The sequence below is a fragment of the Bufo gargarizans genome, chromosome 4 (genome assembly GCF_014858855.1).
Source record: "Bufo gargarizans isolate SCDJY-AF-19 chromosome 4, ASM1485885v1, whole genome shotgun sequence".
Lineage (NCBI taxonomy): Eukaryota > Metazoa > Chordata > Amphibia > Anura > Bufonidae > Bufo > Bufo gargarizans.
This window is the reverse complement of record NC_058083.1, coordinates 490,566,362-490,635,017: the sequence shown is the minus strand read 5'-3', so window position 1 is coordinate 490,635,017 and position 68,656 is coordinate 490,566,362. Positions and strand designations below refer to the sequence as shown.

At 45.7% G+C, this 68,656-nt stretch overlaps 1 protein-coding gene across 2 annotated transcripts; it reads left to right on the top strand.

Moving 5' to 3' along the window:
* Positions 1–25,105: 25,105 nt before the first annotated feature.
* Positions 25,106–67,548, top strand: FOXN2 (forkhead box N2). Of its 2 annotated transcripts, XR_006388834.1 has the most exons (7): positions 25,106–25,199; positions 49,189–49,727; positions 56,095–56,219; positions 57,254–57,312; positions 59,825–59,893; positions 60,233–61,232; positions 64,100–67,548. XR_006388834.1 is itself a non-coding variant. In XM_044291754.1 (6 exons), exons 2-6 carry the CDS (start codon positions 49,203–49,205, stop codon positions 60,751–60,753), a joined length of 1,299 nt encoding a protein of 432 aa, XP_044147689.1. In that variant the 5' UTR covers positions 25,106–25,199; positions 49,189–49,202; the 3' UTR covers positions 60,754–61,857. The 2 variants fall into 2 exon arrangements, 1 of the variants encoding a protein (XP_044147689.1); XM_044291754.1 differs by lacking the exon at positions 64,100–67,548 and having other exon boundaries at positions 60,233–61,857.
* Positions 67,549–68,656: the final 1,108 nt, after the last annotated feature.

The window sequence follows — 68,656 nt, the reverse complement described above, 5'->3', positions numbered from 1 at the left end:
GATGGACGGATTTAATTTCGTATTCTGTCATGGCGCTCACATGATGCAGTTTGGCAATTTTCTTGGCCGAGATACCGCTATCGATGAGCTGGATGATGCTGTTTCTCTTTTCTTGGGAAATCTTCTTCATGGCTGCTCCTGGATTCAAACCAGTGACCTTTTTCTTTGGGAATCAACCAAATAACACACTGAGCTATTAGGGAATGTGAGAACAGGTTGTAATTTGTAGTATACAAGAAGAAAAAGATTGTTCCACCAGTAAAACAGTAACAATGCAGTTACATAGCAAGAATCTGCATAACTAATCATATGCTAAATAGTTGCAAATCCAGTTTATGTATGGGATAGCCAAGATGATTGTCTATAAAATGATGGTAGCCTTATGTCCGAAGCTGTGGTAGATGGTGAGATATGGAGCCTGAAAGTCTAAAGTTTAAAACATTGTTACCCTTTTGCTCGTCAGTGTAAGTCCCCAGTCTGCCTCTGTGTGTACAGGTATGTACAGTGTTTCTATCCTGCCTTATCTAGAGGTGCCTATACACTTTTAATAGCTATTGGCCAAATGCTCGTTCCTGACACCCTCGTACACATACCCACCCTTTTGGCTGAGCAAATATGTGTTTTTAATAGGAAGAAAGGAGAAAGCCTCCTCAGGACTCCTCTGGCAGTGACTTATCTCTCTGGAAAACAAAAGGATCAGGTGTTGAAATTCAAGGCTCACGATTCTTTTCTCTCCCCTGACAACATCAGGGAAATCCCTATACACATTAGATTGTCAGACAGTCTAGCTGAAAACAGTGATTTATCCTGACAATACTCTATAGCAGGGGTCAGCAACCACCGACACTCCAGTCATTGTTAAACTACAACTTCCAGCATGCTCTATTCACTCGAACAGCTGAGCAAGTGTGCATGCTGGGAATTGTAGTTTCACAAAAGCTGGCGTGCCAGCGGTTACTGACCATTGCTCTAATGTGAATGGAGGGCTTTAGTCTTCAGCAGTACAATACTGCTGACATCTGTCATTGTATCCACCACCCTCTGCTGCCCCTTGTTCCAGTCTAGTCTACACCAATGAGCTGCAGAAAATAGGACATCTTTATACTTCTACCTAATGAAAGAAGAGGGGATCCCTGACCCCTTTTTCAGAATAAGTGGCATAAGAAAATTCCTTTAGGGCTTAAATTCAGAAGAGAAAGGCAGTGTCCGAGTGTTTAATACTGATGACCTATTCTCAGGAGAGGTCATCAGTATTTGATCAGTGGGGGTCTCACTCCTGGGATCCCCACCGATCAGCTGTTTGCTTACCAAGCACAGCACCATACATTGTATAGTGGTTGTGCTTTGTATTGCAGCTCAGCTTCATTCACTTGAATAGGACTGAACTGCACATAAGGCCATGTGACCGATGAACATGATGTATGTGACATCACTGACCTAGGAAGAGGTTGCCGCATCTTCAAACAGCGGATCGATGGAGGTGCCAGGAGTCGGAACCCCACCAGTCAGACACTGATGAGCTATCCTGAGGGAAGGTCACCAGTATTAAACACTTGGACATCTTTGGTGTTTGTGTAGGTCAGACACAATGGGGCACATTTATTAAGACTGGCGTTTTAAACACCGGTCTTAATAAGGCCCTGCACTGGCGGTAGATCCACCGCAGTTATGTAGAGGTGCCAGCCTCTCCATAACTTCTGTGGATCCTCCGCCACTTCTAAATGTAAGCCAGCTTCCTAGCTGTCTTACATTTAGACCATTTTCTACGCCTTAGGCTCCATTCACACGTCCGCATTTGTTCCGCAATTTTGCGGAACTGGTGCGGACCCATTCATTTTCTAAGGGGACGGAATTGATGCGGACAACACACAGTGTGCTGTCAGCATCCGCATTTGCGGAGCGCGGCCCCGATCTTCAGGTCCGCAGCTCCGCAAAAGATAGAACATGTCCTATTCTTGTCCACAGCTTGCGGACAAGAATAGGCATTTCTATAGGTGTGCCGGGCGGGTGTGTTGCGGATCCGCAACACACCGCAGACGTGTAAATGGAGCCTAAAACAGGTGAAGAAAATGTTAAATGAGACGGGCCTAGTGGTCCGTCCCCTTTCCCCGCCCACTTTTGTAGACCTGCCGTGAGTGGGGAAAAGTTGCAGATTGCAGTGCAAAGGACCTTTGCGCCGCAATCTGCTCCAAAAATATGCCTAATATAAGCGTATTTGGTTTTAATAAATGACCCCCCAATGTGTAAATCTCAGTGTCAGGACAATGTATAAGTGTTTGATGTGTCCCTCCCATGAGTCCTGAGATATTTCGTCCATCTTTGATCAGTGCCTGGATGACATACCCTGTATACTCTCCACTGCAGGCTGGCTGATGCTGTAAAATAATCTAGGACACGCTACCTTAGCAGATCTTGGATTGCTCCGTGTTCACGAGCTAATCCTCCTCACTGAACATCTGGATGTGCAATCAGAATTAGAGGCTGAAACAAATTTCATTGAGGATTTTCTCCTCATCTTTGATTTTCAGGAACCTTTAAAGGGGTTGTCTGGGATTATGAATAATCTCAGACAAGCCACAGAACACTGTAAAATAAAATATGGTGGTATACCCACTTCTTTCTCCGGCGCCCTTTCTCTGGTCTGGTCCTCCCGCCCCTGATGTTACATACCACGGCAGTGACGTGCAGGTATACAGCACATGACGGGCGCAGCCAATCACTGTCCTCAGCAATATATACAACATAATGCCTTATGCACACCACCGTATTTTGTGGTCCGCAGTGTGGCATCAATTTTTTTTGCAGACCAACTGACTTCAAAGCATCCGTGGACCGCATTTTGCGGCCAAGAATATAACGTTCTGTTGCGGAATGGACATATTGATGCAGAAAGCACATGGATCCAGGGGTGCAGCTATAGGGGGTGCAGAGGTAGTAATCGCTACCAGGCCCAGTTGTCACCGCCAGACATCTGAGAAGCTCTGACAGACGTTCTTTAGAACCTCCTGCTTGAGGTTCTTTTGTTTTGCTTTCGTTTTGTCATCTCGTTTCTCTCTCTCACCTGTCATCTAGTTGCACTGATTGCATCCCTTTAAATCCCCTCCCATACTGCATCACTTTGCGGTTTATACAACTTCCTGGAGTGTGTACATGCTGGATGCTACAACTGAGGCTTCTACAGATAAGTCTGTTCATTGATTTGTGTTTTCCTGTTTGCTTGATCCTTGGTGACCCTGACTCCCTCCATATTAAGTGAAGGGAGCCGGTGGTCGTGTCCCCTCACTATTATAGGGTGTTCAGGTGTCATACAGTCGAGGCACGAGGGCATGCAATTTTCTATCATAGAGATCTTTGCATGGGCTGAGAAGACAGGGAGAGTTTCAGGGCTTAAATAGGGGTCACCCTTTTGTTCCTTAGTTTCGGATCAAGCCAATCGGATCCTTATTTGTAACTTCTTGTTTTCTGTTACACCATCTGTGACATTATAAACCTCCAAAACCGTCTCAAGCATGGATCCAGTTTCACTTTTGACTGAACACATGCAGGGTCTTTCATTGGAGGTAGCAGATCTCCGTAAAACTGTATCTCAGTTTCAGGTGACCGGTTCAGCTTGCGTTCATGGAGTTTGTTCTGAGCCTAAGATCTCGCTTCCGGATACGTTCTCCGGGGGTAGTGAGAATTTTGTTAGTTTTAGAGAGGCTTGCAAACTCCATTTTCGCCTACTTCCCTATTCCTCTGGTGATGAGCGGAGGGTGGGGATCATCATCTCGCTGCTCAGGGATAACGCTCAGTCTTGGGCCTTTTCGCTGCCGGTGGGTGCACGGCCCCTCTGTTCAGTGGATGAATTTTTTTTAGCCCTGGGTCAGATATATGATGATCCGGATCGTATTGCTCTGGCTGAGTCTAGACTACGTCTTTTATGCCAGGGTAAACAGTCCGCAGAGATACACTGTTCAGAATTTCGGAGATGGGCAGCTGATACTGGTTGGAATGATGCTGCACTCCGAAGTCAATTTTGCCATGGTCTTTCAGAGGGATTGAAAGATGCATTTGCCTTTCATGAGAGACCTACCTCCTTGGACTCTGCCATGTCTCGGGCCGTTCGTATTGACAGGCGTCTTAGAGAGAGAGGAGAGATCACTCCTTCCTGTCATACTCAGTCCAAGGACAGTGCACAGGGGTCTCAGTCTTTCTCAATCCCCTCTGAGCAGGAGCCCATGCATCGGGGTTTGCTTGCCTCTGACAATAGAGGATTCAGCTCTCAGAGGAGGGTTTGTTTCTGTTGTGGAAGTATAAATCATTTGGCAAATGTTTGTCCCTCTAGGAGATTCAGGCAGTTTTTTGAGAGTAATAAAGAAACAAAAAGAAAAAAATCCTCTAAAAACGTTCCATCTGTTACCATTAGCAAGGTTGATGCGAAAATTGAAGGTTTTCCGTTTGCTTGCAGTTCCCGTTTTGTCCTACCTGCCAGGGTGGCGCTAGAGAGCAAGAATATTTTTTGTGAGATTTTTGTAGATAGTGGAGCAGCTGTCAATCTCATTAATAATCAATTTGCTATAACACATGGTTTCCAGGTAGGCACTTTGGGAAAGGATATACCTTTTTTTGCTATTGATTCCGCTCCACTTTCTCAGAAATCGTTAAAGGGCATAGTTCACAATATCCATTTGATTGTGAGTGATACTCATGTTGAGGATGTGTCATGTTTTGTCCTAAGCGGGTTGCCTACTCCTCTAGTGTTGGGGCTACCCTGGCTTACTAAACATAACCCCACCATTGATTGGCAAGAGAGGCAAATAAATGGTTGGAGTGACTTTTGCAGAGAGAATTGCCTCACGACATCTGTTTCAGAGCTTTCTACTAAAACTGTATCATCTTTTCTCTCTGAATTTTCGGATGTGTTTTCTGAGAGTGGTGTTCAGAAGTTGCCCCCTCACAGGGAGTACGACTGCCCTATTAATCTCATCTCAGGCGCCAAGCTGCCTAAATCTCGTTTATACAATCTCTCCCAAACTGAAAGGGTCGCTATGCGTGCTTATATCTCTGAGAGCCTGGGAAAGGGACACATACGACCCTCGAAGTCACCTGTTGCCGCTGTTTTTTTCTTTGTTAAGAAAAAAGATGGTTCTTTAAGACCATGTCTGGATTTCAGGGAGCTGAACAGTATCACAATTCGTGACCCTTATCCGCTTCCTCTGATCCCGGACCTGTTTAACCAGGTTGTTGGGGCTAAAGTTTTTTCCAAGTTGGATCTAAGAGGGGCATACAACCTGGTCAGGGTCAGAGAAGGAGACAAATGGAAGACGGCCTTCAATACCACTGAGGGCCATTTTGAGAATTTGGTTATGCCTTTTGGTTTGATGAATGCTCCAGCCATCTTTCAGCATTTTGTGAACAGCATTTTTTATCATTTAATGGGGAAAATTGTACTAGTGTATCTAGGTGACATTTTGATTTTTTTCTCCTGATTTCAAAACTCATAAGGACCACCTACGTCAGGTCTTGCTCATCCTGCGGGAGAATAAATTGTACGCTAAACTGGGAAAATGTGTGTTTGCGGTTCCAGAAATTAAATTTCTGGGGTTTCTTCTCTCCGCTTCTGGTTTTCGCATGGACCCCGAGAAGGTCCGCGCTGTGCTTGAGTGGGAGCTTCCTGAGAATCAGAAGGCGCTGATGCGTTTTTTGGGTTTTGCCAATTATTACAGGAAGTTTATTTTGAATTATTCCTCTGTTGTTAAACCACTCACTGATATGACTAGAAAGGGGGTAGATTTTTCCTCCTGGTTGGTAGAGGCGCGTAAGGCCTTTTCTAGTATCAAGGAGAGTTTTGCTTCCGCTCCCATCTTGGTACAACCTGATATCTCTCTGCCCTTCATAGTTGAGGTGGACGCTTCTGAGGTGGGTGTGGGTGCGGTCTTGTCTCAGGGTCCCTCTCCTGCCAAATGGCGACCGTGTGCCTTTTTCTCGAAGAAACTCTCCTCCGCAGAGAGAAATTACGATGTGGGAGATAGGGAGTTGTTGGCCATCAAGTTAGCTTTAGAGGAATGGCGCCATTGGCTAGAGGGAGCCAGACACCCTATTACCGTGTTTACCGACCATAAGAATCTGGCCTACTTGGAGTCAGCCAAGCGTCTGAACCCGAGACAGGCCAGATGGTCTTTGTTCTTTTCAAGGTTTAATTTTGTTGTCACGTTCCGCCCTGGGGTTAAGAATGTGAAGGCGGATGCTCTGTCACGTTGTTTTCCGGGAGGGGGGAACTTTGAAGACCCGGGTCCCATTTTGGCTGAAGGTGTGGTGGTCTCTGCTCTTTATCCTGAATTGGAGGCAGAGGCTCCTGATCTTTGTCCTCCTGGAAGGTTGTTTGTGCCTCTCGCTTTAAGACACACGGTTTTTAAGGAGCACCACGATATTGTCCTTGCTGGGCACCCGAGGGGGTGGAGCCACAGTGGATCTCATCGCTCGGAGATTCTGGTGGCCGGCGCTTCGTAAGTCGGTTGAGGGTTTTGTGGCAGCCTGCGAGACCTGCGCTCATGCCAAAGTCCCTCATTCACGGCCAGTGGCGTCGCCAGGGGGGGGCCAGAGGGGGCCACGGCCCCCCCAACATCATGCTGGCCCCCCCCATGTGCCCCCCCAACTAAAATGCGCCCCCCCCCCCTGCCAGCAGCATTCACTTGACTGATCCGAGTTCAGCTCAGCTCAGTCACAGTCTCTCTCTCACCTCACGCTGCTGGCAGCAGGGACGCAGGGAGCCGAAGCCTGAGGGAGGGACGGGGAGGAGCGTAATATGATCTCAGAGTGGAAGCTGGCTTCTGCCAGCCCCACCCATCCCCGCCAACCAACCAATCACCGACCAGAGCTGAGGGGGCAAGGCAAGCAAAGCACACCAGCAGCTCTCTGAATGGAGTCGTCTGAGTCACACAAGTGCAGGGAGTCTAAGAATAGAAAGGAATCGAATGAGTCACAAGTTAAAAGAATCTAAAGATCCGACTTAGTTTGTGACTCATTCGATTCATTGAGTTAAAAGAGCAGTGAGTCAGAGGGTAGAACAGGTAAGGCTACTTTCACACTTGCGCTTGATCGGATCCGTTCTGAACGGATCCGATCATATTAATGCAGACGGAGGCTCCGTTCAGTACGGATCCGTCTGCATTAATAACTTAGAAAAATTTCTAAGTGCGCAAGATGCCTGAGCGGATCCGTTCAGACTTTCAATGTAAAGTCAATGGGGGACGGATCCGCTTAAAGATTGAGCCATATGGTGACCTCTTCAAGCGGATCCGTTCCCATTGACTTACATTGTAAGTCTGAACGGATCCGCTCGCCTCCGCACGGCCAGGCGGACAGCTGAATGCTGCAAGCAGCGTTCAGCTGTCCGCCTGTCCGTGCGGAGGTGAGCGGAGCGGAGGCTGAACGCCGCCAGACTGATGCAGCTCCATTCAGACTGCATCAGGGCTGGACGGAAGCGTTCGGGTCCGCTCGTGAGCCCCTTCAAACGGAGCTCACGAACGGACCCATGAACGCTAGTGTGAAAGTAGCCTTACACTGAGGCTGGGGCTGCTTTTGTTGCAGCAGTGATAAGATTAAGGGACAGGAGAAGTGACAGATGACACAAGAGTTTAGATTACAGGTTGAATTAAATTAACCCTTTAGAATCAAATTGGCTTCTCAGGAGATATATATGTTAAAGGCATCTCATTCAGTAGCAATATAACTAAGGGCCCTTTCACACTTGCGTTGTCCGGATCCGGCGTGTACTCCACTTGCCGGAGGTACACGCCGGATCCGGAAAAACGCAAGTGTACTGAAAGCATTTGAAGACGGATCCGTCTTCAAAATGCGTTCAGTGTTACTATGGCAGCCAGGACGCTATTAAAGTCCCGGTTGCCATAGTAGTAGTGGGGAGCGGTATACTTACAGTCCGCACGGCTCCCGGGGCGCTCCAGAGTGACGTCAGAGCGCCCCATGCGCATGGATGATGTGTACATGCGATCACGTCATCCATGCGCCTGGGGCGCCCTGACGTCATTCTGGAGCGCCCCGGGAGCCGCACGGATGGTAAGTATGCCGCTCCCCGCTGCACTTTACCATGGCTGCCAGGACTTTAGCGTCCCGGCATCCATGGTAACCATTGAGAAAAAGCTAAACGTCGTATCCGGCAATGCGCCGAAACGACGTTTAGCTTAAGGCCGGATCCGGATCAATGCCTTTCAATGGGCATTAATTCCGGATCCGGCCTTGCGGCAAGTCTTCAGGATTTTTGGCCGGAGCAAAAAGTACTGCATGCTGCGGTATTTTCTCCAGCCAAAAAACGTTCCGTTCCGGAACGGAAGACATCCTGATGCATCCTGAACTGATTTCTCTCCATTCAGAATGCATGGGTATAATCCTGATCAGGATTCTTCCGGCATAGAGCCCCGACGACGGAACTCTATGCCGGATCCGGACAACGCAAGTGTGAAAGGGGCCTAAGGGTGGGTTCACATCACCTTTATGGATTGTACTGTCAGTGTCAGACTGTTGTCACTGTGGGTAACAATGCACAACAGACAACAATTCACATTGCACACCACAGTGACAGCTTCTGACTAGGGATGAGCGAACTCGAACTGTATAGTTCGGGTTCGTACCGAATTTTGGGGTGTCCGTGACACGGACCCGAACCCGGACATTTTCGTAAAAGTCCGGGTTCGGGTTCGGTGTTCGTCGCTTTCTTCGCGCTTTTGTGACGCTTTCTTGGCGCTTTTTGAAAGGCTGCAAAGCAGCCAATCAACAAGCGTCATACTACTTGCCCCAAGAGGCCATCACAGCCATGCCTACTATTGGCATGGCTGTGATTGGCCAGAGCACCATGTGACCCAGCCTCTATTTAAGCTGGAGTCACATAGCGCCGCCCGTCACTCTGCTCTGATTAGCGTAGGGAGAGGTTGCGGCTGCGACAGTAGGGCGAGATTAGGCAGATTAACTCCTCCAAAGGACTTGATTAACTGATCGATCTGCAGCTGTGGATCATTGAGCTGCTGATCCTCAATTGCTCACTGTTTTTAGGCTGCACAGACCGTTTGTCAGTCTCATTTTTCTGGGGTGATCGGCGGCCATTTTGTGTCTTGTGGTGCGCCAGCACAAGCTGCGACCAAGTGCATTTAACCCTCAATGGTGTGGTTGTTTTTTGGCTAAAGCCTACATCAGGGTGAAGCTGTGACACCAAGTGCATTTAACCAGCAATAGTCTGTTCATTTTTTGGCCATATACAAAATCAGGGGCAAGCTGCGCCTGTCACCAAGTGCATTTAACCCTCAATGGTGTGGTTGTTTTTTGGCTAAAGCCTACATCAGGGTGAAGCTGTCACACCAAGTGCATTTAACCAGCAATAGTCTGTTCATTTTTTGGCCATATACAAAATCAGGGGCAAGCTGCGCCTGTCACCAAGTGCATTTAACCCTCAATGGTGTGGTTGTTTTTTGGCTAAAGCCTACATCAGGGTGAAGCTGTCACACCAAGTGCATTTAACCAGCAATAGTCTGTTCATTTTTTGGCCATATCCCAGTCTAATTCTGTCACTAAATCCATACCGGTCACCCAGCGCCTAAATACTAGGCCTCAAATTTATATCCAGCTAAATCTGTCCCTAGTGCTGTAGCTGGGCGAGTTATTTAGTGTCCGTTCAAGCACATTTCTTGTTCTGGGTTGAAATACAATTCCCAATTTAGCAATTTCATAATTTAGTGGTTCCTGCTATATCAGAGCTCTTTGAAATCTATCCCAAAAAGGGTATATAATATTGAAGGTGCACATAGGGTCATTCAGAGTAACTTCACACACACCCGCTACTGTGTATTTCCAAGTCTAATTCTGTCACTAAATCCATACCGGTGACCCAGCGCCTAAATACTAGGCCTCAAATTTAATTCCCTCTAAATCTCTCGTTACCCACCGCTGTACTGTTGTTGCTGGGCAAGATATTTAGTGTCCGTCAAAGCACATTTTTTGTTCTGGGTTGAAGTACAATTCCCAATTTAGCAATTTCATAATTTAGTGGTTTCTGCTATATCAGAGCTATTTGAAATCTATCCCAAAAAGGGTATATAATATTGAAGGTGCACATAGGGTCATTCAGAATAACTTCACACACACCCGCTACTGTGTATTTCCAAGTCTAATTCTGTCACTAAACCCATACCTGTCACCCAGCGCCTAAATACTAGGCCTCAAATTTAAATCCCTCTAAATCTCTCGTTACCGTTGTCCTGTTGTAGCTGGGAAAGTTATTTAGTGCCCGTCAAAGCACATTTTTTGTTCTGGGTTGAAGTACAATTCCCAATTTAGCAATTTCATAATTTAGTGGTTCCTGCTATATCAGAGCTATTTGAAATCTATCCCAAAAAGGGTATATAATATTGAAGGTGCACATAGGGTCATTCAGAATAACTTCACACACACCCGCTACTGTGTATTTCCAAGTCTAATTCTGTCACTAAATCCATACCGGTGACCCAGCGCCTAAATACTAGGCCTCAAATTTAATTCCCTCTAAATCTCTCGTTACCCACCGGTGTACTGTTGTTGCTGGGCAAGATATTTAGTGTCCGTCAAAGCACATTTTTTGTTCTGGGTTGAAGTACAATTCCCAATTTAGCAATTTCATAATTTAGTGGTTTCTGCTATATCAGAGCTATTTGAAATCTATCCCTAAAAGGGTATATAATATTGAAGGTGCACATAGGGTCATTCAGAATAACTTCACACACACCCGCTACTGTGTATTTCCAAGTCTAATTCTGTCACTAAACCCATACCTGTCACCCAGCGCCTAAATACTAGGCCTCAAATTTAAATCCCTCTAAATCTCTCGTTACCGTTGTCCTGTTGTAGCTGGGAAAGTTATTTAGTGCCCGTCAAAGCACATTTTTTGTTCTGGGTTGAAGTACAATTCCCAATTTAGCAATTTCATAATTTAGTGGTTCCTGCTATATCAGAGCTATTTGAAATCTATCCCAAAAAGGGTATATAATATTGAAGGTGCACATTGGGTCATTCAGAATAACTTCACACACACGCTTCTGTGCATTTCCAAGTCTAATTCTGTCACTAAATCCATACCGGTGACCCAGCGCCTAAATACTAGGCCTCAAATTTAATTCCCTCTAAATCTCTCGTTACCCACCGCTGTACTGTTGTTGCTGGGCAAGATATTTAGTGTCCGTCAAAGCACATTTTTTGTTCTGGGTTGAAGTACAATTCCCAATTTAGCAATTTCATAATTTAGTGGTTTCTGCTATATCAGAGCTATTTGAAATCTATCCCTAAAAGGGTATATAATATTGAAGGTGCACATAGGGTCATTCAGAATAACTTCACACACACCCGCTACTGTGTATTTCCAAGTCTAATTCTGTCACTAAATCCATACCGGTGACCCAGCGCCTAAATACTAGGCCTCAAATTTAATTCCCTCTAAATCTCTCGTTACCCACCGTTGTACTGTTGTTGCTGGGCAAGATATTTAGTGTCCGTCAAAGCACATTTTTTGTTCTGGGTTGAAGTACAATTCCCAATTTAGCAATTTCATAATTTAGTGGTTCCTGCTATATCAGAGCTATTTGAAATCTATCCCAAAAAGGGTATATAATATTGAAGGTGCACATTGGGTCATTCAGAATAACTTCACACACACGCTTCTGTGCATTTCCAAGTCTAATTCTGTCACTAAATCCATACCGGTGACCCAGCGCCTAAATACTAGGCCTCAAATTTAATTCCCTCTAAATCTCTCGTTACCCACCGCTGTACTGTTGTTGCTGGGCAAGATATTTAGTGTCCGTCAAAGCACATTTTTTGTTCTGGGTTGAAGTACAATTCCCAATTTAGCAATTTCATAATTTAGTGGTTTCTGCTATATCAGAGCTATTTGAAATCTATCCCTAAAAGGGTATATAATATTGAAGGTGCACATAGGGTCATTCAGAATAACTTCACACACACCCGCTACTGTGTATTTCCAAGTCTAATTCTGTCACTAAATCCATACCGGTGACCCAGCGCCTAAATACTAGGCCTCAAATTTAATTCCCTCTAAATCTCTCGTTACCCACCGTTGTACTGTTGTTGCTGGGCAAGATATTTAGTGTCCGTCAAAGCACATTTTTTGTTCTGGGTTGAAGTACAATTCCCAATTTAGCAATTTCATAATTTAGTGGTTTCTGCTATATCAGAGCTATTTGAAATCTATCCCTAAAAGGGTATATAATATTCAAGGTGCACATTGGGTCATTCAGAATAACTTCACACACACACGCTTCTGTGCATTTCCAAGTCTAATTCTGTCACTAAATCCATACCGGTCACCCAGCGCCTAAATACTAGGCCTCAAATTTATATCCCGCTGAATTTGAATACAATACATTGGGCCAAATAATATATTTGTTGTTGTGGTGAACCATAACAATGAGAAAAACATCTAGTAAGGGACGCGGACGTGGACATGGTCGTGGTGGTGTTAGTGGACCCTCTGGTGCTGGGAGAGGACGTGGCCGTTCTGCCACATCCACACGTCCTAGTGTACCAACTACTTCAGGTCCCAGTAGCCGCCAGAATTTACAGCGATATATGGTGGGGCCCAATGCCGTTCTAAGGATGGTAAGGCCTGAGCAGGTACAGGCATTAGTCAATTGGGTGGCCGACAGTGGATCCAGCACGTTCACATTATCTCCCACCCAGTCTTCTGCAGAAAGCGCACAGATGGCGCCTGAAAACCAACCCCATCAGTCTGTCACATCACCCCCATGCATACCAGGGAAACTGTCTCAGCCTCAAGTTATGCAGCAGTCTCTTATGCTGTTTGAAGACTCCGCTGGCAGGGTTTCCCAAGGGCATCCACCTAGCCCTTCCCCAGCGGTGAAAGACATAGAATGCACTGACGCACAACCACTTATGTTTCCTGATGATGAGGACATGGGAATACCACCTCAGCATGTCTCTGATGATGACGAAACACAGGTGCCAACTGCTGCGTCTTTCTGCAGTGTGCAGACTGAACAGGAGGTCAGGGATCAAGACTGGGTGGAAGACGATGCAGGGGACGATGAGGTCCTAGACCCCACATGGAATGAAGGTCGTGCCACTGACTTTCACAGTTCGGAGGAAGAGGCAGTGGTGAGACCGAGCCAACAGCGTAGCAAAAGAGGGAGCAGTGGGCAAAAGCAGAACACCCGCCGCCAAGAGACTCCGCCTGCTACTGACCGCCGCCATCTGGGACCGAGCACCCCAAAGGCAGCTTCAAGGAGTTCCCTGGCATGGCACTTCTTCAAACAATGTGCTGACGACAAGACCCGAGTGGTTTGCACGCTGTGCCATCAGAGCCTGAAGCGAGGCATTAACGTTCTGAACCTGAGCACAACCTGCATGACCAGGCACCTGCATGCAAAGCATGAACTGCAGTGGAGTAAACACCTTAAAACCAAGGAAGTCACTCAGGCTCCCCCTGCTACCTCTTCTGCTGCTGCCGCCTCGGCCTATTCTGCTGCTGCCGCCTCGGCCTCTTCCTCCGCCTCTGGAGGAACGTTGGCACCTGCCGCCCAGCAAACAGGGGATGTACCACCAACACCACCACCACCACCTCCGTCACCAAGCGTCTCAACCATGTCACACGCCAGCGTTCAGCTCTCCATCTCACAAACATTTGATAGAAAGCGTAAATTCCCACCTAGCCACCCTCGATCCCTGGCCCTGAATGCCAGCATTTCTAAACTACTGGCCTATGAAATGCTGTCATTTAGGCTGGTGGACACAGACAGCTTCAAACAGCTCATGTCGCTTGCTGTCCCACAGTATGTTGTTCCCAGCCGGCACTACTTCTCCAAGAGAGCCGTGCCTTCCCTGCACAACCAAGTATCCGATAAAATCAAGTGTGCACTGCGCAACGCCATCTGTAGCAAGGTCCACCTAACCACAGATACGTGGACCAGTAAGCACGGCCAGGGACGCTATATCTCCCTAACTGCACACTGGGTAAATGTAGTGGCAGCTGGGCCCCAGGCGGAGAGCTGTTTGGCGCACGTCCTTCCGCCGCCAAGGATCGCAGGGCAACATTCTTTGCCTCCTGTTGCCACCTCCTCCTTCTCGGCTTCCTCCTCCTCTTCTTCCACCTGCTCATCCAGTCAGCCACACACCTTCACCACCAACTTCAGCACAGCCCGGGGTAAACGTCAGCAGGCCATTCTGAAACTCATATGTTTGGGGGACAGGCCCCACACCGCACAGGAGTTGTGGCGGGGTATAGAACAACAGACCGACGAGTGGTTGCTGCCGGTGAGCCTCAAGCCCGGCCTGGTGGTGTGTGATAATGGGCGAAATCTCGTTGCAGCTCTGGGACTAGCCAATTTGACGCACATCCCTTGCTTGGCGCATGTGCTGAATTTGGTGGTGCAGAAGTTCATTCACAACTACCCCGACATGTCAGAGCTGCTGCATAAAGTGCGGGCCGTCTGTTCGCGCTTCCGGCGTTCACATCCTGCTGCTGCTCGCCTGTCTGCGCTACAGCGTAACTTCGGCCTTCCCGCTCACCGCCTCATATGCGACGTGCCCACCAGGTGGAACTCCACCTTGCACATGCTGGACAGACTGTGCGAGCAGCAGCAGGCCATAGTGGAGTTTCAGCTGCAGCACGCACGGGTCAGTCGCACTACAGAACAGCACCACTTCACCACCAATGACTGGGCCTCCATGCGAGACCTGTGTGCCCTGTTGCGCTGTTTCGAGTACTCCACCAACATGGCCAGTGGCGATGACACCGTTATCAGCGTTACAATACCACTTCTATGTCTCCTTGAGAAAACACTTAGGGCGATGATGGAACAGGAGGTGGCCCAGGAGGAGGAGGAGGAGGATGAGGAAGAGGGGTCATTTTTAGCACTTTCAGGCCAGTCTCTTCGAAGTGACTCAGAGGGAGGTTTTTTGCAACAGCAGAGGCCAGGTACAAATGTGGCCAGCCAGGGCCCACTACTGGAGGACGAGGAGGACGAGGATGAGGAGGAGGTGGAGGAGGATGAGGATGAAGCATGGTCACAGCGGGGTGGCACCCAACGCAGCTCGGGTCCATCACTGGTGCGTGGCTGGGGGGAAAGGCAGGACGATGACGATACGCCTCCCACAGAGGACAGCTTGTCCTTACCCCTGGGCAGCCTGGCACACATGAGCGACTACATGCTGCAGTGCCTGCGCAACGACAGCAGAGTTGCCCACATTTTAACCTGTGCGGACTACTGGGTTGCCACCCTGCTGGATCCACGCTACAAAGACAATGTGCCCACCTTACTTCCTGCACTGGAGCGTGATAGGAAGATGCGCGAGTACAAGCGCACGTTGGTAGACGCGCTACTGAGAGCATTCCCAAATGTCACAGGGGAACAAGTGGAAGCCCAAGGCCAAGGCAGAGGAGGAGCAAGAGGTCGCCAAGGCAGCTGTGTCACGGCCAGCTCCTCTGAGGGCAGGGTTAGCATGGCAGAGATGTGGAAAACTTTTGTCAACACGCCACAGCTAACTGCACCACCACCTGATACGCAACGTGTTAGCAGGAGGCAACATTTTACTAACATGGTGGAACAGTACGTGTGCACACCCCTCCACGTACTGACTGATGGTTCGGCCCCATTCAACTTCTGGGTCTCTAAATTGTCCACGTGGCCAGAGCTAGCCTTTTATGCCTTGGAGGTGCTGGCCTGCCCGGCAGCCAGCGTTTTGTCTGAACGTGTATTCAGCACGGCAGGGGGCGTCATTACAGACAAACGCAGCCGCCTGTCTACAGCCAATGTGGACAAGCTGACGTTCATAAAAATGAACCAGGCATGGATCCCACAGGACCTGTCCGTCCCTTGTCCAGATTAGACATTAACTACCTCCCCATAACCATATATTATTGGACTCCAGGGCACTTCCTCATTCAATCCTATTTTTATTTTCATTTTACCATTATATTGCGATGCTACCCAAAGTTGAATGAACCTCTCCTCTGCCTGTGTGCTAGGCCTAAATATATGCCAATGGACTGTTGCAGTGGTGGCTGACATGAAGCCTGATTCTCTGCTATGACATGCAGACTAATTCTCTGCTGACATGAAGCCAGATTGTCTGTTACGGGACCTCTCTCCTCTGCCTGGGTGCTGGGCCTAAATTTATGACAATGGACTGTTGCAGTGGTGGCTGACGTGAAGCCTGATTCTCTGCTATGACATGCAGACTGATTCTCTGCTGTCATGAAGCCAGATTGTCTGTTACGGGACCTTTCTCCTCTACCTGGGTTCTGGGCCTAAATTTATGAAAATTGACTCTTACAGTGGTGGGTGACGTGAAGCCTGATTCTCTGCTATGATATGAAGACTGATTCTCTGCTGACATGAAGCCAGATTGTCTGTTACGGGACCTTTCTCCTCTGCCTGGGTTCTGGGCCTAAATTTATGAAAATTGACTCTTACAGTGGTGGGTGACGTGAAGCCTGATTCTCTGCTATGATATGAAGACTGATTCTCTGCTGACATGAAGCCAGATTGTCTGTTACGGGACCTTTCTCCTCTGCCTGGGTTCTGGGCCTAAATTTATGAAAATTGACTCTTACAGTGGTGGGTGACGTGAAGCCTGATTCTCTGCTATGATATGAAGACTGATTCTCTGCTGACATGAAGCCAGATTGTCTGTTACGGGACCTTTCTCCTCTGCCTGGGTTCTGGGCCTAAATTTATGAAAATTGACTCTTACAGTGGTGGGTGACGTGAAGCCTGATTCTCTGCTATGATATGAAGACTGATTCTCTGCTGACATGAAGCCAGATTGTCTGTTACGGGACCTTTCTCCTCTGCCTGGGTTCTGGGCCTAAATTTATGAAAATTGACTCTTACAGTGGTGGGTGACGTGAAGCCTGATTCTCTGCTATGATATGAAGACTGATTCTCTGCTGACATGAAGCCAGATTGTCTGTTACGGGACCTTTCTCCTCTGCCTGGGTTCTGGGCCTAAATTTATGAAAATTGACTCTTACAGTGGTGGGTGACGTGAAGCCTGATTCTCTGCTATGATATGAAGACTGATTCTCTGCTGACATGAAGCCAGATTGTCTGTTACGGGACCTTTCTCCTCTGCCTGGGTTCTGGGCCTAAATTTATGAAAATTGACTCTTACAGTGGTGGGTGACGTGAAGCCTGATTCTCTGCTATGATATGAAGACTGATTCTCTGCTGACATGAAGCCAGATTGTCTGTTACGGGACCTTTCTCCTCTGCCTGGGTTCTGGGCCTAAATTTATGAAAATTGACTCTTACAGTGGTGGGTGACGTGAAGCCTGATTCTCTGCTATGATATGAAGACTGATTCTCTGCTGACATGAAGCCAGATTGTCTGTTACGGGACCTCTCTCCTCTGCCTGGGTGCTGGGCCTAAATATATGCCAATGGACTGTTGCAGTGGTGGCTGACGTGAAGCCTCATTCTCTGCTATGACATGCAGACTAATTCTCTGCTGACATGAAGACAGATTCTCTGTTACGGGACCTCTCTCCTCTGCCTGGGTGCCGGGGCCTAAATATCTGAGAATGGACTGTTCCAGTGGTGGCTGACGTGAAGCCTCATTCTCTGCTATGACATGCAGACTAATTCTCTGCTGACATGAAGACAGATTCTCTGTTACGGGACCTCCCTCCTCTGCCTGGGTGCTGGGCCTAAATATATGCCAATGGACTGTTGCAGTGGTGGCTGACGTGAAGCCTCATTCTCTGCTATGACATGCAGACTAATTCTCTGCTGACATGAAGACAGATTCTCTGTTACGGGACCTCCCTCCTCTGCCTGGGTGCTGGGCCTAAATATATGCCAATGGACTGTTGCAGTGGTGGCTGACGTGAAGCCTCATTCTCTGCTATGACATGCAGACTGATTCTCTGCTGACATGAAGCCAGATTCTCTGTTACGGGACCTCTCTCCTCTGCCTGTGTGTGTGCTGGGCCTAAATATATGCCAATGGACTGTTGCAGTGGTGGCTGACGTGAAGCCTCATTCTCTGCTATGACATGCAGACTGATTCTCTGCTGACATGAAGCCAGATTCTCTGTTACGGGACCTCTCTCCTCTGCCTGTGTGTGTGCTGGGCCTAAATATATGCCAATGGACTGTTGCAGTGGTGGCTGACGTGAAGCCTCATTCTCTGCTATGACATGCAGACTAATTCTCTGCTGACATGAAGACAGATTCTCTGTTACGGGACCTCCCTCCTCTGCCTGGGTGCTGGGCCTAAATATATGCCAATGGACTGTTGCAGTGGTGGCTGACGTGAAGCCTCATTCTCTGCTATGACATGCAGACTGATTCTCTGCTGACATGAAGCCAGATTCTCTGTTACGGGACCTCTCTCCTCTGCCTGTGTGTGTGCTGGGCCTAAATATATGCCAATGGACTGTTGCAGTGGTGGCTGACGTGAAGCCTCATTCTCTGCTATGACATGCAGACTGATTCTCTGCTGACATGAAGCCAGATTCTCTGTTACGGGACCTCTCTCCTCTGCCTGTGTGTGTGCTGGGCCTAAATATATGCCAATGGACTGTTGCAGTGGTGGCTGACGTGAAGCCTCATTCTCTGCTATGACATGCAGACTAATTCTCTGCTGACATGAAGACAGATTCTCTGTTACGGGACCTCCCTCCTCTGCCTGGGTGCTGGGCCTAAATATATGCCAATGGACTGTTGCAGTGGTGGCTGACGTGAAGCCTCATTCTCTGCTATGACATGCAGACTAATTCTCTGCTGACATGAAGACAGATTCTCTGTTACGGGACCTCTCTCCTCTGCCTGGGTGCCGGGGCCTAAATATCTGAGAATGGACTGTTCCAGTGGTGGGTGACGGGAAGCCAGATTCTCTGCTATGGAACCTCTCTCCAATTGATTTTGGTTAATTTTTATTTATTTAATTTTTATTTTAATTCATTTCCCTATCCACATTTGTTTGCAGGGGATTTACCTACATGTTGCTGCCTTTTGCAGCCCTCTAGCTCTTTCCTGGGCTGTTTTACAGCCTTTTTAGTGCCGAAAAGTTCGGGTCCCCATTGACTTCAATGGGGTTCGGGTTCGGGACGAAGTTCGGATCGGGTTCGGATCCCGAACCCGAACATTTCCGGGATGTTCGGCCGAACTTCTCGAACCCGAACATCCAGGTGTTCGCTCAACTCTACTTCTGACTCCTGTCTGACTCCTGACTCCTCCTGTCCGGCGTCAGCCTCAGCTTCCCTTTACTATAATAAATCACTCAATACTAGTAATCAGAGTTCAGAGAGAGCTGAAGAAGACGAGCCGACTGCACTGAGTCAGCAGCGCAGCAAGTAGTGAGTGAATCGAATGTATAAAGCATCCGCGCATGCGCACCGGCACCTGGAGTCTTCGGTTCACTTGCGAGTCAGCTCAGCAGTCTGACTCACCAAGTGAACCGAATATCCGATTCATGAATTGGTTCATTTGAATGAGCTGATTCAAATGAACCGATTCACCTAAAAGATCCGAACTTCCCATCACTAAGCGGCGGTGCAGGGGAGGGAGAGGCGTGTCCCTTCCCCTTGCTCTGATAGGCTGCAGGCACTAGACCGGCGGCCTATCAGAGGCCGGCGCAGGCGCGCGATGACGTCATCGCGCCGCCTGAGCCATACAGCGTGGGACACAGGCCAGAAGAGGCCTGCATCGCATCGCTGACACTGAGGTAAGTATAATTATTTTTATTTTTTTACAATAGTGATACGTGGGGGGGGGGGGGGGACTTACCTAATAATGGCACATGATGGGGGGGGGCTTACTTAATAATGGCACATTGGGGGGGACTTACTTAATAATGGCACATGAAGGGGGGGGGTACTTACTTAATACTGGCACATGATGGGGGGGCCTTAATACTGGCACATGATGGGGGGGCTTAATACTGGCACATGATGGGGGGGACCTAATACTGGCACATGATGGGGGGGGACCTAATACTGGCACATGATGGGGGGGGACCTAATACTGGCACATGATGGGGGGCTTATTACTGGCACATGATGGGGGGCTTGTTACTGGCACGTAATGTGGGTCTTATTACTGGCACGTAATGGGGGGTTATTACTGGCACGTGGAGTCATCTACGGGGGCACTAAGAAGGGGTAATTTATACTTGCAAAATTATGGGGGACATTGAGGGCATCTACTGGGGCATTTTATACTGGTACATTATGGGGGCACTAGGAGGAAGGGGGAGAGGAGCACTATGGGGCATTTACTGAGGCACTATATAGGGGTATTTTATACTGGCACATTATGGGGGACATTAGCTCAACTGGGGGCATAAGGGGGTATTTTTTGCATTGTCACATTATAAGGAGAATTATTACTACTGGGGGGCATTATGGTGGGCTTTATTACTCCCACATGGTATGACCCCTAATAGCAGCACCAGCCTCTCCCTGCTCTGCTATTCCTCTGCCTCTTCTCCAAATCCTTATTATGAAATCTTTCTCATTAGGATAAAACACAACATCAGCTCCGCCGAGCCCCCGGCCAAAGTGTGGAAGTGGCGTCCGAGACCCCCAAGGGCCAAGCCAAGTAACTGTAAGTGTTCATGTCAAATATGTTTGTTATACACATATAGCCTACACTGTGCCCCACAATATACAGTATACCGCCACGCTGTGCCCCACAATATACAGTATACCTCTACACTGTGCAGTCTGTTCTATAAGCACCCTTGTTCTGTGGCGGTGGACAGAAAATAATCTGGAAGTGCCCCTCCCGAGACCAGGCTCTGATCCGCCACTGGACCGCTCACAGGAGTGTACATTTCTTCTAAACTGTAATCCGTATCCTCTGACCTGCAGAAATCAGCACTCGCTCGATAAGAACTAACAGGCAGTACCTGTAGGCTGTAGCCTGGCCCTGTTTCCGAAGCTAGCCGAGTGGTGTAAGGTTAAGGTACTAGTAGAGATGAGCGGCCGCTTAATCCTGATTTAAAGTTAAAGTTACTGCAGGATATGGATTACGGTTTAGAAATGTCAAATGTACACTCCTGTGAGTGGCGGGGAGGGGGATCTGTGGATGACACTGTTATAGGGAGGGGATCTGTGGATGACACTGTTATGGAGGGGGAAATGGGGATGACACTGTCATGGGGTGGATCTGTGGATGACACATATAGCATAAGATGCTATACATTGCACGGTATGTGGCATCCACAGATCCCCCCCATAGCAGTGTCATCCACAGACAGCTGGACTTTTCTTCCCTGTTGCGGTTTTAGGTATTGGGTAAAGTATCGCAGCATTTCTAAGTGTACTTGTGTAAATGTATCGTTGTTATAGCTGCCCCCCCCTACTTTTGTCCTGGCCCCCAGTGTGCCCCCCCAAAATTTGAAAGCTAGAGACGCCACTGTTCACGGCCATCAGGTCCTCTTCTTCCGTTACCCATTCCTTCCCGTCCTTGGACACATCTGTCCATGGACTTCATTACGGACCTGCCTCGTTCCTCGGGGAAGACTGTGATTCTGGTGGTGGTGGACTGTTTTAGCAAAATGGCGCATTTCATTCCTTTTCCTGGGTTGCCCGATGCTAAGACGCTGGCGCAGGCATTTATTGATCACATTGTCAAATTGCATGGTATTCCTTCAGACATAGTCTCTGATAGGGGCACGCAGTTTGTTTCCAGATTCTGGAAGGCTTTCTGTTCTCGCTTGGGGGTTCGGTTGTCATTCTCTTCTGCTTTCCACCCGCAGTCGAATGGCCAGAGCGCGTCAATCAGAATCTGGAGACATATCTGCGCTGTTTTGTGGCGGAGAATCAGGAGGATTGGTGTTCTTTTTTGTCCTTTGCTGAGTTTGCTTTAAATAACCGTCGTCAGGAGTCCTCTGATAAGTCACCATTTTTTGGTGCATATGGGTTTCATCTGCAGTTTGGGACATTCTCTGGAGAGGGGTCTTCTGGTTTACCTGATGAGGAGAGATTCTCCTCGTCTTTGTCATCTATTTGGCAAAAGATTCAGGATAATCTAAAGAGCATGAGTGAGAGATATAAGCGTGTGGCGGATAAGAGACGTGTGCCTGGTCCGGACCTGAATGTTGGTGATCTGGTGTGGTTGTCTACTAAGAATATCAAATTGAAGGTTCCCTCCTGGAAGTTGAGTCCTAAGTTTATTGGGCCTTACAAAATCTTGTCCGTCATCAATCCTGTTGCCTACCGTCTTGATCTTCCACAGACTTGGAAGATCCATAATGTTTTTCATAAGTCCCTATTAAAACCTTATGTCCAACCCATTGTACCCTCCTCTTTGCCTCCTCCTCCGATTGTGGACTGCATCACTTTGCGGTTTATACAGCTTCCTGGAGTGTGTACATGCTGGATGCTACAACTGAGGCTTCTACAGATATTTCTGTTCATTGATTTGTGTTTTCCTGTTTGCTTGATCCTTGGTGACCCATGACTCCCTCCGTATTAAGTATAGGGAGCCGATAGGAGTGTCCCCTCACTATTATAGGGTGTTCAGGTGTCATACAGTCGAGGCACGAGGGCATGCAATTTTCTATCATAGGGATCTTTGCATGGGCTGAGAAGACAGGGAGAGTTTCAGGGCTTAAATAGGGGTCACCCTTTTGTTCCTTAGTTTCGGATCAAGCCAGTCGGATCCTTATTTGTAACTTCTTCTTTTCTGTTACACCATCAGTGACACCAGTAGGGGGCCCAAAGACCCTTGTGCCGCATAAGAAGACACCAAAATTATAGAAAGCGCATCCTGGTCAAGTTACACCTCTGGCTGGAGGGAAGGGTTAGGTCAAAAATTTGGCATGGGGGGAGGGGGTGCCGTTTCATTTTTTTGTCTTAGGCAGCACCTGACCACAAAGCACTGAGTGAAGGGGGCCCAAGCTGAACTCTTGCACCAGGGCTTATGAGCCCCTAGCTACGCCCCTGCATGGATCGTCTGTGTGCTTTCCACATCTGTAGGTCTGTTCCACAAAGAGATAGAACACATCCTATAAAGGGCCGCAAAATGTGAACCACGGACCCACTGAAGTAAAAGGGTTCGCAAGAAAATGGATTCAACCTGGATGTCATCTGTATTTTATGGACCGCAAAATACATATGGTAGTGTGCATGAGACCTAAGACGGCTGAGGCGAGTGAATGGCTGCAGTAATCACACACACCCCTGCAGTCATGAGGACAAAGTCCAGAGGAGAGGATCAGAGCAGCGGTGCTGGATCGGAGGCTGCTCTGAACAAAGAACACAGTATAAGTTTTTTTTTTTTATTATTCTCAAGCCTTGCTACTGTTACTTTGACATCCCCTTTAAATAAACGTTTACAGCAGTTTTACAATTACACTGCCCTGCTAGATGATATGGGGTAAATTTACTGAGACTGGCATTTTCTACACCAATCTTAAATGGGGTTAGAAACTGCGGTGCTCCAGCCACCTCAACAGCAAACCAAGTACAGCGCTGTACATAATATAGTGGCCGTGCTTGGTATTGCAGCCCAAACCCATTCACTATAGCTGACTGGTTGAGGGTTACTGGGAGTCTGACTCTCACAAATCAGGTATTTGGAGATATCTTGAGTATACGCCATCGATACTGAACTCCCAGAAGACCTCTTTAAGACTAAATTAAAGGGGTTGGCCACTTCAGAAGAATATTTCAGAAATTGTCAATTGCTCCGGCAGAATAAAGCCACAGCATGCTATTAGGTCATCTGAACTCCTGTTAGGAAGTCCTCCGGCAGCCAGTCCATTCCCTGTGTAAGAATCGCAGCTCTGGAACCCCCGTACGCAAAATTGCGTCAGTCATTTGCGTCAGCCGGAGGGGGGGGGGGGGGGGGCACTTTCTGACAGTTCAGGCGGCGTGAAAGCTTTATTCTGTCACAGCATGCACAGTATGGCCATTTCTGAAGTGGACAACCCCTTTAAAAGGTTTCAGGTTTTCCCATCTATGACTAGGATATGCCTTCAATGTCAGACAGTTGCGGGCCCCACTCCTATCTCTAGAAAGGGCCCCCGAAGCAAAAGGAGAGGACGCTCTAGTTGCACGGCCATCCTACGTACTGTTATTGGTCCTCCGAAAACACGGCTGTGAAGGACTTAGTTGCTCGTAGCAACCAATCAGATTGATCCTTTCATTTTCTGAAGGAGCTCTGAAAAACAAAAGGTGGAATTTCCAGATGCGCCAGTTTTGATAACTCTCCTCCTGAGCCTTGAGAAATTCTTGAAAGTTCTCAATTTTCCAGTTTCTGTAGAAACATTCTCAAGCTGCAGAACTACAAGTCCCAGCCCAAACCCCACTGCTTTCAGCTAGACTTATGAGCCCTCACCACTGCTGCTGCTAAGGGAGGGGGGGACATCTGACTCTCCGAGCACGTGACCAGCATGCGCACACTAGCTTCTCCTCGGCGTCAGGCGCATGCCCAGGCCGAGCAGGATGTGTCACCATAGAAACGCATCGGCTGACTGCAGCAGATTTCCCGCGTCACAAGAATGTTTTAGTCGTTCGCTCCGCCCACTGAAAGGGTTAATACACGTCATCAGGCACAGCAGGATGTCACATGGCCAGCAGGCAGACGAGTCTATCATTTGTGTCAGCGCCATAGCTCCGCCCATCATTTCCACAAAGGAACAAAAACAAAACAAAAAAAACCGCGAAAAACCGGGGAGACGTTCTGATAGCGCTCAGCGGCGTTATCCACTTATACGTTAAATAACCGTGGGCTCGTTATACGTAGCTATTCAATAAATCTCCTCTAATAACCCGCCTGACTCCTACACGCGTTGCAGCGGCGCCTGACGTAACTGGGGTAACAGAATCCGTGAGGTAAAATGAAAGCCTTAATCGGGATGGGCGTGGTGTAGCTGTGGGAGGGGTTTACATGAGAGAAGGCGTGGCCACAGAGCGCGACAAGGAACTGAGACAAAAATGAAAGGGAAATGGGGAGTGGTATAGATGGGCGTGGTCTGCTCGAGGCGTGGCCAGACGTGCGTGCCTCACGCCGTGGGCGTGCCGAAAAAAAAAAGGTGGGAGGAGGTTCCATTGGGCGCCGCGTTGCCATGGCGCCTCGGTGGGGGATTTGGTGGCGTTGCTTGTACGCGGATGGAGGGAGCAGCTGCTGATCTCTGACACATCCCCCCCCCCCTCAGCACTGCCATATTGTACCGGGACACGTTTCATGCCGGTGAGTAGCTTCCCGCTCTGTGCCCTTCAGACCGTGTGCAGGCCTGGAAGGTGACCGGGGGTGCTGAGGGTCTGCCTCCCTGGTAGGTACATGCGGTGGGGGGTGTGTGTGGAATGGTGTGCATGCAGACGCATGGTGTGAACAGGTCCGTGGCGTGTGCCTGGCATTGTGCCCTGGGTGCTCCTGTACTTTTGCCCTACAATGGGCTGTGCACAACGTGCTCCGGGCAGGAGGTGGTGCTGGCTGATATGGCTTTGTTTCCCCTTAACCCCTTAGCTGCTGCACCGGAGAAATGCCACGTCCGTCTTCTCACTTCCTTACTAGGTCACTAAACACATTTTTCTCCTTTTAACCCCTTCCTTCCTGCACCAGTTTCCTGTTTTTTTGTGCCACTCAGGGGTTAATGCCCTCAGACATGTCACCAGGGCCACTTATGCCATGGGATGCCCTGACCGCCGTACAACTTTATTACGTTACCGTGACAATTTGCCTCAGTTTACGCTTACATTTTTTTTTATACATTTTTTGGACTCTGTATTGCGCGGCGGCCATGTGGCGGCATGTGTTGTGTGGCCGGCTGTACGTCTTCTTATAGATACAGGGTTTTATTTTTGGACTGTGTGACGTGTTAGGCTGGGACTCGACGAAGACAAGGGGACGGCCAGAGAGCGTGCCCTAAAAATGGCGTTCCCCTTATCTACAGCCCCTGTATTCCTTTAGATAGGTCCTATGTGTCTCGGGGGATAGTAGAGTGCAGGCGATTTTTATTTTAATTTTTGATTTTTTAAGAGACCCAAAACTGCAATATTGGGCAATTCTTTACATTCCGAAAATCATGTGCGACCCTGGACGTACCTTTGGGCTCCCGATGACTGCTGTCCCTTTTTCTGTGCCTGGGGGGATAGAATTGTTACAACCTGTCATTATGAGTTGAGTGTCCATTGTTCCTCTGGCGGCATTTTTTTTTCTAGTGTGTTTTTTGTGACCTGAAGGCTAGCAGGCAATTATCGGGACCAGTCCGTTCCCTCCCCATAATTGCCCTTGTCAGTGGAGGCGAAGGGCTGCATTTACATGGTTCCGGCTATCGCGCGTCCTCCTGCAGATTCAGACCCTATTCACACTACGTATTTTTGCTGGTTGGATGCGGACCCGTTCACTTCACGCCGCGAGCCGTCTGTTCACGCAGCCTTGCAAAAAAAAAATGGAACGTGTCTTGTCTGTTACGATGGGTCTGCAAAAATAAAACGTATTTAACGTGAACGTCACACAGGCGGCGTCCGTATCTTTTTGCGATCACGGAATACATACGTTCGTGTGAATGGGGCCTCATTGTTTCTGGGCAGCCGTCCACACAGCGCAATCTATCTCCCAGAGACGATGATTGTGGTGTCCGCACCATTTCTCCCTAATGAACAAGCGCTTTGTTCGATTAGGGTCCATTCACACATCCGTATGTGTTTTGTGGATCCACAGATCCGCAAAACACGGACACCGGCAATGTGCGTTCCGCACATCGCTGGCACTATAATAGAAAATGCCTAATCTTGTCCGCAATTGCGGACAAGAATAGGACCTCTTCTATTTTTTTGGGGAACGGAATTGCGGACACGGAAGTGCGGATCCGCATTTCCGGGTCCGGACAGCACATAGTGTGGCCCCATAGAAATGAATGGGTCCGCAATTCCGTTCCGCAAAATGCGGAACAGAATTGCGGACGTGTGAATGGACCCTTATTCTGCGGCACCTCCACATGGGCAGATTGGGAACGAGCGTTCATGGGGACCTTCTTACCCAATAATCTGCCTGACATTTGACACATCAGTGAATCACGGTCATGTGCTGTCCATGGTCTCCACGGACAGCGCACCTATCCATTGATTTCAATGAGTTTATTTGCACGTCATTGAAAAAAAAAAAACAGCGACATGCACTACTTTGGTCCGTGATGCAAACCATCCGTGTCTATGGAGTAGATTTATCAAAACTGGTAAGCAGCCAATCAGATGTCGCCTTTCATTTTTTTTTTTTTTTTTTTTGAGCTTCTTAGGAAAATGAAAGGTGGACTCTGGTTGCTATGGGCAACTGAGCCAGTTCTACTTTATAAATCTCCCCCTGTGAGTCTGTGAAAAACCGTTGGCACAGCACCCGCATCATCCGTGATTTTCTCGGACCATTGATGGGAGAAGCCCTGGAAACTAATGTTCAGTCTGGCGGTGTCCGTGGCATACCTATGACATCCGGACCAAACGTGGATCCGTCACGGACGCAGGCGTGTGAACGAGGCCTTTATCCGTTTACATGTTTGTGAATTTTATTTATTTGAGGAAAGTAATATAAATATTTGACGTACGTGAATTAAAATAAATAAATAGAACCTAAAATAGTAAATAAACAATAGTCTTTTGTTAGTTTTCTGTTGGGTTTGGGCAGGCGGTCGGCGCTGCCCTGTATAAGTGGATTAGCAGCCTTCCTGTACAGATGTGTGCCAGTGTGAATGGTGATTAACGTCTATTGTCTTCAGTCACAACAGCAATGCCAACTGATTTAATGAACTGCTGCCTGTGTGTAAATGGCGTGGGGTGTTTAGTTTTGCTTGCTGTGTGCTCTTTGTCCTCCTCCGCCTGGACTGCGCTGGTTTTATAGTCCCTTCTCCGTCCATAAAGTGCATTAAGGTCTTCATTGTGCCGGAGGCTCCGTACCTCCTCTGTGGACCCACCTGGCTGGGGCTGCTCCGTCCAGCTGTTTTCTATAGGAGAGAGGCAGCATTACCCGTCCCAAGGACTCCCATTTTGCTGTGGGTTGTGACAGACACGTGGTGAGGAGAAAGCTGAGCCAGCAGTAGCTTGTGCTCCCTGGTCACAGGCTCCTCCACCCACCACTCCTCATCCTCTTGCCTATTTCGACATTCCTGTGTCCTCTCCTTCCTAACGAGCTCGTGATTCGGGCTTGCGGTGTGTGAGCGCATATGGCACGTCACCCAGCCGTCTGATGTTCTCTGCCATTGTGTTACTGGTCAAATGGTTTCTATTGTATAAATATGTGCTTTAGAGGAAGTGAAAATCTTCACGTAAAACGGGAAGAATTAGGCCATCGTAAGGAAATGTTTCGGGTAATACGACCAGTAACAAAAGCCTTTTCAAAATACATTTTTGCATGTGATTACAGGGATTCTGCCGAGATAGAAGTAGATGGCACGCTCCGGCTTGCTGACAAGTGGGGAGTCGAGGAGAGCAGGACAGACATACCTTTTGCAGAGCTTTTATCAAGTGCAGTGTGTATATGAAGTTTTGTTCTGCCAAATTATGTCTCATGAAGCACACCCTTTTGTGATCAACCTGGTTTTTACTAGGGTAAAACGGAGCTGATACATGCCGTATCAAATAAATGGTCTACCCCAGGGATGCCCAACCTGCGACCCTCAAGATGTTGTAAAACTACAACTCCCAGCATGCCTGGACAGCTTACAGCAAGTTATGGTGGGAGTTGTAGCTTTACAACAGCTGGAGGGCCGCAGGTTGAGCATCCCTGGTCTACCCTGTAATACACAGGGAGGCCGGCTTTGTCAGGGCAAGAGCCCCTCTTTATTAGGGCTCATGCACATGTCCGTAGCCATTTTTGCGGTCTGCGTTTTGCTGGAACAAACTGTCTGGCCATCTTTAAAACCACTTTATTCTTGTCCGTAATATGGGACCCAAGGAACAGACATGTGGCTGCAGACAGCACACGGCGTGCGGTCAGCATCTTCTGTTGCCCCATTGAAGTAAATGGGTCCGCAAAAAATGTGGATTGGATGTGGACAAAAGCTAAGGCCGTTTGCAGGAGTCCTGAGCGAGGGAATTCCCTCTGTCGCTTGCAGATGCCCAAATGAAAATGACTGGCGGAGCCGTGAGCTTTCCTGTGTAGTAAATACTTGAATTAATCATGAAATAACCATTCTGGAGCCTCTCTTTCCCATAGCTTTGCATTGTGCCCTTCCTTTGTTATTCCTCCTGGAAATCCACGTATAAATTGACAACTGAGTGTTTCCTCTGTCCAATGGTCGTAGTAGTCAGCACTGATTTATTCATGTGCAGTGTGTTGGGGCAAATCTCCAACTGGTCACACCCTGTTATCCAATCATTTATAATCTCCAGGCGAGGAAGAACAGAGGAACGCACAACACGGACCTTCAGGAGAAGACGCTCCAGAATTATTTCCGCTAAGAATGTAACGCTTTACTAAGAGGTGGGAAGAGGAACACTTTGACAAAAGAATAAATATAATTCCATTGGGTCAGGGTCAGCCATGGAAGGGTGTTACCCATGGAGCCGCTCGCAGTATCGTAGAGATGGGAGTAATCCATTACTGATAACGTGATCCGGAGCGCCTTTTACTCCTCTCCATATTGTATGATGCGTATTTACTCGCTGAGCCTGTGTAAACTCTGGATATGTGTAATATAATTAGGAGACTGTCAGGTGAAGATAGGGAAAATGTGAAGCGGTTATTGACGTTTATTGGTACGGGACGCTGCGCGATTGCTGCTCTGAAGAGGTTTTCAATCCATTTATGGATCCCCCATGTATTATTGCTGTAGTAAATTGTAGAATTATTATTCTTTTTTTATAGTCCCTTGTATAACTTTATGATACTGAGCCATGGACTATGTCGAGTTTTAATTTCTCTCAGTTAATTGCATAATTATTGTGGTTATACAATCCGCGAGACTGTGCGTAGGTGTCAGCTTCGGCCCTACAATCTCTCCCCTCACCCCTCACCTTTTAACAAAATGTAAAACCATTTTTTGCACAGAGATTTTAAAGTGGTTCTCTAGTGAAAACACCATCACGCCTGGACCTGTCTATCAGAGTGGAGCGGGCGCTGCAGTTGCAGAGAGAGCAGAGCCTCAACGCCCCCGTTGCTCCTGGAACACCATTGAAAGTCAATGGGGGAATAATCAGTTTTCTATGGTGTCAGAAAAAAACTGATCAGTCTCCATTGACTTGCATTGTGGGTCATGACGGATCAGTTGCTCCGCATCCCATGACGGAAAGACAATCGCAGCTTGCTTTGGTTTGCTCTCTGGTATGGGAGCGCAACCAAACTGAACGGAATGCATTTTGGAGCATTCCGTTCTGTTCAGTTACGTTTTGTCCCCATTGACAATGAATGGAAACAAACGGAAGCTTTCTTTTTTCCAGTGTTGAGCCCCTGATAGATCTCAATACTGGAAAATAGAAACGCTAGTGTGAAAGTAGCCAAACGGGTCAGCCAGTTTCATAGGTACAAAACTGCTGACAGATGCCCTTAAAGAAGCATTATGGAATAGTGAATTTTCCTTTAGGCCTCTTTCACGTGAACGATATGGATTAGGTCCGGATACGTTCAGGGAAACTCGCACCATTTTCCAAGCAAGTTTGGTCAGTTTTGTCTGCAACTGCGTTCAGTTTTTTCCATGCGGGTGCAATGCGCTTTGATGCGTTTTTCACGCGCGTGATAAAAAACTGAAGGTTTACAAACATCTCCTAGCAACCCATCAGTGAAAAACGCATTGCATCCGCACTTGCTTGCGGATGCAATGCGTTTTTCACTGAAGCTCCATTCACTTCTATGGGGCCAGGGCTGCATGAAAAACGTAGAATATAGAACATGCTGTGTTTTTCACGCAACACAGAACTCATGTACACAGACCCATTGAAATGAATGGATCAGGATTCAGTGCGGGCGCTATGCGTTCAAGTCTCGCATTGCCCCCGTGTGAAAGGGGCCTTACGCTGGGGCAACCTGTTCTCTTGGAGATGAGCACTTTACGTGCGCTCAGTGATTGGCCGATGACCTCGTCTGGCCGCAGCGCCGGTCGGGCCTTTTGATAAAATGACCGCTCGTCCATTACGCTGTGTACGTATTTTCAGTAAGTGGCCTGCTCTGACATGAGAGCTCGCTGTCGGCTGAGGAGCAGTGGGCTGACACTCTACACATCAGTCTTGTAACCGTTTTATTTCCTATTACTTGAAACCTTTTGGGATTTATTTTTTATTTTTACTAGTTTATTTATGGTGTGTTAGCGACAGAAGAAAAGAAACATTGTGACATTCAAGAAGTTTTCATGATAAAAAACAAACTCTTTCTGGAAGCAGCTTGTAAGTAGCAGCAGTTTCTAATGGTTACATGTCATTCACGTAATAACAGCGCACATGGAATGAAGTGGATCCCCGCCAGAAGACTTCTCCTCTTCGGATAGGCCTGACGTTCTCATGACTTTTCCAATTTGTTCCTTATAATTCATTGGATTTGGCCACGTCCCATCCACATTTTTTGCAGTTCACATGCAGACCCTTTCATTTCTATGGGGGTGCCCAAAAAATATTAAAAAAATGCGTTCTGTTCGCATATGTGCGGCCGCTCCACAAATTATAGAACATGTCTTATTCTAGACAGTCTTTTATTTTAATTAGGGTTCACATGGAGTACTTTGGGAGCAGATTCCATGCCAAAGACGCAGAACTTGCCTATTAATTTCAACGGGTATCCACATGTTTTTTTTTGTTTTTCGCTTGTGGTTTTAAAAACCACCCTGGGGGGAAAAAAATAAGTGTCCGGTCTATTCCTCAAGCAGATTCTGCATACAGAATTTCCATTTAAAATGGGCAGGATTGAAAATCTGCACCAAAAACCACATAAAAAATGCATCTGGAACATACCCCTTGACAGTCTGCATATACTTTGTCTGAACATGCCCCTTGACAGCCCCCCCCCCCCCCCCCAATTTGATGACAAGGACTGTTTCTTATATTTTAAAGGGGTTGTCTCATCTCAGCAGGCCCTGTCCATATATCTTATTACATCTGGATGACATAAAGTTGGGGGGTGGGGCCCCGTCTATGACTCGGGGCAAAGACCTGGTTTGTCCATGTATTATATGGATTTTCAGATATTTGACTGCACCAATCAATGGTAACTTTCCCGGAAAAAGTTTGGGGAAGCCTAAACCCACAACCAGCAGCTCGCGAAACCTATCCGAATATTTGCAGAAAAGGTATACCGGCCTATAAGACACTCCTTAAACTATTTGTGTCACCAAAAGTTTATCTGCCAGTTAAAACCAGATACAATACACACCCTTATTTATTTTTTCTGATTACAGATTTTTTTTAATTCTATTTCCGGAACATGATTATGGGGGCAGCCATCTTGCCTGAGCTGTTCTTAACAGCATTTAGAAAATTGCTTTACGGTAGCCCCATGGGCCATAGACACAATAGTCAGGAGGGGACCTCACTGACTTCTATGGGAGAGTTTTCTGGGCATGTTCTGTGACCTGCGTAGAGGTCGTTGTACAAGGAGAGAATAGATGAGCTTTGACAGTCACCTATTGTGAATGGTGGATCCTGTCTTATCTATACACAGAGGTGATATCATTACTGGCAGGACTAGAATGACAGATGAGCAGGTAACTGCAGTATAGTGATCTGTACAGACCAAGAAGTGGCGCCTATTGTTAGTCTTAGTGGCCAGTGTGAAAACTGCGAGATTTTATGATTTTGGTTTAAAAATCAAAAGTGACATGGAAAATTATAAAGTCTTTAAAAATATGTTAAACATAAAAACGTGATTTGAACAATGGCATTTTCTGATGCCACATTCCCTTTAAGGCTACTTTCACACTAGCGTTCGCTGGTCCGCTCGTGAGCTCCGTTTGAAGGGGCTCACGAGCGGACCCGAACGCTTCCGTCCAGCCCTGATGCAGTCTGAATGGATGCGGATCCGCTCAGACTGCATCAGTCTGGCGGCGTTCAGCCTCCGCTCGCCTCCGCACGGCCAGGCGGACAGCTGAACGCTGCTTGCAGCGTTCGGGTGTCCGCCTGGCCGTGCGGAGGCGTGCGGATCCGTCCAGACTTACAATGTAAGTCAATGGGGACGGATCCGTTTTAAGATGCCACAATATGGCTCAATCTTCAAGCGGATCCATCCCCCATTGACTTTACATTGAAAGTCTGGACGAATCCGTACGAGGCTATTTTCACACTTAGCTTTTATATGCTAATATAATGCAGACGGATCCGTTCTGAACGGAGCCTCCGTCTGCATTATTATGATCGGATCCGTTCAGAACGGATCCGATCGAACGCTAGTGTGAAAGTAGCCTAACATACACCTGGCCTATGGACAAATCAGATGTTTACGACAGGAGGACTTCTGAATCGTGCCGCTCTGACGCTCTCCACAAGGAGTAACGGGGCCCCCGAGATCAATGTATACGCTGAATGTTGACTCCACCTGGCGAGTGAACCTAGCCGAGCATAGATCCTGGTTTGAAAGTCTTCTCTTTTTCATGTTATGATCTTTTGCAACAATACATATTGTAACTGTTATATTATAAATGAAGTCCTGTCTTGTGCTTACAGTAGATTTTTATTTATTCTGTGCACTTATTTGGCGCGCACTTTTCCAGTTGTAAGCGGCTTGTTTTCTGCGCTGTATACTTCATCCCTCATGTCATCATTTACAATAAGGAGGTACAGAGAAGAGCTGATGAGGCAGTCGTGTAATGCATGGCCTTTCAGCATCATTCACACCTTGTCTATTAGCACTTAAAATGATCCAAGCGGAAAGTACACCGAAATAGCTGATTGCATTGTTTTTGTATCAACACGAAATGGGTTATCCGGGGCCTTAAGGCTCTTGGCACACGGGTGCAGGTTTAGGGCTCATGCACAGGAATGATTTTTCTTTCAGTGTCTTTTATTTTTGTCCGACCGTATGCGAAACCATTCATTTCAATCGGTCTGCAAAAAAGAAGGAAGTTACACTGTGTGCATTCCGTTCCGCAAAAAAAATAGAACATATCCTATTATTGTCCGCATTACGAACAAGTGTCTGACTCTTTTATTGGGGGCCAGCTGATCCTTTCTGCACACGGATGTCATCCCATATTTTTTGCGGACCGCAAAATACATACGGATGTGTGCGTGAGCTCTTACTAACATGGATTTCGGTGCAGTTTTCTGTGCGTTTCCGAACCAAAGAACTCATGTTTTGCTTGTGGTCTGTGGTGCGAATTTGCCACAGGTTTTTCACCCCTTCTTTTGAAAAGAGTGAAAACCGCACAAAAGAACCTCACAAACAATTGACATGCTTCAGATTTCTTAATCCGCACGACAGGTCAACTTCTACACAGAAAATAAAGGCAAACTGTAGATGACGTTTGTTTTATCGCATACGCTTTGCTGGTACTGTGTTATGCTGTGGTTTTTCTGCACGAGATTCCCCTAAAAAAAATGCATGATTTCCATTGTGTGCGGGTACCCCAAATCTGATGGCCTATTCTTAGGGACCTCATACATGGCCCAGTGCAAGGCCATAATGAGCGCTGATTGTGAGTTACAAAAAAAAGAAAATTCGATTGGTGCTCATTTAAAGGGGTAATGCAGAAATTGAAGGTTGGGAGGACAACACCCCTACCCCAATAACATGGCTGCACCTGTAAAGGAAAGCTTACTTACCTGCTTCCTGGCTCCCGCTCCTTCTCCTCCTAGTCTGCCATGCTCCGCTGGGCTCCCTCACTGCAAACATCTGCTTTGACATCACCTGCAGCCAATCACTGGCTACAGCGGTGACCGACTGCTGTAGCGTCATGACAAATGGTCACATGATGTCAAGACTGATTTTTTATTTTTTTTCCCCAGAGGCAGGAGGAAAAGGAGTGGGAAGCCAGCGCTTCCCTTTACCGGTTACCCCCCACCCCCCTATTCTTGCACAACCCTTTTAAAGAGGCTTGACATGGGCCAACGGAAAGTGCATGGAGACCGAACTTTCGTTACAACGAATTGTTCATTCCTCATATGTTTTACATTATGTGCGGCCGAGCAGCAGGCATTTTTGTGCTTGATATCCAGCTAATATGTTTACTATAGTTTGAATGTTCATTTCAGCCTGTGCGCAGATGTCTCTTTAGGCCATCCATGTTAGATCCTTAGAGAGTCCAACTCTCTGCATCCTGCGGCCACACATCCCATTGTTTGTCTCCCGGGCACAGCGCCGTATTTTTAGTAGTGGTTGTGTTTGGTATTACAGCTCACTTCCTTTCTCTTGAAGGGGATAAAGCTGCCGCGAATTGTAACCCCCAAGCTCTGCCACAAACAAAAATTAGAGCTGTGGTTGGTAAAGGGGGCATGTGGTCCCTTTAGTCGGCTGATTGGTGGGTGCTGAGAGTCGGACCCCTACTGATTAAATATTGATGGCGTGCCCTAATGATGGGCTACCCAGAAACAGCCAGAAATATTAACATTTAAGGGAACTCTACAGAGTTGGGGTCTTCGATGTGTCCTCTGTAGAGTCTGCAGAATCAGAGGTGATGACGTCCGTTCAGTAAGAGTAAAGTGCACCAGCGCTGTCTTCTAGCTTCCTGCTGTGCTAGTTGCTAGGCAACGGCTCAAATATTTTGATGTTGTCAAGGTAACAGACAATAGTTTTTCTTTTAATATTGCGTTGTACTTGCCATAGACCTTTCCATATCTATAGGTAGTTCTGTAACCGCCCGGTCTGCGGTGCTGCTGATAATTTACATCACTTTCCGTAGCCTGAGCTTTGACTATTCCATATAATTGATAGTAGCGGGGATATTGGAGGATATTTACTAAGCTAAATTATGTGTAAGGCCTAATATGCCACATTTCTTCTGAGGATAGTCCATTATCTGTAGCCTGGACGACATTTAATGCAAAAGTGATTTGTGACATTCTGCAGGAATAGATGAGTGGGGTGTATGTGGTGCCGCTCGTCCCTGTACAGTCCTTAGGACCCCAGTGTTACAGTATTTACAGGCCTGTCAATGGGAAATATTGCTATTATTTGGTAGTTATAACTCCTTTTCTTATATTGGGCCGACTAGATGGGCCAAATGGTTCTGATCTGCCGACACATTCTATGTTTCTTAACGGCCCCCATACAATCTGCAAATAATTTGCCATCTGCTTTGTTTTTTGGTGAACCCATTGACTTCAATGGGTTCAGGTTTCACACTTTGCAGACACATTCTGTGTGCTTTCCATATCTGTATGTCCATTCTGCAGAGAGAGAGAGAGAGAGAGAGAATATTGATGTCCTTTATCAAACTGGTGTTAAGTAGAACTGGCTTAGTTGCCCATAGCAACCAATCGGATTCCAACTTTCATTTTTGACGGCTCCTTTGGAAAATGAAAGGAGGAAAATACAAACCACTGGATCCAATGTGTCTGCAAAAAAAAAAACGCAGATGCAAGACGGGACAGGACCTGTATTTTGAAAACCCGGAATTTGCGGAGCGCACAATGCGTACAGTCGTGTGCATGAAGCCAAACTGGAAGTTACTACCGCGGTAGATGTGTCTGGAGGGGCCGGCAGCATGTAGAATCGGTCGTGTGTGTCCTTTTTGTATAAAACAATGGGTGCAATGTAGTGAGTTGAGCCTTTTGAGTCTCCTGAAGTGATTTCTTGAGTTGAATGACCCAGCCGCATGGTTAATGTGCCCCCTTTTCACACCTTACATAGGAAGGATCTTCAGGACTCCTAATAATACCCTGTCGCTGAGACTTTCCTTAGGACCAGAGCTCCAGCTATTCACATTCAGATTGCGCAGGATTTGCATAACAGGCGCGCACTTCAGTGGGATGAAAGAGCCGGCTTTGTTATCCATTCATCTAATTTCCAAATCTTCCAATGGGGCACCTCTCGCCACGGGCAAGTCAGAGTAGCCTCCACTCTGCCAGACAAAGGAGGTCGTTTCAAAGGGGCGAGTGGCTGGTGGAGTACAGCGCTTTTATTCTTGTTTAACTCCTTGCTGCTTGTATGGAACTAATTTCACCTGTGCTCTTTCTTCATTTTTGTGATTTCACTAGGAGGAAAGATCTTATTTATTTTTGGCTAAGGCTAAACCAGGAATAGCTGGGCCCCATAGTAAACCTTTGTATTCCTTTGCTGTTGAGCAGGAACATCTACCAGCGCCATGTAATAGTTGGAATTGGTCATACACATAAAATTTGTATTGGCCGGGATATGGCTGATCAGTCGACCTCAGGATGGGTCATCATATCAGTGGGGGTCCGACACCCGGGACCCCCGCTGATGGTTTGAGAAAGCAGTGGCGCTCACAGTAGCACTACGGCCTCCTCTCAGCTTTTCCTAGGCCAGTGATGACACGTTTATCGGTCACGTGGTCTAGGTGCAGTTTTCGGCCCCATTGGAGTGAACAAGTGAGCACAATACCAAGAACAGCCATACAACGTACGGACCTGAGTGAAGGCCGCAGCGCTCACAGGAGCACCGCTGCCTTCTCAAACCGCTGATTGGCGGGGTCCCAGGTGTCTGACCCCCACCGATAAGTACTCAGTAAAGCCCATATTTTATACATTTATATCTTTTGCCTTTTCCACTTTCTTTGAATACCTATTGGTACAGTGATTGATGGCAGTGTGTATAAGAGATAGCTGTCAGTCACTGCTTACACCTCTCTGCTGTACTGATAGGTATTCACAAGGCTGCCGATATAAACTGCAAGTTTTACAAAATCTTTTCCCACAAAAATATAGATCAATATGCTCAGCTTCTCTTGCTCTATAACATAGTGCTTTCAGATTGCATAGCATTTTTAGTAACCGGTGCTCTTTAAATAATAGAATTCATGAAAAACATCAAGGGCCCAATATTGGTACCCTAAAGACTCATGCACACGACTGTGTGTATTTAGTGGTCTGCAAAAAATACGGATGATGTGCATTCTGTACTTTGTGGAACGGAACAGCTGGCCCCTAATAGAACAGTACTATCCTTGTCAGTGATGCGGACAATAATAGGACATGTTTTATTGTTTTGCGGAACTGACATATGGAAACAGAATGCACACGGAGTAACTTTTTTTTTTTTTTTTTAATGAAATTTTTTATTTTTTTTTGCAGACCAATTGGAATGAATGGTTCTGCATACAGTCCGCAAAACAAAAATAACGGAACAGTCACGGAAAGAAAATACGTTCGTGTGCATGAGCCCTGAAGCGCATAAAAAGTCCAGCGGAGGGCTGAAACGATTACTAATTTGACACACAAAAAAATCCTCAATGCAAATATTTTTCACCGAGGATTCGTTTGTGTCATGTGACCACGGAGGGGGAGGGAAGCGCTTGCTATTAGGGTCCATTCACACATCCACAAAATGGGTCCGCATCCGTTCCGCAATTTTGCGGAACAGCCGCGGACCCATTAATTTTTAATGGGGACGGAATGTGCTGTGCACATCCGCATTTGCGGATCCGCACTTCCGTTCTGCAAAAAAATATAACCTGTCCTATTCTTGTCCGCAATTGCGGACAAGAAAAGGCATTTTCTATAAGAGTGCCGACGATGTGCGGTCCGCAAAATGTGAAACACACCTTGCCGGTGTCCGTGTTTTGCGGATCCGCGATTTCCGCACCCGCAGAACACATACAGACGTGTTAATAGACCCTAACAAACTACTCTGTGGTCACCCACCAGCCCATACTGCGCTGCACTATATCCTGACACATCATCAGGTCATAGTGCACGTAAGCGCGCACTATGACCCGACGCTGTCTGACGTCAGGACAACAGTGCAGTGCATGGAGGAGGTGTGGAGCGGCGCCCCTGCAGGAGAGGTAAGTGTTTTATTTCACTGGTGCTGAGGACATGGCTAGGAGGGGGAAGATGGTGGCACTGGGGGAGCTGATGAGTTTTTATAAAGAAAAACGTTATTTGAATTTCTTTGTTATTAGAGTACTCGATTAATCGATAGAATACTCGATTACAAAAATAGTTGCTAGTTGCTAGCTGCAGCCCTAGTCTAGTCCAGTAACTAGGACAAATCGGATTGCTTCTCTGACAAAGCCTGGCATCTGCTGCAGAGTGAAGCCTCATGCAGACGTCCGTGGAACACAGTCCGTGAGATACCGGACTGGCATTGCAGGAGCGCACGGCGTCATTGGTTGCTATGAATCCGTGCGCTCCTGCAATGCCAGTCCGGTATCTCCCGGACCGTGTTCCACGGACGTCTGCATGAGGCTTAAAGCCTGTATTACACCAGGTGATCGTCCGGCCAATCATCGCTAACAAGCATTCGTATGAACGCCGATTACCAGATGACCGAGGCTTGTTCCTCGGGATCTTTCAGCATGTTTAAAAATACTTGGTTTGTCGGCTGCAGATAGTTTTTTATTTTTTAATTTTTTTATATAGACCAACATCTTTATTATATAGTTTTTCTAATGCATAGCTTCTCAATATTTTTCTGCTGGACTTCTCATCAGTCAAGATTCCTGGTCCTCGCCATCGGTTTTAGTTCATGCCCAAAAAAATTTAACTACCTCTGTTTGTCTAAAAAAATATATATATAAAAATAGAACCACTTATGTCAAATTTGCCTCCCAGCAACTAAGGGGCACCTTGCAGTTTGAGAGCCACTTGTCTAATGGATGTTAAGAGGATGAATGTATGCATGTGCGGACAGAGCATTAATATGTAATAATCCGCGCTATTCTCTCTGGAATTCACTTGGAAACAGGAAATAATATGTTAGGGCGACTAATATCTGAACCTAAATTTAGAAATGTAATGCAAACCGTAAGTTTATTGTCCGAGCGCGTAATTGACAAAGACCAAATTTCCTAATGAGTGTCAGGAGCCGCTGTATAGAGTCTCTCATTCTGGAGCACGCTGGCGCTAGTAATTGACTTTCTCCCTCCGTCTACTGGCTGCTATTAACTAGCTTTTTGTATAGAATGGGTGTCCGAGGGAATTTCAGAAATCCGTTTTTGTGTTTGCTTGTGAGCAGCTCTATAGGAGAGGTCAGTGGTCACCTCCAATGTACAAGCATCCACCAGCGGGTCTACCCGTCTCTAATGCCACATACTATCTGTGGTTCAATTGGAAACTATATGCTTGGTATCAGGTTCTATGCTGGCAGATAAAATGCAACATGCCCAATCCTTATCTTCCCAAAATTGGCCATCGGTGGAAGAGTCGGGAAGCCCCCCCATAAGCAATAAATGGACAGCCAGTCCCGGCAAGATAGTGGGATTCGGCTAACCTACATCTAATGTGTATGTCCAGCTTAAGGATCCATTCACATGTCCGCAATTCCGTTCCTGAAAAAAATAGAACATGTCCTATTCTTGTCCTCAATTGCGGACAAGATTAGGCATTTTCTATTAAGTGCCGGCGATGTGCAGTCCGCACAATGCGGAACGCACGTTGCCAGTGTCCGTGTTTTGTGGATCCGCAAAACACACACATATAGGGGTTTTCCAGGAATACAGTATTGATGACCTATCCTCAGGATAGGTACTCGATATCGTATTGACAAGGGTTTGATGCCTGGCACCCCCCACCCATCAAATGTTTGAAGAGGATGCGATGCTCTGGTGAGCTCTGCGGCCTCTTCCGAGGCCAGTAACGTCACGTTCATTGGTTACATGGCCTATGTGCAGCTCTTCCCCTTATTCATGTGAATGGGCCTGGACTGCAATACCAAGCACAACTGGAGGCTGCAATCCTCACTGGAGTACACCAGCTGATCGGCAGGCTAGCTGGATGTCGGGCCCCCACCGATCTGATCTTGGGAACCCCCTTTATTGGCTTGTGCACACAGCAAATAGTGTGACTTGCAGGTGCTATCATACACATGGAGGTATTCTCCCCTAGGAACTTCTGGGTGCTTCTATATGATATAAGATGCAGGGGTAAAGGGGGCTAAGGCTAGGTTCACACCTCTATTTAACTAATCCACAGCAGAGAACAGCCCGCCAGAGCTTACCAGATCCAGCCTAGCCGGATTCTGCCATTTACCGCCGGACCTCTTTGAGTATAATGGGATCTGGCTGCTTTCTGGCAGAAGTGCCGGGTTTCGACTGGACAAAAACCGCCATATGCACCAGTTTTTATCTGGCTTAAACCTTGGACTCATGCCGGAAAGCGGCTAGATCCCGTTATAGCCAATGTGGGCAGTGAACAGCAGGACCCGGCTCTACCGAAACCGTGCTGGGTCAGTTAAATAGAGGTGTGAACTTAGAGCTTCAATTTTTTCCATAGAAATGCATAACTATCATGACTTTGTACAAAACTGAGCAATTTCAGACCTCTTTCTGCACTTGTTTGTGACAAACATAGCGTGACAAGTGCTGTTTTGCAATATATTTACAACTATGCTGAGCTATCATCATGTGAAGTTATAGCCCTGAGGGCTGTGTTCAGACATACTTGAAAGGCAGTATGACATGGCGACCAGTCAGATGGAATACAAGGACATCTCGAGACGGCCAGAACTGCCGAGCCTCGCTCAGTCAGTTAACCCCGGTGGGACAAGCGTAATCTTCATTACAGTCTTTTTAATAATCAGTATCTAGCTGGCTTTACCAGTTACTGTAGTAGTCACCCATACTTTAAGTGGGTAGGTACCAAACCACCGCCTGTAGTCGTTTCTTGCAGTGATCGAGGCTTCTAAGCCGCTCGTTCGTTACAATAGTGAGAGTTTCTACAGTAGTATCCTGGTCTTACATCGATTTCTACCTGGAGTGAAACTTTTCAGAAACCTAGCCCAAGGACTTGGCTTGCGAGTTTGACCAGTGGTTCTTAGGCACATTTTTTACATGGGCGAATGTGGTCTGGGAAAAACCATCCATGTGACGGCTATAATTTCCACTGACCGCAGCTCAGCTGACCTGAACTGACGGCATCGTGATGAACGATGGAGCTGTGAGTCCAGCGATCAGGCTGGAACTCGCAGCATTATAAATCACTATGATGCAGCGAGTTTGGGTCAGCCGAACATCGGTCGCTATGGGAAATGTGGTCATGCCACGGACATTTTTTTTTTTGCCCATGTGAAGTTAGCCTTAGCATCTTCTACAGTAACATCATTAGGCCCAAAAAGCTGCCCAAGACAATATTATTCTGCATGGCAGTTTGGCCATATTGATATCCTGATCTTTTGTTGGCTGGTTGATATGTAATAATAACTTTTTTTTAATTATTATTACATTTGTTTTCTGGATGAGGTTGACACTTTGTTCTTGCAGAGTCATCTGGAGAGTCTTAAAGGGAACCTGTCACCAGGATTTTGTGTATAGAGCTGAGGACATGGGCTGCTAGATGGCCGCTAGCACAGCCGCAATATCCAGTCCCCATAGCTCTGTGTGCTTTTATTGTGTAAAGAAAACGATTTGATACAAATGCAAATGAACCCGAGATGAGTCCTGTAGGTGAGATGAGTCAGGGATAGGACTCATCTCAGGTTAATTTGCATATGTATCAAATCAGTTTTTTTACACAATAAAAGCACACAGAGCTATGGGGACTGGGTATTGCGGATGTGCTAGCGGCCATCTAGCAACCCAAGTCCTCAGCTCTATACACAAAATCCCGGTGACAGGTTCCCTTTAAAGCAAGTAACTAGCTGCCAACCAAATGACCTTGTGTAATTATAGACAGATGTCCCTAGATGTTCTGAAGATACCAGCAGGCTGTTTTCACATTGAACTCGCTCATGTACGTCTAGCCTTAGAGGTTCAATGTGAGAAACTCGCAGTGTGTCGGTGTACGTTTCCGTTCTGCCCTCTGCTCCTCTGACAGGATGGCACAGCATTACAATGATTTATAAGGCTGTGTGTCCCTGTGAGACCTGGAGTTTATTGAATTACACTGACATAATGCTGTCAGTGCCATTTAATAGAATCCAGGTCTCGCAGGGACACACAGCCTTATAAATTATTATTAGCGCTCATGCACACAACGGTAGTTTCGGTCCGCATCCTATACGTGTTTTTTGTGGATCAGATGCGGACCTGTTCATCTCAATGGAGAGCGCACAGTCTGCTGTTCGCATCTGCAAAAAACAAAACAAAAACACTTCCTGTTTGCAGCATGCTCACAGCCTGCGCATGAGGCCTAATGCTGTGCAGTCCTGTCAGAGGAGCACACTACAGAATGGGAAATCGCACTGCACACGCTGCAAGTTTCTCGCATTTAACTTGCTTGTGTGTGTCTTCAGGCTGTGTTCACATCACGTTTTGGTCCCACATTTGACTTAACCCCTGTGGTGAGAAGACCTTTTTTTTATTAGATTTTTATTTTATTTTTTACCCTTTTTTTTTTTTTTTCTAATAACAGACATGGTAAATTAAATGGTGCCCTTAAAAATAGGAACTTATCCCACAAAAAAATTACACCCTCATGTGGCTGTTTGAACGGAAAATGAAAGAAGTTATTGCTATTGAAACTTTGGGAGGAAAAAATGAAAATGCAAACCCAAAAAAGTGCCTGTTACTTAAGGGGTTAAACCGTTCAACATATATGTTGTAAGTGATGCCTCAGGTGGACCCCATACAGCTGTCACCATAGGGTTCCATTGGCGAGAAAAAGGGAATATAAATATATGTATGTGTGTGTTTTTTGATGGACTTTGCACAAAAGATATTCACTGTTTCCAAAATGTTGTGAACAGCCCCTAAAACATCTGCTGGGACACAAGTTTATGTATGAATTCAGTGACTTATCGGCAGGAACACTGTTAGCACTCTCATTCATGTCCAGTAACACCATGGTTATTGGTGTAGTATTCTATACAGAACCCTTAGCAGCACTGGTTTGATATAAGGATTCAATGCTGTAGGATTCAAGAGTCAAAAGACTTGTATCCCCATCCTACTAAGAGTCTATAGAGGGTCCGAGCATTGGGATCTACCCCCCCCCCCCTTCCCCCTTCCCAGCAATACATTTACGGAATGTGGGTCCCGTGTCCCCTGTTTGGTTGGAGTGACAGTAACACGTGTCCATTCCAGTTAAACTCTATGTAACTGGTAAAGAGAAGGCAAGTACAGAGCTTGATGGTGTCTGGCAGTCCCACGGCAGCGGACATGTGCGAGTACCACTCCATTCATATGGGGAACCTGGGGCTGCCATTCTTGTGATCGATGGGGGTCCCGGCAATGGAGCCCACAGCAATCAGACACTTGCGGTATGTGTTCTTCTGTGGAAAACTCCTGATATTACGTATCTATATACATTATATATATATATATATATATATATATATATATATATATATATATATATTTTATTATTATTCTCACATAAGTGCTGCGTTTTGTCGTTCTGGTTTATATAGCGGAGATAAAGACTTGTTGTGCAATTCTTCTATGTAACTGATGAGTACATAAAACCAGATCTGTTTCTCTGCCATTCTTTGATCCAGACTGGCAGCTGCACTTTGTGGCCTAAAGCTTTCACTCCGGCGCGGCCCGAGCAGTGAGAGACACTAATGCCTCAGTTGTCCTGGATACGGGCATCACGCTGCATTGTAATCAAATCTCAGCTTTTTGTTGGGTGTTTTGGGATTCAAATCTGACCTCCAATCTCAGCAGCTGCTCCGGAGGGGTGGACAGTGCCCTGCTGTAGGGGAACCAGACACAAAGGGGTCACAGCTTCATTGCACGGTTTCGTTATTCGCTCCGCACTTACAGTGGCTTTATTTTATAAATGGTAAAAAAATAAGGCGGTACTATTTGTCTTCATGCTGTATAATACAGCTAAGAGCTTGTTCACACCAGCGCTACTCGTTTCCTTTGTGCTTAAAGAGCTGAACGACAAAAATAACGCAAATGACAGATTCAGCGTACAACTAAACCGAAGGGGGTAGAACATGCGCCAGGGAAGAGGATGAGGTTTGTTCATTGGCTTCATCCGTGTGCAGGGAGAAGCAGCACCAGCGGTGCGGGGTCCAGGAGTGGCGCGGGGACCGGGGTAAGTATGTTCCAGGTAGGGTGCCTGGCACATGAGGGGACACTTTATACTCTTGGAGAACCCCTTTTAAGTAACTGCTTGCACTCCCCATATAATAACAATTCGGGATCATCTGTTCTCATGACTCTGTTGTGCCATTCCTTTATTATTCCTGCTAGAAGATTATGCATGGATTGCTAGCAGTCTGCAATAAGGGTGGTAGCACCCAGTTGAACTCTGTGGCAGTGCATTCATAAACTTCTGGTAGGAATAATAGAAGAATATCGCAACATAGAGTTTTAAGGCTAGATGCTCCAGATTTAATATTACATTACAAAGAGGGTGCAAGCAGTTATTAAAACGGATATGTCGGGACAGGTGACGGGTCCTCTTTAAAAGGGGTGTCCCATCTTGGACATTGGGAGCTTATCGCTAGGATATGCCCCAGTGTCTGATAGGTGCAGGTCCCACGTCTGAGACCCGCACCTCTACTTACAACGGGGCCCGCAAAGTGCCGGACGGTGCACCACACATGCGCGGCTGCCCTTCATGCATTCCTATGGAACTGCCGAAAGTAGCCAAGTGCTAGCTTGGCCATTTCCGTCAGCCCCATAGAAGTGAATGGAGGGCGTCTGCACTTGCGTAGTGCCCCCTCCGGCACTTTGCGGGCTCTGTTTCTGGTTACAGAGGTGGGACCTGCACATATCGGACATTGGGAGGTGATATGCCCCCAATTTCTGAGATGGGAATACACCTTTAAAGCATCCCTGTGCTTTCATAAAACTTTTGATGTGCAGACCTGTCAGAGGTTTGGATAGTTCTGGCTCTGGGTGCCACAAGGTTGGATTCAGTGCAGAAGGGATCCGGATCTTCCTGTGTGTCTGGCACATCTCTGCCCTATACTGGCGGAACCGTTTTTTTTTTTTTTTGTTGTTTTTTCTCAGATGACAGAATTGGACAGTGTCCAGCGGCCCAGCTTTGACAATAATGGGTCCATTGGGTTTCGTGTAGCAGCCCATTAGCTGGATCCGCCCGAGCGTAGCTGCTGGCAGATGTGACCGTAGTCTTATGTATCACAAGCTGCGGTGAAAATAATAAGTTGTTTTTGGGTCTTACAATGGACCCCGGGTCTGTACGGCATTCATATATGGCTTCCACAATGTTCTGTATCCCGGCTGATACACTTGTGACTGCGGGGGCTTGTTTCATGGTAACAACAAAAAGGCGAGGGCCGGCTCCTCTCCATTTGTTCCCGTTTCATCATTTAGACACAATGGGGATGGGTTTTGTGAGAGTCTAGGGAATTGTGTCCATGTCCCAACTGTCAGTCGGGGAGGTCGGCACAGGGACCATATGGCTGTGCATTTTTGTGAGTTGGGGGAAGAATGCTAATACTCTGAGGCAGCGTCTGATGGCAAAAGTCTTAGAATTATTATTTTTTTTTTAAAGGGTGGCACTTATTTCTGTCACTGTTTCCATGGAACCCACATTTTTCCCATTTGCAGTAACAGCAATCATTCAAAATAGCCTCAGATATGCAAAGAGTGACAAGGCTCCTGTGGACTGACATCAGCGGGGTCCGGATATAACCTTTCTGATGTCAACTCTGCATGTTCTTATTGTGCTTTACCTGTGTGGTGTTTGTGTTTTTTTTTTTTTTTTTTGTGTAGTGCAAACAGTATTCGGGTTCATTCACACAGCCGTTGCCATATTGCGGCCCGCATACGGCGGGTCCGCAATACAGGGGGCATCAGCCGTGTGCATTTCACATCACGGATGGGGACCCATTCGCTTGAAGTGCTTCCATGGTTTCCGTTCCGTGCCTCCACACTGCAAAACTTGATCTCTCCTTTTGTGGAATGGAAGGATCGCGGACCCGCAATCCACATGCGGCAGCCCCACGGCCGATGCCCGTGCATTGCGGACCACAATTTGCGGTCCACAGCACGGGCACAGAGGGGCAACGGTCGTGTAAACAAGCCCATTTCCCCCACCAAAATGTTATAATGTGGTAGTTACAGCAAGAGCCGTGAAGTTTAATAATTGTCAATTTTACTTACAAAAGGGAAAGTGCTTTTTCATTAGATCCGGTGACGTATAGGGTCTCTGCTAGCAGTGTTACCGGTCACCTCACCAGCACTAATGGGTGGGCTTGTAATATGGCTAGGGCAGCACTGGAGCTCACCTATTAGCGCCGGTGGCGTCCCTGGGAACACTGCTAGGCGTAGGCCTCTGCCTGACAGTTCAAAAATATAAACAGACAGCCCATGCCCTGCGCGATGCAGCACAGGGTAAGGACTCATGTCCACAAACGTATTTTCTTTCCACGTCCCTTCTGCTTTTTTTTTTTTTTTTTTTTTTTTTTTTGTGGACCGTATACGGAACCATTCATTTCAATGGGTCTGCAAAAAAATGGAAGGTACTCCATGTGCATTCCATGTCCATATGTCTGTATTTCCATTCCGCCAAAAAATGGAACATGTCCTATTATTGTCCACATTACGTACAAGGATAGTACTGTTCTATTAGGGACCAGCTGTTCCCTTCTGCAAAATATGGAATGCACACGAGCGCCATCTGTATTTTTTGCAGACAGCAAAATACATACATTTGTGTGCATGAGCCCTAAGGGATAGCATGCCGAAACAAAACCGAATAAGCCCTGTGCAGATGAGTCTCTCTTCCTTATTGAGATTCTGGTTTGGCTTATATCCTAGTCATGTTACAAGGCCTGTTAAGTTGTCTCTCTAGATGGCGCTAGAGAGACAGTTTTCATTCTTCCCTGGAGAAGATCATCTACTTTGCATACTTTCCCCCCCCCGAGGGAGCATTGTTTGGCTTATAAGCGTCCTTAACAGCCTCCCCGAGCCAATTTGGCGTGCTCGATATAGAGAAGCTTTATTGCTCGAGACTTAAAGGAAACGTGTCGCCAGACATTTATTCTGCCAATTATAACCAGATAGTGACACATTTCCTTTTTTTTTTTTTTTTTCTAATCTGTTTTATTTTCTGACTACAGATATATATATATATATATATTTTTTTTATTCTATTTCCTGAACATGATTATGGGGGCGGCCATCTTGCTTGAGCTGTTCTTAACAGCATTAAGAAAATTGCTTTACGGCACCCCATGGGCCATAGACACAATGGTCAGGAGGAGACCTCAGTGACTTCTATGGTAGAGTTTTCTGGGCATGTTCTGTGACCTGTGCAGAGGTCATTGTACAAGGGGAGAATAGATAAGCTCTGACAATCACCTATTGTGAATAGTGGATCCGGTCTTATCTATACACAGAGGTGATATCATTACAGGAAGGATTAGAATGGCAGATAACTGCAGTAAAGTTATTTGTACAGACCATGAGGTGGTGCCTATTAGGCTTAGAGGACAGTGGGAAAACTGCAGGATTTTATGGTTTTTGTTTAAATGTAGATTTGACCTGCAAAATAAAAAGTAACGTTATCAAAAATTCTTGAAAAATATGTTCAACATAAAAACGTGATTTGAAGTATAGATCATTTTCTGATGACACATTTTCATTTAAGTCCTAGAGACCCCTATATGTGTGCAGACAAAAGGATCCAGTGGAAAACTTAGTTACTAATGTGTGCAAATATGGTTAACCCTTTGATTCTAGCATTTACTTAAGGAACATCATAGAAATACGGTATGTGTAGACTAATACCAAAATACGATGCTTATCACTATATGAATGACTGTCCTGATTAGAGATGAGCAAATATCATATTTTGAAATTCATTCACGCTTCATTTGGTAGTAAAAGCAGAATTGCGCTATGGATTCCGTTACCACGGACCATAACGCAATTCTATGACGGAATGCCTTTAGAGGCATTCCGTTATTTATTCCGTCATAATAGAAGTCTATGGGCTGCAAAACGTATCTGTTCCGTTATGCAGGAGAGGACTCCCCTGCATAACGGAAACGGGACGGATCAGTTTTGCAGCCCATAGACTTCTGTTATAACGGAATGCCTCTACAGGCATTCCGTCATAGAATTGCGTTATGGTCTGTGGTAACAGAATCCATAACGCAGTTCTGCTTTTACTACCAAATGAAGCGTGAACGAATTTCAAAATATGAAATTTGCTCATCTCTAATCCTGATCATGGGTATATAGTTAAAATGTACAGTGGCCCAGCTGAAAGGGCAAATTCAGTGGTTAAAAAGTATGTTACACTTACTAAGATCTATATTAATGTCTTATTGTTTTCATCTTCCTCAGAGAAATAAGGTTGCATGGGTCCGGTTACGGGAATGACTCCAGACAAAAACGTAGAAACCCCCGGAGCAGAGAAAGTAGCAGGATTAAGCCAGCTTGACACCATGGGTAGTCTACCAGAAGAGGTTGGGGCAGACAGACCAAAGGCCTCGGCAGTGGATTGCGGCCCTGCAGACGAAGAACTGACCAACTTGAACTGGCTTCACGAGAGCACAAACTTACTGAACAACTTCAGCCTTGGGAGCGAGGGTCTGGTATCCAATAACCCGCTATATGACATTGAAGGTGACTGTTCCCCAACCGGTTGTCGAAACCCGGAAAAATCCTCTGCCTCCTCCAAACCTCCATATTCATTCAGCCTCTTAATCTATATGGCTATTGAGCACTCCCCCAACAAATGCCTGCCAGTGAAAGAGATCTACAGCTGGATCCTCGACAGGTTTCCGTATTTCGCCACTGCCCCAACTGGCTGGAAGAACTCGGTCAGACACAACCTGTCGCTAAATAAATGCTTTCGGAAAGTGGAACGCAGCCATGGTAAAGTAAGTAAAAAGAAAATGTCACTATGGCATTCGCACTACAAGTACCACACTAAAGTAGTAATTTATACTGTATGTAATTGTACATACACCAGCCTAGGGAGACCCCTGAAATCTCCATTCTGCCGTGGGATCCCCTGACATTTCCACTCCCAAGGAAGATCTACTCCCATTTTCGCCTCAAAGAAACTTGGTGAAGGGACTAGAAAAGCATTCTATAATTTTATATCTTGGATAAGATTCTTTTGATTGCTTTGTCAGGCAATTCTGAACAAAACAAAATGTTTTTTGCCCACACTGTAAAAATGAGTGATCTCGCTGCTGTCTTTTGGGGAACCCCAGGAGCCTCCTGTGCAGCTCTGAAACGCTGATCTACGCATCAGGCAAAAGCTGCCCAAAACATACAAACTCCATGCAGGGGTTGTCGAACCCAGGACCAGTGCTAACCACTGAGCCACCGTGCTGCCCATGTTCTCACTCAATACAGGCTGCACAAACCAGTGCTCTAGATGGTATAGATTTCATGTTGCACTATTTAACAGGGTTTTCTGAGAATTCAATATAGATGACTATCCTAAGCATAGGTGATCAATATCTAATTGGCAGGAGTGCTGGGAGTCAATCAGCTGTTTGAAGGGTCCACAACGCTGGGGTCAGCGCCATAGCTGGTGATGTCACGTCCATCACTCACATGTCTTTAGTGCAGCTTAGTTCCCTTCACTACTGCAATACTAAGTCGCCATACAACGTACTATGCCATACGTACGGCACTATGCTTGGTACACTGTGAAGCTATGGGGTGTCTGCGGCTGGTGGTGATGATATATTCTTGGAATTTCTGTAATACCCCTTTAAATAAGGTATTCCGACCATAGACATTTATGGCCTATCCACAGGTAGGATAGAGCTAGGTCCCTTCTGAGACCAGCACCTGTCTTCTGAACAAAGCTTCCACCATTCAGGTTGAAGATGAATGGTGAAGTAACCGTGCTTGCGCTCTATGCATCCTTATGGGAGTTAAGTAAACAGCGGAGTAAGGCTGGGTTCACATCACAATTTTCCCATCCGTTTAACGTATACAAAAAACGTAAATGTTAAATGGGTGCCTCAGACTGATGCTGTGCCATTCACCATGGTGTTCCATTGCAAAAAAACACTAAAGTATACCGTATTTTTCGCCGTATAAGATGCACCTAGGTTTTTGAGGAGGAAAATAAGAAAAAAAAATATTTTGAACCAAAAGGTGTGCTTTTGGTGGGTTTTGAACTAATTGTGGTCTGTGGGTGACGCACTGTTATGGGGGATCTGTGGGTGACGCACTGTTATGGGGGATCTGTGGGTGACGCACTGTTATGGGGGATCTGTGGGTGACGCACTGTTATGGGGGATCTGTGGATGACACTTATGGGGGATCCTCTCTGGATGGCACTGTTATGAGGATGAGGATCTGTGTATGACACATATATAGCATCTTATGCTATGTGTCATCCACAGATCCCCTCCATAAGTGTGGGGGTTGCATCTGCTTTTATAATGGGGGTCGGGGTGGCATCTGCTTTAATAATGACAGCAGTGACTGTATTCTACTACACGGGCCCCGCTTACTGTATAATCATATCCCTAATAGTTAATTGTTGTATGCATGTAAAAGCATAATGAGCGCTGTGTATTATTTACAATTAGAAGCGCTCGCCGTTCGGAGCAGAGAGGAGGCAGGCCGGGAGGACGGGCGCTGGCAGTGTGAGTCATACGTCATGCGCCCACGCCGCCTGCTTCATTCGTAAAGTGGGCGGCGCAGGCGCGTGACGTATGACTCACACTGTCAGCGCCCGTCCTCCCGGCCTGCCTCCTCCCTCCTCTCTGCTCCCAACGGCGAGCGCTTCTAATTGTAAGTAATACACAGCGCTCATTAACGCTCATTATGCTTTTACATGCATACAACAATTAACTGTTAGGGATATGATTATACAGTAAGCGGGGCCCGTGTAGTAGAATACAGTCACTGCACGGGCCCCACTGTCATTATAAATGCAGATGCCGCCCCCAGCCCCTCCTCCCTCACAGCTGATACACCCGCCGCACGGCATCGCGGCGGGTGTATCATTGAAAACAAGGCAAAATCAGCTACATTCGCCGTATAAGACGCACTGCTATTTTCCCCCCATTATACGGCGAAAAATACGGTACTTTTTTTTTTTTTTTTTTTTTCTTCTTTCTGTTACTGGACTCTGCGGGATACAAGTACGTGGTATGTTGCTTTTTTTCTAACGTATATGTCAAACGGAGCCATAAACCAGGATGTAAACCCACCCTAAGGCGGGGCTCGCATCTGTCAGACATTTGACATTGACAGTCTGTGGCTACTTACACATTTACGGCACAGCTCTCAGGCAGGCAGTTCTGGCATAAAACCCCGGATAAAAACCATTGAGGACAGCAGTTTTTGTCCGGCCGAGTCTCTACCTATTTGTCAAGTATCGGCCCGATCGCTGCTGGAGCCATTATAGACAATGGGGCTGGCGGCCAACATCCAGCGATGCCGAATCCGGAGAATTCTCTGCCAGAGAACTGTGCTGCAAATGTGAAAATAGCCTAAGGTGCCAATACCCCTTTTTAAAGGGTATTTTATTTTTGCTTTATTTTTCCATCGCCATTGGTTGATTCCTGATATTGCAGATCATCAACGGAGTTGTTTTTGGGACAAAAAGTCAATCCTGTAATTCTAGTTAACAGTTAACATACAATTTTTAATTATCCCAATGTGTGTCATGAAAAAACAATCTGAGCTGTCACTATAGGGGAGTCTATATTTGGAAGCGTTTCCCACCAGCCGCACGTAAACAGTCGGTGTACATTTGCGTGTCTCGCTGCGGTCTCGGATAACAGTCTGGTTTGGGTTGTCATGGCAGCGCTTCCTTCTCGTGGCTCTGTTCTTCAGCTCTTAGTAATGTGAGACCATACTCTGTTTCTTGCTGAAGCCGTGCGCTCCTTTACCAAAGGTTAAAAAAATCTCCCACAGGTGCCTTATAGCAGGGGGTCACCTTCAAGAATGTTTTTGGAGAAATGCGTCAGTATCGATCCCGTCATGTCTTTTCTAAAAACTATTTAATTTCTCAACCAAAAACTTCCCCGTCAATGCCTCTCAAAGTAAAATGGGTCCGTTTTTGTATAGGATGAGCTCGACAGTCTCTCTAAATGCTTAGTTTTTGGGACAGTGGTCTGATTGACTCGCTTTACACATTAGCAAACTAAAACTTTTTCTGATCAAAGCAATGATTATTAAAGGTTATGGACACCTTGGTCATTTTTGTCATTGGTTTACATATGTTTTTTTATTAGATTTTTATTTTAAAAAAAAAAGTACTTTGTTTGGCATCTGCAGCTTGTATGTTTCACAGTACCTGGTAGCTGCAGAGTGATGACTCGTTCTCCAGTCCCTCATCCTCTTCTGAACGATCATCTAACTTGATGTACCGGTATGTCCAAATCAAGGTTCATTCAGACGATGTTGATGAAGAGTGGGAATATGAGCCAACATACATGCTCTCTGACGGATTTATCACAGAACGGCGTTGGCAGCTGCTATCTACTGTGAAACATAGAAGTTGCAGGAGCCAAACAGTTTAAAATGTTTGATAACTTATTACAAAAATGTTTTTAGCCTAAAATAGAGTACATGTAAATCGGTAACAAAAAATGGATTCAAAGCTTTGAAAATCTACATCCAGCCAAACAAGAAAACCTGTCTGCCATATGTTCGTCTGCTTGTAGTTTCGGGAGCAGGAATACCGCACCAAATGCCATTATCGGCCTCACAGCTCTCAAGGAGCTAGACCTCCCTTGAGAGTTCCTCCTCCTTTCAGATTTTCCATCTCGCTATGCAGGTACATGGATGATTGTGTGTAAAATGTACATACCGTGAGTCCATCAGGGAGGTTCTCGATTTGAGCAGAGCCACAGAGCCTTCACCCTTAAAGGGATTGTCTCATTTCCGCAAATGACATTTATTAGATAAAGAAAGTTAATACAAGGCACTTACTAATGTATTGTGATTGTCCATATTGCTTCCTTTGCTGGCTGGATTCATTTTTCCATCATATTATACACTGCTCGTTTCCTTCGTTATGACCACCCTGCAATCCATCTGTGGTGGCTGTGCTCGTACATTTTAAGAAAAATTGCCAGCCTCTTTGGGACTTTGGGCCGGCACATAGACTAGTGCTTTTTCCAATAGTGTGCAAGCACGGCCACCACTGATAGATTGCAGGGTGGTCGTAACGATGGAAACGAGCAGTGTATAATAGGATGGAAAAATTAATCCAGTCAGCAAAGGAAGCAATATGGATAATAACAATACATTAGTAAGTGCCTTGTATTAACTTTCTCTACATAATATATTTGTTAAGGTGAGACCTCCCCTTTAAAAGGAGTCTGACCCGATGACCATATTCCCTTTTAAATTCACATTCCCCACATATAGCGCTCTTGTACTATTTGCTCAGTTGCTGGTGGCCTTGTCTAGTGAACAGCTCCATTAGCTCCGCTGTAATCCCTTTTCCGTGTAGGTTCCACGTTTCGTTGCCTTTTCTAAATATTTGCTCTCTCTAAGAAGCCAAATAATGTGAAGGCCTTGTGTGATCTAACCACATTCATCGGCAAACATCTCGAGCTTTATGGCGTCTGTGGAAAGTGGGTGTCATCATACCCTTTCTCTGTTCAGTCATCTGGTAAAACCTTGTCAATATACTGCAGTTTTTTTTTTTTTTTTTTTTCTTAAGTACGTTCACATAGGATGGATACGCTGCAGATACAAAACCAGCAAAATGGGTTTTATTTTAAAAATGATCTCTCCACATACTGCAAAAAAAAAAATTACAGATCTGAAGGATAAATTGTCTTGCGGTGTGGATTTTAAATCTGCAGTATGTCCATTTACGCCGTGGGTTTCGCTCTTTGCAATGCATATGGTTTAAAGGGGGTTGTCTGAGTGTTTGATACTGATGACTTATTTTCAGGATAGGTTGTCAGTCACAGATTACCAAGTACTGCTCCGTCCATTGTACAGCGGCTGTGCTTGGTATTGCAGTTCAGCCCCATTCACCCGCCTAGGCCATGTAACTGAACATGACATCCCTGGCCTAGGAAGAGGCCGAGGCGCTCACAGAGCACCATTTTCTTCAAACAGCTGATCAGTGGGGTGCCAAGAGTCAGACCCCCGCCAATAACATACTGATGACCTATCCTGAGGATAGGATCCGGCGCAAATACTACAAAGTGTAAGGGTCCATTCACACATCCGTGGTGTATTGCGGATCTGCAATACACCGGTCCGCACATGGCTGGCACGAAATAGAGAGAAGAATAGGACTTGCTCTATTTTCTTGCAGAGCTACGGACCGGAAGATCGGGGCCGCGCTCCGGAGATGCGGAGAGCACATAGTGTGCTCTCTGCATCCATTCCGTCCCCATAGAGGATGAATGGGTCCGCACAATTGCGGCACGGATGCGGACCACACTTGCGGACGCGTGAATGGAGCCTCAGTGTGCCGAGTGCATATTAATACATGGCTGCAGTGAGCATTGGTGTATAATGTAGCATTATGGAGTTTTGTGCATTGTGCACACTCCTGCAGTATACGGTAATTGTTTTTCTAAAATCTTTACATGGTTTATTCTGCTTCTAAATGGCAGCACAATCCCGTCATGACCTACTCGCAGCACTACGTCTGTGCACTCAGAGGCAGGGTCTCCTGCTCTGGCTCCTGTATCCAGTATGGAAGCCGGTTCTGCTGCCTTGACCTAGGAAACACCCTGCCTCCTAGTACATCGAGCTGAGCCCCTCACAGCGGGGACCACGGCCGCTCAGCGCTGCTGTTTAGAATCACCATCCACTGTGCAGTGTATTTAGGAAAATTATGCACACTCCTGCATTATCATTTTTCTTTATTATTGAAACTATTCTTGGGGTTGTTTTGACATTTTGATAGTGCTAGCTTTTATAGATTATCAGATCAGCGGGGGTCACCAATCAGGTGCTTGAAGAGGCCGCTGCGTTCCAGTGAGTGCTGCGGCCTCTTAAGTAATGGACGACCTGTTCATCTGTCTCGTGGCCTATGTGCATGGCGCTGAGCTGCAATACCAAGCACCGCCACTATACATGGGACAGCGCTGTGCTTGGTAAGCTGCAAGGATAGATCCATCTATCCCTGGCTCATAAGACCATCAAACTACTTTAGAGGTCTGCTGGCTCATTAAATGTCTTTTTGGTTGAGATTGTACCTCCGAGGTACTTGCGTCAAACTTTTTTTTTTTTTTTTTTTTTTACATTGATGCTTTAAAATGGGCATCTGTTTTCTGTTATGTCTTTCAGGTAAATGGAAAGGGCTCTTTATGGTGTGTTGATCCAGAGTATAAGCCGAATCTTGTACAAGCCCTGAAGAAGCAGCCGTTTTCTGCAGCACTTGCATTGTACACCCCTCCTGCCTCCCCAACCAGGTGAGCTGACTTGGATCCTTGTCATATTTGAAATGCTCATCTACAACGTTTGCAGAAATCCAGCCTTTTTAGCTTTGCAGGCAGATCCAGCATTGTACCACCCACCTCCTTCCTGCGCTAAAACTGACATCTTCAAGGGTTTGTCCCATTTGGTCACTCATGGCATATCCACCACTGGGACTGCTCCTATCTCAACAATGGGACCCTGTCGTGAATGGGAGAGCTGGGCGTGCATGTGCGGCTCTCTCCACTGTTAGGGGACTTCTGAATATAGCCGGTTAAGTCTGCTTAGCTGTTTTCAGAAATCCTCTAGCAGTGAATGGAGAGAGACATGCATTTGCGGCCACCTCTCCATTCACTGCAACGTGGTCCTATTCTTCAGAGAAGAGCGCCTATCGGACATTTGTGGCATATCCAGAAGGGTGTAACTCTTAAGTTGCTCTTCTCTTTGAAGTGACCACACTTTGTCAGCCCTCAAAGGGGTTGTTCGGGCTTTTACTATTGATGACCTATCCTCAAGCTAGGTCATCAATATCAGATCGGCAGGGGTCCAACACCCGTAACCCCTGTCGATCAGCTTTATGAGGAGATGGCGCAGTGCGCATGTGCTGTCTCCCTTTCTATTCACCACTGCTGTCTATGGCAAAGACCAATAGACAGCAGCAGCGGACAGGAAGAGAGAAGGGAAGACGGCACATGCGCACTGTCTCCACATACAGCTGATATAGATGACCCATCCTGAGGATAGATCATCAATAGTAAAATCACGGAGAACACCCTTAAGCTCCTTGAATACTCAAGCGACCAAAAAATTGTTAGAAAAGCGTGAAACCGTTTCACTGACCGCAGTCATTTTTTGACTATGAATCTGGCTCTTTAGCTGAACTCCAGTGGAGAGTAAAATGACCGACCTGGGGCGTCCACCATCCAGGTCATATAGATTTGATCAGTGGCAGATGCCACCCTCTCGACAACATGCACACTCATCAGATTATGTGTATGGTCCTTTTCATATCGCGTTTCTTTTCTTTTAGTGCGTCACCTCTTTGCTTGTCGTCTCCATTGAAACAAACTCAAGGGCACTCAGTGAAAGGTAAGTCCCTTTTTACATGACTTGCTGTATTCCATCAGACAAATCGGATGCATGTATACGTATCATATCTGAAGGCTATAGTTGTCCCTGGCCTTAAAGGGAACCTGTCACCTAGATTCTGGGTATAGAGCTGAGGACATGGGTTGCTAGATGTCCGCTAGCACATCTGCAATATCCAGTCCCCATAGCTCTGTGTGCTTTTATTGTGTAAAAAAACGATTTGATACATATGCAAATTAACCTGAGACGAGTCAGAGCTTGAAAATATGACTCTTCTCTGGTCACACAAGTAAGATATGACACTTTTATGTTAATTTGCATAAAAGGCAGGAAGTACAAAAATGCATAATACTTACTGAATTTGTTTGCAAATGAAATGAAAGGTCAATTTATATGTTTAGGGTAACACAATGAACATTTAGAAGTGCTCAGTGACGGTAGCATAGTAGAGGTGACAGGTTCCCTTTAACAGAGTTGTCTCCTCAAGACAAACACCTTTTGGTAGAGCTGTGAGGCAGCAAACCGCTGATGTCTGGAACTTACAGCTGGCTGAAAATTTCCTTAAGTCGTGACCATAGGGCTGCCGTAAAGCAATTTTCTAAATGCTGTTAAGAACATCTAAGGCTAGATGGCTGCCCCCATAATTATGGTCAGGACACAGAAAAATTATTTTTAGCTCTTACACTTAATAGATGGAGAGATATATCTCTCTCTCTCTATCTCTATCTCTCTCTATCTCTCTCTATCTCTATCTCTCTCTATCTCTCTCTATCTCTCTCTATCTCTCTCTATCTCTATCTCTAATCTCTATCTCTAATCTCTAATCTCTAATCTCTATCTCTAATCTCTATCTCTAATCTCTATCTCTAATCTCTATCTCTAATCTCTATCTCTAATCTCTATCTCTAATCTCTATCTCTAATCTCTATCTCTAATCTCTATCTCTAATCTCTATCTCTAATCTCTATCTCTAATCTCTATCTCTAATCTCTAATCTCTATCTCTAATCTCTAATCTCTATCTCTAATCTCTAATCTCTAATCTCTATCTTTCATATATGTATAGTGCTCAACAGGTGGTTTAAAGTTATACCCAGTATATTTCTGTATTGGTACTTTAAATTGGGCGTCACCCCTACATTGAGGACTATTATGCTTCAGGGTCTGTCCTGGAATATTATCTTGTCCCCTTCTGGCTAGCACGCGGTCTTTTGAGAGAATCATCTATTATTTTGTCTTCATCTTTTCTTTTATCGTCATCCATGTTTCTTTAGCTGAAATGACACAGGTTGCCGATCCCTGGCATATGGTTATTATGTTAAGGCCCCATTCATATAGGATACAGACCCAATACATTTTAATGGGTCCGCCAAAAATGCAGACGCGCACAGCGTCCATTCCATAGACCTGCAAAAAAGATAGAACATGCCCTATCCTCGTCCGTTTTGCAGACAAGGGTAGGCATTGTGGCAATGGGTCCGCAAAAAAAACTGATGCGACTTGGACATCATTCGTATTTTTTTTGTGGATCCGCGTTTTGTGTACTGCAAAATACATACGGTGATTTGAATGCACCCTAACGGTGGTATGGTGAGTTGGGTATAATCTTCACAAGTTCTCTTGATGTAAAGAAGAGAAATGTTGTTGGACATCACATACAAAGATCTAGACCAGACATGCTCAACCTGCGGCCCTCCGGCTGTTGCAAAACTACAACTTCCATCATTCCTGAACAGCTACAGCAGGGCATTGTGGGAGTTGTGGATTTACTACAGCTGGAGGGGCCGCAGGTTGAGCATCCCTGATCTAGACTATAGATGAGGCAGCGAGGTGCAGTACTCCTCTCGTCCTTTGCCTTCTGTCATCTTTTGTGGTAAAATTCGCAGTTGTCTTCTATTGTGTCTGTGAGCAACGAAGAAGCTCACTATGGCGAGTACTCATGTCCATGATGTAGTTGCCATGGTAACTTTATTCCCCCCCCCCCCCCCCCCCCCCCCAAAAGACTTTTGTAAAATGTTCCATGTGGACATGTGGAAAGTATGCATTGTACTTGTATACAAATACTTAAAAAAAGGAATAAAGGGAGAAAAGCAAGCCTGTGCTAACTGAAATATCTTAAGTACTAAGGTCCTGTGGTTGCTCAGTTAGCGTGCAAGGTTCGCCAAAGTTTGCAAGTGGTTTATTTTTGTGCAGTGTGCTCATGACGTTACCTAGAGACTGCCGTACGAGGCCTCTTGATTTTGCCGAAAGGTCCGACTGAATAGAAATGCTGCACTTCTGTCCATTAGCACATAGGGTGCGCTATATTATGGCTACCTCTTCTGACTTTATTAGGGTATCTCAATATAAATAAATAAATATATAAATATATATATATATATATATATTATAATTTAAAAAAAAAACTTTTTTTTTTTTCCTATAAAGAATGGGCATTACATATGTCACATTACTTAATGGGATCATAGAGGAGGATCCTCCTGACCCACTGAGCTTTTCTTTCTGTCTTGCAGATTCTGATATTGATGCCGCCACTGCGATGATGCTCTTAAACAGCTCCATCAAGCATGAAGCACTGGATTGTAAGAATAGCTTTTTTTTTTTTTTTTCTAAATCAACTTTTTGTCATTGAAAAATGTTCACGTTACTTTATCTGTAATATTTAAAGGGTTTCCTGACTCCAGAAATAATTTTTTCCCCCAAGTGTAAAACAAACTTACTAAAATGCTTTTCAGTATCACTTCATGTCCGTGTGGTTTTTAATCAACACACAGTTCACTCCCTTCTCTTGTATCATGATGTTAATGAAGGGGCAGGGTGTCTGGCTTAGTTCATTAGCTAAGCCCCCTTATTTGTCTTTGAATCAGTGATGATAAGTATGAGTAGTAACTTTTTTTTTCTTTCTTTCTTTCCCCATTTAGACCAGAAACCTCAACCTCTCAAGGTAGTGTTACCTAAGAAACGCAATTACACCAGCGCATTCAAGCATTGTACTTCTCTGACTCTACAAGAAAACGATTCTGCCGTCATCAACATCGATCCAAAGGAGGATCACAACTACAGCGCGAGCGGCACCGACTCTCAACGATGCGAATCCCGATCCAGCGTGTCTTCCTTGTCATCGGTGGATGAAGTCTATGAGTTCATCCCAAAGAACAGTCGAGCAGGAAGCGACGGCAGCGAAGGGTTTCACAGTGAGGACGAGACCGATATTGACTATGAAGAAGATGCACTTGGGGATAGTGGCTATGCTTCCCAACCCTGCGTGAATTCCCCCGGCAAAGATTTGCAAGGCAAGAAGCTCCGAAAAGAAGCATGCCAAGATATTGACGACGAGCTCAAAGAGGCAGCCGGCTCACTGCTCCATCTGGCTGGGATTCGCACTTGTCTGGATTCCCTTTTAAAAACTGCAAAAGCCCAGTCTCAGAAGCATAGAAAATAGTGATCCTGCCAGTCTCACAAATTCCTTTTTGCTTTTTCCTTTTTTTTTTTTCCCCTGCCTTCATCCACTCATTGTGGCAATTTTCTTCAGATTTTATTTGTTCTTTAGGAGATCAAAGCCATAAAAGACTTGAGGCTTTTTTTTTTTTTTTTTATTTATTTCCTTCTTTATTTTACCCAAGATTACTGCCTTAGATTGAAAATTTTAAAACACTTTTCCAGAAAATAGTGATATGCTTATCTCTGGAAAAAATAAGCTATTTTTGTTTATTTTTATTTTTTCTAAGAATTATTATTATTTTTTTTGGTATAATGCAGAGGATTCCTTGAATTGCAACATAAACTTCACCGAAAAGGCTGCTGATGCAACACTGACTGCTGTATGTGCTTTTATTTTGGCCACTGTGCAACAAAGTGATAAAATCTTTCAGTATTAGTGATAATTTTTGCCAACTATTTCTATGTAGAGTCGGTGAAAAGGTGCGTAACGCACGTGGGTAATCTAATCTTTGTAAAGCAAAAGCTTCCCCATCCTTGTGCTTTACACGCAGGGTTTAAGACGAGACGTCTTTAACTATTGTAACCCAATTAGAATGTTTTCTGCTATATGTAAATGGACCCTTGAAACGATAGTGATACTTCCATAACCATCGTCCTCTGTAGCAGCTCCGGCCATGCTGGTCTGTCCATATGTGTCCATTCCAAGCGTTTAGTTTCCTAAACAGGCTTAAAGCCTAACTCCACATACATGTTGTTGTTTTTTTGTTTTTTTTTCCTTGCAGCTTAAAGGGATTTGCCAGCACTGAAAAAAAAAAAAAAATAATGGTATCGGCAGGCTTAGTGTGTCTTAAAAGCCTAAAAGAACCAATACTCGTCTCGCCAATTCTCCGCTGCTGCTGTTTAATGCCACTGTTTTTTCTTTCCTGCTTCCGTATTGTTATGGAGGAAATGCCATGTATTATACTGCGCTACTGTCTGCGAAAGTACTTGCCCTATCTCCTACTCCAGCGGTATCTTTCACTGCCTGCATGAGGTGCATTTTCCTAATAGTGGCTAAGCTCTGTTGGGGGTCTATGGGGGAAAATGGGACCAACAAATTTAACAAAAAACACAACTCAAGGATGAATAAATGGAATTACAAAAAATACTATTTAACCCGCATTTAAAGGGGTTATCCAACCCCTATAATGAAGCCCCCCCCCCCCCCCCCCCCACCTCCTCCAATGCCCAGGCCTCTGGATCACTGCACGGCCGCCGCTGCATCTACCCGTCGCTTGGATCAAAACATCCGGCGACATGGGGAGCAGCCAATAACAGGCCACGACAGGGACTAGCGTCACCCAGAGGCTGTGCAGGGATCCGAAAAGGACGTGGGTGTCGGTGAGCAAGTAAGTATAATGTATACGAGTGGCCCGGGCGTTCTGGAGGTCATTATAGGGGTTGAATAATCCCTTTAATATTTCCCATAGACTTCTATTCTAAATCTGTACATATAGTTACAGCCAGCGAGTGGCTGAGGGGGCATTTTCTGTGGGTTGAGATGGGAGCAGGAAGTAGAAAGCAGTGGGGACTTGGGCAGAGTCAGTACCGCAGTAATAGGGGATCGGTGAGTAACAGTAGTCTGATGTTTTTAAGCCACTCTAACCCCGATTCTGCCATTTTTTATTTATTTTTTTCACATCCTGGGAAATCCCTTTAACGTTTTCTACAGATAACGTTTTTTCAGGTTAAATGACAACTATTTCAGTTCCTATTTGGGTGACCACCGGTTCATTACATGCTGCTAGATGTACATGAATGGTCACAGGAGGTTCAGCCCATTAGAGCTCTGCATCGCAGATCAATGCATGATGCGTAAGATGGCAGATTAAATTGTGAAGGTTCAAGACAAGCAAAGGTATGGAGAAAGGTACAGGGGCAAGACATGTTGTAAGCCATATGCTTGGGAATGAGAAGCGGAGCTAGGCTTTAATCTGGCCTCCTTGTGGTCCTGGTCTTTGTATGTAGCAGAGATCCACCGCCTTGCATGGTATAATAGTGTACTCAGTAGTGCGTGCTGTATAGACACTGGTGATCTATGATAATATTACATATTAGTGTACAGGTGAAGGCTTTGATAAACCTTTATGTAAATGATTTTTGTAATGATCATTTGTAGTGGCTTTATTTTTGTAAGTTCTGTAGATATTTACATATATATATAGTTGGGTAAATCCTAGTATTTTTGTTGCTGATTTTCACCACTCTGTATGAATCAACCTTGTAGTTTTCCTTGGAGAAGCCATTGAAAAGGCTTTCATCCCAGAAGTCGGAAGAATGGTTTCATTGACACCGATCCATTACACATTTGATGGCCATAGTATCGTTTCACAGTTCATAGGAGCCATGATCCCACAAGATTGTATAGATGTGTGTGTTAATGCAGATACTGTGGCTGATTGTAAACCTATCACCGGGACAAGGCCCCCTTACAGATGCCCAGAAATCAGAACCACTGGATAGTCTTCCAAAGTGCCAATTGGGAAACTGTTGAAATGCTGTTGCCCCCCTTTCTATTCAGAAGTAACTAGAGAGGTCACCCTAAAACATTTCCTGCCGATACTACCTACAGTGGCCATATACCTTGATAGCTGTCAATTTAGCTGACCACTATTGCCCCCCTCCTGCCCATGTGCATGTGTTCCCTATAGGGTGAGGGGAATAAGAATAAAGGATCGGTCATGTTGAATTCAAAAAGCCCCCCTGCCCCACAAATTATTGGATTGACTGGTCCTATGAAAATCAGCAGCCCTTGCATGAAGGGCACATTTTTTCTGGTCCCCGCTTTTATAGGATCCTGCAGAAAATGTAGAATGGTTTTACAGCACCTCTGGGAGGAAGGATCACATTTAGTTTTTGTATTCTGTTTAGAATTACCGCTTTGGATTGATACTGATGACCTATCTTCTGGATCAGTTTGGGTCTGGCACAGAGGACCCCTGCCGATCAGCTGTCCAACACCCAGGCGCGCCACCACCTTCTTGAAACTTACTGAGCACAGCGCCGTACATAGTATAGCGGCTGTGCTTGGTTTCTCGCTGAGCGCCATACCAAGCACAGCCACTATACAGTGTACGGCGCTGTGCTTGGTAAGCACAGAGAATGCAGTGGTGCTCACAGAAGCACAGGTGCCTTCTCAAACATCTGATCGGTGGGGATCCCAGGTGTCGGACCCTCACCTATCAGATCAGTATCAAAATCTCGGAAACCCCCTTTAATTTATCGGCGACCCTCTAAAATATTGAGATTGAGATGCTTCCAAACTCTTCACATTTTTAAACTTTTTTTTTTTTTTTTTGCTCTCGTAGGTTTCAGCCTGTTAACCGCTCAGCGTTTGTCCTGTTTTAAGGTGACATTATCATTTGCATGCATGATACCATGGTAGCGTTTAAAGTGATACTTTACATAGCTTGTGTTCTAGCTTAAGCAGCCTGTAGACAAACATTATGTACATTTATAAGCCCGTTAAGCATCATATTAGTGGCTGCAATTGATAAAAACTCTGATTTGGGTGCTTCCTTTAAACACATTTATACATGTAAATAATACGTGAGATAACGTTATTTGCCTCTAGACTGTGTGTTTTATTTTTCACTGCCCGTTACCTGTAAATGGTTGCCTACTTCTCATTTAAACAGCAAAATGGCATAAAAAAAATTTGGGGACCCAGAAATACTTGATGTGCACTTAATTATAATCATCCCAGCAGATAGGTCACAATTAACAGGGGCTTGCTGCATATTGTTTTGAGTTCAGTGTATCAACAGTAGGCAGTCAGCTACACAGCTCCCTCTAGAGGTGGCCACAGACGGCCGTCATTGTAACATTTAATAAGAATCTCAGCACTTTTGGCCATGCTAAACTGCAGACAGCACAATGCTGTGGAGGGCAGTACACCTTTTTGTGGAGCTTTTTCTTATCAGGAGTAGTGTGAATTGTGAACTTTTATTCTGCCAGATTTTCCTCTTGCAAAATCTCAGGGTGAGGCCTCTCTGACGTGCTCTCTGCATTGAGCTGCTCCCCCACCTGGTGCTGTCAGCGTGGTTAAAAGCACTGACACAGACTCCCTTTAACTGCTGCTCTGTTGGAGAAATTCAGCATCCCCATCACTGCATATATACAGTATGAAATTAATCAGCACAGAAGTTTGGATCTACATGGGTTTATGGTGGACATTAATTGTAATCTTGGTTTGCACATTTTAACATTTGTTAAAGGGCATCTGTCAGCAGATCTGTATCCATGACACTGGCTGACCTGTTACATGTGTGCTTGGCAGCTGAAGGCATCTGTGTTGGGCCCATGTTCATATGTGTCCGCATTGCTGAGAAAAATTAAGTGTTAAACGGTTTTGCCAGGATTTTAATATTTATGACCTATCCTCAGGATCAGCTGGATAAAGGGGAGGGCATGCTCTGTGCGAGCACAGCCTTCCCTTTGTTTACCTGTTTTCCACCGACAGCGCTGCGGCAAGCAGGTATAACTACAAGCTGTCCTATGCGGCTCGTTCCTATAGACTTGAATGAAATGAATGGGACAGCCTGTAATTACACCGCTGTGATGGCGATCAGGTAAACAAGGGAAGGCTGCGTTCGCATGGAGCGTGGCCTCCCCTTTATCTAGCTGATCGACCGGGGTGCCTGAGGATAGGTTATCAATATTAAAATGGTGGAAAACCCTTTTAATATCTGTTAATGAGTCCCTAGGAGTAAGGGGGACTTTACCATTACACCTAGAGGCTCTGCTCTCTAACAACCACGTCCTCTGCGCTTTGTCAGAGTGAGGCATGATGGCGTTTACACTGCCTGACTGTCAAAGTGCAGAGAGAGCAGAACCTTTAGGTATAATGGCAACTGCAATGTGTGCTCTGAAAAATGTTGCAACTGGACTGACTGGTCACCAGTAATGGAGAAGGTTTCTGTTGGCTGACACCAATCATTTGTCCCCATAGACTTAAGACTGTTGCTTACTGTTTTAATTGCTGTGTGTATGGCCAGCTTAAAGTTAAATGCTTCTCCTTTTAACACCATTTTGTCTTTGGGGTTCCTGTACACTGCGTGGCTCGTGCATATAACCACTAATTGCCAGGCTGCACCTGTACTTGCCGTGGCCGGATGTGCATCCCACGGCCTGGCTGCACAGTGTAAGGACGCGGTTAGGTCCAACTTCATGTGCTGATTTCATTTTCTAAAATACCATGACACAACCATAGAGTTGGAATGAGAAAATTCTTACTGCCTACAGCCACCACTAGGGGGAGCTTACGGAGTGCACATATATTATTCAGTTTAATGTATAAATGATATGCTGTGATTTCATCACTATATCCAATGCCACAGGCAAATTGTGTCCCATTGATGTCAATTAGACTTACTGTAGGTCATACAGTGTGTGATCTAACGCACGCACGCACAGGTAAAAATAAGTGACAGTCTTCTTGACGTGTTCTATATGGAAAGCACAGTAGATGGCCAGATCCATTAAATAAACATGGCGGCTGCAGATGTACAGAAAGAGTCTGACTCCAATTTCTTCCACATATTCCACTGCAAATACACATTGCCTTTTTACAATGTGTATTTCTACCGTATGAACATAACCTTCTATATTATACAGATTATTTTTAATTTTTTTTATTTTATAGTTATCCTTTGATAATTTATGATCTGCACAGCCGTTAGTAAAATGTTGCATTTCTTCAGATCACTCGCTTAGCTTCTTGTATCCAGTCTGAGTTCCTTCATGTGTCAATGCACCCCTTTGCCCCCCATATAATTTGTACAACTACTGAATCCCAATCCACTATAGACGCATACTTTTTTTTTTTTTCCTCTGAATAATGTCCATGCTCCTGTGTACAGTGTAACGGTGATTATGCTGCTCACGTGTGAGCGGATCCTCACATGGTCACAGCAGTTACTTATCACTCCTTCATTAGCTCCTTAATTATAGCTTCATTTTGCGATGAAACCTTTTTGAAGGAACTGAATCTGCAGGGACTTTTTACAGGTTACAGAACTGCTTGATAATTGCAATGGAATGTAACCATATTGTAAAGGATCGTATTTGGCTGCTGCACATAATGGACCTCGCAGATCCGAGCAGTCTTGAAAGGGGGGAAGGAATGGGATTTCAGCTTTCATTTACTCAAGTGCACTGGAAAACTAAAACGGGGATTCTGCTTTACTGGTATCGATAAAGTCCAGCTCCTCCTCTCAGACTGTTTAGATACATGAGGGCCCCTTGCTATGTGATGGAGCCCACAATTTTTTTTTTTTTTTTTTTTTTTTGTTAATACCTGCCAGTGCCATTATTTGTTTTATGACCTTACTTTGATTGAGTAAAAGTGCTTACATTATGAGTATTATGTTGCCATCCTTTAGTGATATGAGAAAAAAACATGACCTTTGTGATTGCCAAGTCATTGTATCTATTATTTATTTAAGAAATGTATCAAAATACATTGATCAATGTGAAATATTTGTTTAAATTAATCTTACACTTATTTTTGGTTAGTTGGAGAAAGTGTATAGGTTTGTATAGATGAAACTGCCAGTAGAAAACCAATGGACTCCTCCCTCATATTTTTTTTTTTTCGTCCCCAGACTTAACCCCACCCACCGTAAAATAGTTTACAGATGTTTAGTTTTTGTATGCTAACCTCTGTTAATGGAAATGTTTATAAAGTTTATTTTTACCAAAGATATGCAATTCATTCTGATAAAAGTATTGCAAAATAAACTTTTGTTTTATATCATTCATGAGTTGAGTTTTTTTTGTGTGTGTTTTTATTATCGCAGCACACATCCCTGGTTGTAGTTTCTATCCCCAGTAGGTCCTATCATAAGTAAATATGGTCCATTGGTTGCCTAATAGTGCTTTTAAAGCAACCCTCTGGTTCAAGAAAAAAAATAAATCTCATTAACTGCGGAACCAACCAAAGACTTAAAAGGATTGTTTGGGTTCAAACAGCCCCCTGCTGTTATGAGCATCTTAGCATTTCATGCTCCAATGCTCTCCTTTGCTCTATGCTGAATTGCGCAGGGAAAAGGCATTTTATGGCGTTCCGGTGACGAACCTAGGAGGAGGCTTCCGCCCAGATGTTGACCGGCTCTGATGGGCAGGCCTTAGCACTGCCCTAGCCTGTAAAACTGCTGGGGCAGAGCTAAAGCCCGCCCATCAGAGCCAGTGACGTTACCAAATACACTGCTGGGCAGAAGCCTCTGCCCAGCAGTATTATAAAGAAAAAAGCCCTTGCCCTTCACTATACAGCGCAGGGCAAAGGAGAGCATTGGAGTATGAAATGCTCTGAGGCTCATAACAGGTGGCTGTTTGGGTGAAATTGAGGGTTTGTCCAGGTTCAGCTCTGAACCCTGGAAAACCCCTTTAACTGGTGACCTCCTTTTTCATCAGCTGCAGTTCCACCAATTCCCAGGCTCATCTTCTGCCACCCAAAATGGCTACACCACTTCTCTGACTTCCTGATCCTTAAAGGGTATGTCATGTTGTGCCTTTTCATAGGTAAATGCATTGATATCCAATTATTTTAGTCAAGATGGATGTTCATTTCCTTTTAAGAGCCATGCTCGACTATAGTTACAATTTTGTATGTCTAGAGTGGGCCAAAGTAAGGTCGTACAAAGGTTTCTGCTCTTTAGTGTTATTCTTCTCATGAGTGTACCAGTCTGAGAAGAATCCTCCCTGTGTACTTTTTTAATTGAATTATTACAACCCGACAGTCATAAGAAAATGGCCTGCTGTCTAAGTAACTTATGTTTAAAATATTTGTAAGTAATTTTTGATATTTTAAATTTTCCATGTAACTTTATATTTATACTAAAACCCAAAATCCTGCACTTTTCGCA

Bases quoted from the DNA above. Each gene is read 5' to 3' on its own strand.
- FOXN2 (XM_044291754.1), top strand. From the start codon at position 49,203: ATGGGTCCGGTTACGGGAATGACTCCAGACAAAAACGTAGAAACCCCC. The intron at 49,728-56,094 runs GTAAGTAAAAAG...TATGTCTTTCAG, and splicing joins TGGAACGCAGCCATGGTAAA to GTAAATGGAAAGGGCTCTTT. The intron at 59,894-60,232 runs GTAAGAATAGCT...TTCCCCATTTAG, and splicing joins CAAGCATGAAGCACTGGATT to ACCAGAAACCTCAACCTCTC.